The sequence below is a fragment of the Diabrotica virgifera genome, chromosome 2 (assembly GCF_917563875.1).
Source record: "Diabrotica virgifera virgifera chromosome 2, PGI_DIABVI_V3a".
Taxonomy (NCBI): domain Eukaryota; kingdom Metazoa; phylum Arthropoda; class Insecta; order Coleoptera; family Chrysomelidae; genus Diabrotica; species Diabrotica virgifera.
This window is the reverse complement of record NC_065444.1, coordinates 15609047-15679807: the sequence shown is the minus strand read 5'-3', so window position 1 is coordinate 15679807 and position 70761 is coordinate 15609047. Positions and strand designations below refer to the sequence as shown.

Here is a 70761-nt window from a genome sequence, read left to right as displayed (position 1 = left end):
ATAGTAATATAAGGTATTAGCAAATATAGCAAATATTGGAAGAAGTTAAATAAAAAATCTACGAAATAGAGGGGAATACCATGCTGGTTTTAGAGAAGGAAAAACAACAATCGACCTTCGTATGCTAAAATTATTACAAAACAAGAGCTGTGAACAAAATCTAGGTTTGCATATACACTTTATTGATTTTAAATGGGTCTAAGACTCCATCTCATGAAACGGACTATACGAAGCAATAAGATCATTAGGAATACCAAGAAACTGATACAATTAGTTAATATGTCGCTAATATAAATACAGTCAATAAAGTCAGAGGCACAGGAAGACAAATAGATAAATGGTTGTTGAAAGATAGCAAAGCAGTAGGATCATTAAATATGTGGAAGTAACTTTTGCAGATGCAAGGCAGTATACCATTGATAAAACGGAATTCCAAACGGGACCCCCGATTACAATAAAGAAGTCACGTCAGCTATTAAAAAAACCAAAGATGGTAAAGCTGTAGGGCCTGACTTGTCTTCCTCTTTTTCTTCTTCTTTTTGTATATACATGCCTCTGTCTTTTTTTAAGTGCCTCTAGTAAGTTGTCGTTCCATCGTTTTCGTGGTCTTCCCACTGATCGTCTTCCTATGGGGGAACCGTCTCTCGCTGTCGTGACTACCCTATTTGTTGCCATTCGGCTTATGTGGTCATTCCATTCTATTCTTCCGTTTCTTACACAGTTATTAATGTTATCCACCTTGCATCTCCGTCGTATATCTGTACTTCTGACTTGTGTTGTGCAAAATTCCTAAAACTTATGGATGAACATGGAATAAAATGGATAACAGCTGTATTTAACAAATTATGTAACTGGAAAAATACCCTAAAGCTGGTCAAAATCGACCTTCGTAACTATACCTAAAAGATTAAATGCAGAAACTTTCGAAGACTACAAAATAATTAGACTAATGAGCCACTTACTTGAAACGTTTTTAAAAGTGATAAACGGCAGAATATATAAAAAATGCGAAGAACAAGTTAGTAGCATGGAAACAGTTTGGATTCCGCGATGCCGTTGACACTCGAGAGACTCTATTCGCTGTCCAAGTGCTTATGCAGAGGTGCAGGGATATCAACTTTGACTTATATATTTGTTTTTTCGACTACGAAAAGGCATTTGATAGACTAAAACATGATAAGCTCATAACCACCTTGAAAGAAGCCGAATTGGATGATAGAGACTTAAGAATCATATAATTTATATTACAACCAAACTACCAACATTAAAGTGGATGACCAGTTGACAGAGGCAGACGCAATACATAGAGGAGTGAGACAAGGATGCATTCTGTCCCCGGTATTATTTAATATGTACTCTAAATGTGTCTTCGAGCAAGCGCTAGATATGCTGACGACGCAGTAGTTTCTGCAGATAACTTAAATTGTTTGCAAAGAATAATGTCGCGCATATCAGATATAAGTAAAGAACAAATACTTGATCTCAATACGAAGAAACAAGTAGATACATGATAGTCGCTAAGCGAAATACTAAATACTCAGTTTTTGGTTAACCTACAACCAATTGACAGTGTGGACAGCTACACATAGTTTGGTACCAACATAAACAGCCAATGGGACCAATCTACTTAAATAAAACAACACATAGGAAAAGAGAGCTGTTCAAAGATCACGATTTACCACTTAGTACCAAAATGTCTATCATAAGATACTATGTATTTTCTACATTATTATACGAAATTGAGGCTTGGACACTTTTCGAAGTTTTTTAAAGAAAACTCGAGGCATTCGAGATGTGGTGTTACAGACGCATCTCAAGAATTATATGGGTGGATCGTGTTACTAATGTTGAGACCCTACGTAGAATGGAATGCGAGTTTATTAACACAATCAAAGAGCGCAATCTAGAATGTCTTGGCCATGTTATGAGGAGTTAACAGAGATATGGCTTGTTGCAACTCATTCATCAGGATAAGGTATTTGGAAAGAGAGCACCAGAAAGAAAAAGAATATCTTGGCTTTAAAACCTGAGAAAGTGATTCCATAGGTGGAAAATATGCATATAAAAATATGTATACAAGATGGAAGGCAACCGTAAATATGTATTTCTGACGATTTGGTCGTCATCAATAAGGTGCAGTATGTTAGAAAAGGACCACTACAGGAGCAATGCTACCAGTTTGTAACAATAATGTTAGAAGACCCCAAAGACTCACGACAACAACCACACATCAACAGGAGGAAGCTACAGCTACCCGACGAAAGGAATGCCAAATATTTAGAACGTTTCTAACAGCAAGAAAAGATTAATATGAGTTATGATGACATAATGATGACGACCAAATAGTCAAAAATACGTATTTAGAGTTGCCTTCCATCTTATATACCTACATTTTTTTTTGCTTGTTGCAGGATATGTCGATATTTTCTAACCTGATTTTACTATTTATTCGCATTAATTATTTCTTCTTGCAGAAGAAAACAAAGAAGTATATTTATTTTAATTTATTTGTTAGTTTTTTTTTATAATGTAAGTGTTTTTATAATCCATACTTCAATGAAGTGTCTTACAACTTTTTACTCTTGTCCGTTGATAAATTTGATATTTGCCCGATCATTTTCATTCAGAAACTATAAAAACTACACTAAGCATCAAAATTAACGCAAACCCACCTTAAAAATGGGAATTTTGATGTCTCGGATTTCCTAAACCTGTTGTCCGATTTGAGTTCTTTTTTTGGTATATTATAGCTTTATTCTTCAAAAATATCGATCTAATAATATTATTGCTAAACAGGTAAGTGTCATTGTATACCGGGTGTAACAATGACAGTGTGTTTTTTCCTCAAAGTTTGGAACACCCTATGGAATATTCTAGAGCAGCGTTTCCCAACCGGTGGGTCGCGACCCACTAGTGGGTCACGCGCGGATTTTCGGTGGGTCGCGGCGTGGCTCTTACAGTAGTTGAATAACATACATTATATCATCATGGCTAAGGGATGGGTCGCGAATATGAAAAAACATGAGAAAGTGGGTCGCCAGACATTAAAGGTTGGGAACCACTGTTCTAGAGAATATAAAATATTGAAATTAAAACTTATTCTGCTTTTTAATTAATTTGCTTATGTTGGATAATAAAAAAGTTCGGTACTTTAACAATTAGCCATGTTATTCATCAATACACGGTGTTTCTAAATAAGTGCGACAAACTTAAAGGGGTAATTCTGCATGAAAAATAATGACCGTTTGCCTTATAAACATATGTCTGCAAATACTTTGTTTCCGAGATACAGGATGTTGAATTTTTTCTTACACACTGACGATTTACTTATTGCTCTAAAACTGGTTGAGATATGCAAATGAAATTTGGTAGGTTTTAAGAGGTAGTTATTGCGCATATTTTGGCATACAATTAAGAATTTTATATTCACCATTGGCGTGCATACGGGTATACACATTTTAGATACATCCAATATGCACGCCAATGGTGAATATAAAATTCTAAGTTGTATGTCAAAAAATGCGCAATAACCATCTCTTAAAACCTATCAAATTTCATTAGCATATCTCAACCGGTTTTAGAGCAATAAGTAAATCGTCAGTTTGTAAGAAAAAATTCAACATCCCGTAACTCGGAAACGAAGCATTTGTGGACATCAGGGGCGGCCCGTCGGGGTAGGCAAGGTAGGCGCCGCCTACCCTCTTCAAATGTAGTACAATAATATAAATTATTAATATAAATTACTTATTTCAAAATTGTAATTTATAAATTTTGACACAATATCTACAATAAAATAGCAAAAATTATCCAAATTATTTTTAAAAATATCCAAAAAATTTTCTCCGTAGTTATAATTATTGTACGCTCCTTGTAGTATCAGTAGTACTGTATAGATTCTATATTCTCCTTGGTCAGGCACTCGGGAACGTAGCCTGAAATAGAACGACGCCAATACCGAATTGACGTGCGATCTCTCTCTGTTTACGCGAGCAGACCTGCTGCAGGCCGGCGGATTTTGAACGGGCGGATAGGCACAGAGTCTTATAGCCGGTACAAAATTTTATCAGTTGCTTCTCTTGTGTCTTGTGAAACTGTTTTAAAATAATTGTTTTTTGATTTTGGCTGTTATTAGTAGGTTAAGTATTGAATAAAACTAGGTAGGACAATTTAAATTTGTTTATGAAAACTGAATAATGTGTTATTAGATTATATAGATAATTAAAAATTTAAAGAGAGGTTAATTGTTAACTTATCAATTTATTCGAATAGTAAATTATTATTTGATACATAAATAAAATAAGTAATATTTTACGTTGTTGAAACGTAGGTGTGTTAGTTTTATTGGTGGAAAAACTTTAGTCATCGAATATGAATATTTTAAACGATGTAATATGCAGTTTGATCGAGACACCTTTTTCAAGGCGCCAAAATCAAGAAAGATTAGTAATTATTTCAATGGGCCGGCCTTTACAAAATTTAACAATTTTATCCACAGATAAGACAAAAGACAATCAACCATTTTCGAGATCGTTTAAAACAATATGGTATGAAAATCATAAATGGCTAAGCGGAAGTTATTTTAAAAATTCACTTTTCTGTTGGCCTTGTCTGTTGCTCTCAAATTTGAAGCAAAATGTTTGGGTGAGTCAGGGATATTCAGATTTGAAAAATTTATCAGCTAGTGTAAAAAAACATGAATCTTCGAAAGAAAATTTAAACAATTGCTTAGATTTAAAACGGTTAGAAAAAAATAAACAAACTACTGACAGTGCTTTCGCTGGACATATTTCTCTATCTAATAAGATATATAATGAAGAAGTTGAAAACGATTGAAGAAGTTGAAAAAATTGATGTTACAATTCTTTTAGCAAAACAAGAACTTACATTTCGCGGTCGTGATAAGAGCCATAATTCTTCAAACATGGGTAATTTTAAAGAAATTTTTAATTTAGTAGTTAAACGCGATCAGGAAATCCAGGATCATGTTAAAAAATAGAAGGGGTGTTCACGGGTTTGTCAAAAACAATACAAAATGATTTAATAGATTGTCTTGCCGATTACGTAAAAAATGAAATTTCAACAGAAATTAATGAAAGTCAATTTTTTTCTATACTAGCTGACGATACTACTGATATAACCGAAAAATCACAGTGTACTTTAACAATCCGTTTTTATAACAAAGTTGGTCAGGTAACAGAAAGATTTTTAGGGTTTTTTGATGTTAGCGATAATAGATCTGCAGACGCTCTATATAGTTTAATTTCAAACGTGCTTGAGCCATATGATTACAAAAATAAATAAATTGCTCAATTTTACGATGGTGCAAGTGTAATGGCTGGCTCTTTAAACGGATTACAATCAAAAATTAAAGTAGATGCTCCAAAAGCAATTTTTACACATTGTTGCGCTCATAGATTACATTTAGTATTGCAAGACGGCTCAAAATGTATTACAAACTGTAGGATATTTTTTGTCGCCTACCCGAAGTATATGTGTAGCCTACCCGCATACTGAGGTCACGAGCCGCCACTGGTGGACATATATTTATAAAGCAAATGTTCATTATTTTTTCATGCAGAATTACTCCTTAAAATTTGTCGCACTTATTTATAAACACCCTGTATTGATGAATAACATGGCTAGTTGTTAAAGTACCTAACTTTTTTATCATCCCACATCACCGGATACACCAAAAAGCAAAATTTTAAAAAAGCCTAAGGCTACAGTCGAGCTTTAATTTCAATATTTTATATATACTAGAATATTCCACAGGGTGTTCCAAACTTTGAGGAAAAAACACACTATCATTGTTACACCCGGTATACAATGACACTTACCTGTTTAGCAATAATATTATTACATTAATATTCTTGAAGAATAAAGCTATAATATACAAAAAAAAATCGCTCAAATCGGACAACAGGTTTAGGAAATACGAAACATCAAAAATGTCCCATTTTTAAGGTAGTGCGTTAATTTTGATGCTTAGTGTATAATTATGGAAATCAATGATAACTGATTAATGATTTTTATGTGTAATCATTCAAATATATACAACATATTTTGCTACACGATAGAATAGATTGGTTTCTTCTAATTAAAATTTAAAAAACAACAACCAATTAAAAATTAAAACTAATAACAGGTTTTAACGTGTGTATTGGCACAATAGATCACGCTGATCTGGAGCAAACTCTATTTTGTCATTTTTATTCATTAGATCCTAATTTATTATTTGTTACATCAAGAAGAAAAAAAAACAATATGTTAGTGTTTTTTAATTTTATGAATATAATAAAATATACATTGTTCGTTTTTGAAACTGTTGCGTCTAATTTGTAAATTCCCAAGATTTTATTTTTATGAGAAATACTGCAATAAATTTTACTGAAATTATATAATAAGTAAGACACAAACATATTTTTTAATTATAAACGTTTTTGTTCTATGAACTATGTAAAAATTTTCTGTGCTTTTCTTTCCCTTTCTTTAGGTACTACACCTAAAAATAGAACATTTTTTCAAAATGTCGTGTGTTTTTGCGTTGATTGAGACATTATAGGGGGGATATACTGAAATATCCAATATATCAATCAACGGTTTTTGTTAATACATGAAAACCAGTTATAAGGGCGTGTTCCATTCAACCGACATCAACAGTTCCGTTATTACCCTTGATTCTATGCAAAAGGATTCTGGTCTAAAAGTCTAAATCCTGCTTGGTAGTGCTTTTCAACGCTTCTCATTTGGTTCAGGTACTTGTCATATTATGCCGTATATTATAAAATATACTTTTCAATGCTTCTCATTTCTTTTTGGGTACTTGACATATTATGTCGTATATTATAATACGAGACATACGATATATGACAACTACCCGAAACAAATGAGAAGCGTTGAAAGGCCCTATCAGCCTGAAATTCAATTTTGTTAATTTTTTCAGCTTGATGGTCATGAGAATTTTATTTATAAAGGTAAACAAGAATATTGTGGGAGCACAAGTGCAGCAATTAGATGCAGATCAGTTTTTATGCGGATTTGGATCAATGTTGTCTGTTCCCTGGACTCATTGTTATTTAAAAATTTGATACCAATACCAGCTCCATTTTAGAAGAGGCTTCGTGTGGTATATGCAAATCTACATTCTCTGAGTCTTCGTTAATTTCATCTACGTTATCCCTGCTCTTTCCATCTCTGTACATGGTGATCTGTTGTTTGATCTGTTATTGTAAGTAATTCCCTGCTCTTTCAGATCACCTTGTATAGATTTGGAAATGCTCCTTCCATCTCTGTACATGGTGATCTGTTGTTTGATCTGTTATTGTAAGTAATTCCCTGTCTTAGATCTTACAATATTCGGACTGTTGGACCCAGTTTTTGTTAGTCGTCTAGTAATTTGGTATAGCTCTGTATTACTGTTGTGTTGTGCTACTGCTTGTTTTGCCAGTTCTTCAGCCCACCTTTTTAAATCTATTCTTGCACTTCTTTTAACTCTTATATCTATCACTTCATATTTTCGTTTCCTATCCACTCTTTCTTCCACAATTCCTGCTTGCAATATACCTGTGTTGTACTCTTTCCTTTCGTTCATAATATTCCAAGTATCATCTGATATCCATCCTTTTCTCTTTTTTTTTTGCCCAATTTTCCCTTATCTACCTCTGTCAAAACAGCTACTAAAGCTGTCCAGCTATTCATCTCGCGTTCTTTTGTTACTTTACTAATCCATTACAAAATTGTTCGAAACGTTTTCAATCCTATCAGATCATCTTCAGTGATTCTTAAAGTATTTGCAAAAAGCCATTTAAAAACGGTAAAAAGGCCTTCACTTTACATTAAAATGTTTAAATAAACTTAACATTGAACAACACTATTATCGATAGTTATAGATTTTTAACTAAAAAGGAACATACTGAACCCTAGAAAATGGTGATCACGTCGTCTGGTCTGAGTCAAGCCTAAGGTATTAGTCAAGTTAAGTTCGCTGGCAAAAACAGTTTAATACACGAATCTCTTATCTACTTCGATATTCAGAAAAACTTATGAGATTGGAGTAGGTAGAAAAGAAATCAACAAATCTTCAAAATCACATGACCCTGATGTAGTGACTGAGCCAATCCGTGTTAATTGATTTGTTTCGGAAAATAACGAATTCTCTATATTTTGTCTTCAATTAAAATATCAAAGTCTACAAGTACAGATAACGTCAAAAGTATTTGCTTAATTTTTTGAAATTATGTATTTTTTTTGTTTTGGATATTAATCATTTTTTTTTTGTTGGGGACATTTTTTTTGTTGTGGAAAAATTTCAATTTGAAACATGATTTAGCATATTGCAGGAGTTCATAAACCTCAAGCTTAGTTTAAAAGCTGTTTTGATTCACAAGGGCAACATTGTTTTAATTCTGTTATATTGATTATGCAGTTTACATGATGAAGACTGTCTGTTCAATAAAGTATTTTAATAAAGTATGTACAGTGTAACCTCGATAACTAAGATTAATCGGGACCGCGGCCGATCCGGCTTATCAAAAATCCGGGTAAGCCGGAGAATATGGTAAAAATTAATCAAATACGGCATAGGTACTTACAGATAAATTCCGTTATAATTGAAATAACATGAACTACACATCTAAATTATTAAAAACACGCAAGCACAAACCTAAGCAAACGGAAGCAAACAATTGTTATGAACAGTGAAAACTAAGACCATTGTTTAAAAAAGCATTTTTAAATAGTCTTTTAGTCTTTTTTAAACAATGCTAAGACAGTTTGAAATAAATAAAGGAATAACAGGTGCCTGTTGTTTCCGATAAATCCGAGACAATGGCCGTCGCTCTGCCACCGCCGCCGTTTGCCATGAATTTTTACTATCGTATAGTTCAAATTATGTATGTGGGACAGTACTTAAGCAGATTATAATTCAAAAAATCATAGCTCTAATGAAAAAAATTGCATTGCCAAGACTCTCGTAGATCCAAAAAATATTCAATTTCAGCCCCCATATATTAATGGGTTTAATTATTTAAAGCATGATCTAACCCAGGCTGTTAGATTAAAATAATATGAGCATCTTTGTATTACCTAAAATCCCAAACAATACATGTTCCTTTTTGTTTTTCTCTACTTGCAGCAGATATTTCTTTATCAATCAGCCCTAATTTATCCATTATTGAACATAGACCTCCCCCAGATATTTCCATCTTTTTCTTTTCTACGCTTTAGCTATCCAATTGTTCATAATTCTTTTGAGGTCGTAGATCCATCACGTTGTAGTCTTTCACGGCTTCACTTGTCTACTCGTAGTCTCCACTCAAGCAATTTTTTGTCCACCTGTCGTCTTTTTGCCATCTCCATTTTTGTCTTGTTAAACTTTCGATGTCTTCCACTCGTCTACAAGTCTACTACTTAGGAGACTTCGTCTACTAACTTCCTCCTTTCTTATTCTATTTTTTAGGTTAGCAAGCCAGGATATTCTTCTTCGTCCTGGGGCCCCTTTTCCTTCAATTTAACATTGTAAAATGCACTGGAGTAGCTCGTATCTGCCTTGATTCCTCATTGTATGTCCCAAGTACTGCAGCTTACGGCCATTCACGATGTTGACTAAATCTGCGGTTGTATTCATCCTCCGTAGTACTTCTTCATTGGTGACTTTGTCTTTGCATGGTATCTTCAGGATCTTTCTGTACAACCATAGCTCAAAAGCTTGAAGTTTTCGATAGAGTTTCTGCCTTCAATGTCCACGTTTCTACTCCGTATAGAAGCACTGAGTACACGTAACATTTAAGGAGCCTTATTTTTGTTTTTAGAGTGATGTCATGGCTCTTGAACACAGAGCTCATCGTCAAGTATACACTCTTTGCCTGTCCCACGACTCATTGATTATAGTTTCCAAATAGTTGTATTGTGAGACACGTTCAATTCTCATTTGGTTCACATACAGATTTGCTCCAGTTATGTTTTGCTTGCTGATGATCATTAGCTTGGTTTTGCGGTGTTTATATCTAGTCCATAATATGATCTACTTGTTTCAGTTATTTTATTCATTAAGTTTTGCAGCCCTTCTATGGTATTGGAAAACACTATTGTATCATCTGCATACCGCAGGTTACTGAGCTTGATTGACTCCATTTATTGAGGTGCCTTCATCAATATCTTTTAGAGCCTCTTCAAAAATGTGCTCTGAGTACAGATTGAATATCAGCGGTGAAATTATGCATCTCTGTCTCACTCCCCTTAAAATTTTTGATGTTTTGCAGAATTGCGTGGATGTTAATTAAACACCGAAGTACTTCTAGTCAGTTTTATTTTAAAAGAAAACTCAATAATTCTACAAATAACTTAAACATCAAAATCAACATTTATTTTTCTTTGACACTTATTTTTGCTTACAGTTGACATCTGACACTTATATAACATTGTTTCCAACTACATCATACAATAACAAAAATCCCCTAGATTTGCCGTTGCTTATTTTTACTGGGTATTCAACACCCCCCCTCAACGGTAAATCTCCTAGATCTAAATTAATTTTTTATTCTAAACCTAGCAACTCTCTAAATTTTTTAAACAGAGTTAAACCTAATGGTTTTGTACATATGTCAGCCTGTTGGTCACTTGTATTAAGATATTTTAATACAACAATATTTTCCTTAATTTTATCTCGTACAAAATGAAATCTAATATCAACATGTTTTAGTCTCTTATGAAATTCCGGATTTCTACTAACCCTTATAGCACTTTGATTGTCTGCATGAATTAGAACCGCTACATAATCAGGTTTTATTTTTAAATCATACATTAAGTATCTTAGCCAACATGCTTCACTCACACATACACTTAGTGCAACATATTCAGCTTCAGTAGAGGACAAACTGACTGTAGACTGTTTCCATGATGCCCATGACACCGTGCAATTAAAAACTTTGAATACATATCCTGATGTAGATTTTCTATCAGTACGGTCACCTGCCCAATCTGAATCTGAGTACCCTACTATCAAATTTTCCTGTTTATATTTATGTTTATAGTATATCAAACTCATAGTAACTGTGCTTTGAATATATCTCAATACTCTTTTTATTGCTACCCACAAATCGTTACTTGCACATGTTTGATACCTGCTTAATATACCTATAGCTATACACAAATCTGGTCTTGAGCATAACATTGCATACATCAAACATCCTATAGCAACTCTACATTTCTTTTCTATCTCTATGCTCTCAGATTTTTTTCGTTTGAGAAAATCGTGGTGAAAATTATTATCCATTGGTGTTGTTGATGGTTTGCAGCTTGACATGTCAAATTTCTTCAAAACATTTTTTAAGTAACCAGTTTGATTAATTTTTATTTTGCCTTCAGACAAATTTTGAGTTATGCACATACCCAAAAAATGTTTTATTTGACCTAAGTCGTTCATTTTGAAGTTTTTGTTTAAAATGTATTTTATTTTCTCAACTTCTTGATCATTTGTACCTGCCAACAGCAAATCATCAACATACAGCAAAATGTATATCCTACCTTTTTCATTTACTTTAATATAAAGACAATATTCATATTCAGATCTTGAAAAACTCAAATTTTGCATCAAATTATGAAATTTGTCATTCCAATTTTTAGGTGAACTTTTCAAACCATATAAGGATTTTCTTAATTTGCAAATAGTGCCCTCTTTTTCTTTAAATCCCTTTGGGAGTGAAATAAAAACCTTTTCTTTAATATCCCCATTTAGAAATGCACTACAAACATCTACTTGATGAATTTTCATATCAAAAGTATTACACATGGCTAAGAAAATCCTTATTGATGGTAATTTTGCTACTGGACTATAAATATCATTAAAAAACATACCAATTTGTTGAAAACCTCTAGCTACCAAACGAGCTTTATATTTCACTACTTTACCATTTTCATTTTTCTTTTTCTTGAACACCCACTTGCACTCAATGACTTTTTGACCATCACTACTTTGCACAAACTCCCATATTTCATTTTCTAGCAACGCATTTATTTCTGATTGCATAGCTTTCTTCCAATTTTTACACTCACTACTGGCCACTGCATCATCATACGTCTGGGGTTCTTCATCATCACTAAAAGTCAACAAACTCATTTCGTCATCATCCAGAACATAATCATCATATCTTGAGGGTCTTTTTATATGTCTTCTCAGGTCATATCCATGCTCCTGCTCTATTTCATTCACATCTTCAACACTGCTATCAGTTTCGAGGTCACTCTCACTGCTTTCTTCTCTATTATTTTGAGGTTCTTCTGCTTCACTGTCATCTTCTTCTGACTTTATCTCCTCACATATCATCTGTATGTTTTTATTCATGTCTGTCTCCCCATTTTTTATTTCTATGGTTTTCTCGGGCAAAAATATGACATCTCGATGAATTTCAACTTTATTTTTGTCTGGGACAAATATTTTGTAACCTTTTACATCCTCACTGTAGCCAATAAAGAAACCAAACATATTTTTTGCATCCCATTTTAATCTCTTCTCTTTTGGGACATGCACTGATACTCTAGAACCAAAACTCTTGAGTGTAGAAATATTATTGACTTTCTTTTTGTACCATAATTCATAAGGTGTCACATTTTTTATGCTACTAGGGCCTGTTCGGTTTAAAACATACACTGCTGTATGTATGGCCTCTGCCCACAAGTTTTTATTCAACTTTTGCCCTTGTATCATAGTTCGGGCTGATTCAACTAGGGTTCTATTTTCCCTCTCAGCCCTACCGTTCTGCTGAGGCGTATACACTACTGATCTCTGATGTTTTATGCCTTGATAGTCAAGCATCTCCTTTATTTCTTGGTTCATAAACTCTAAACCGTTATCTGATCGTAAAGTTTTCATCTTGCAGCCTGTCTCTCTCTCGGCTAATGATATAAAAATTTTAAGGTGTTTCTTAACTTCTGATTTATTTTTCATGAAATACGCGTATCTATAATTTGTATAGTCATCCTTTAACAACAGGAAATACCTATTTCCCCCTAAAGACTCTTCTTCCATAGGGCCACATACGTCTGTATGCACTAATTGTAATGGCTCACTTGCTCTTGATTCACTTAACTTGAATGGTATTCTGTGTTGTTTACCTGTTAAACACTGTTCACACACGAATTTTTCGTCTATAAAATCAATGTTATTTTGCCTTAAAAAGTTTCTCACATATGTAGTATTTTGATGTGCTAGTCTGCAGTGCCAAACTCTCAAACTTTCTGTTGTTTTTGCAGAATTACACTCTGATAAAAATACATCTACTAAACAGCTGTTTTCTTGAACTTGACCGTCAGACAAGTTTTCGTTAGGGGTGCGTTCCGAAATTAAAATATTTGCAAAGGTTTCAGTGTTTTGTTCTTGTGAGAATAACATTTTGTATAATTTGTTAGCCCGTGTTGCCAATGCTCTTATTTCTCCTTTGTCATTATAAAATTCACATTTTTCATTGTTTGAAAACATCTTATAACCTTTATCTAAGGCACATCCAGCTGAGAATAAATTAAATTGTAAATCTGGCACAAATAATACATCTGACAGGGTTGACTTTATAAATTTCTTACCATTAAATGCCCATAGAGTTATTTTTCCAATACCTTTAACTGGTAATTTTTCTCCATTTCCGACTTTTACTTGTTTTTTATAGCTTATCTCTATCAATTCTTCAAACAGATCTTGATTCCAGCACATATGTTCGCTAGCTCCTGTGTCCAAGCACCATTCATTTTTATTTTTCTTACTCCCAGTATATACCATGAATGCATTACTGTCAATTTTATTTTCTTCTCTGCTTGTCTGTTGTTTTTCATTTTTATTTTTATTAAACCAACACTCTTGTAAGTTGTGTCCTCGTCTTTTACATTGACTGCATACTTTTATGTCTTTCTGGCTATTATTATCTCTCTCTTTCTTCTTGAAAAAACAATTTTTCGCAATATGGCCACCTCTGCCACAAAAATGGCACTTTAATCTGGTTTTCTTTTGCCCTTTAAATTCTCTGCTTGTATCACTTTTCATCGCCAATGCTGTGCTGCCCTGTGCTGACTTACTTCTTTCTTCTTCGATAAGTAGTCTTGATGTAAGTTCATCTAGGGTTTGTTTATCAGATGGTACGGATTCCCATGCGGATCGAAAATGCTTATATTCCTCTGGCAATGCCATAAGTATTTTTGTCATGATCATTTTATCGGACAGCTCTTCACCAGCTTGCTTTAGCTTATTTTTTATCTCTTCAAGCTGTGATATGAATGAGGCAACATTTTTACCTGATGAAAACTCCAAGAGAAAAAACTTTTGTTGCATTAAATGAATGCTCACCTCTGACTCTTTGTCGTAGACAGACTTCAACTTTGTCCACATATCTTTCGAGGTCTCACAGGATAAAATGTGTGTCATAGGGCCTTGCTCTATTCTGGTTACTATAAATTCTTGTGCTTTTGAATCACCAGCATCCCATTTCTTTTGGTCATCTCCAGTAGTGCTCGGTCTCACAGACTTTCCTATTACTATGTCATAATAACCACGGCTTTTTAGCACTACCCTTGTTTGAAATTTCCAGGCTACCCAGTTGTCACCACCACTAAGTTTCAACGCAGCCGATGAATTTTCCATTTTTCGGATTTATGTTTTTCTTTTTTTATGTATATATACTCGAGCTTCTTTTTCACCTTTTTTTCAGCTTTTCTTTTTTTTTATTTTCGTTGGCCGCGGCAAACTACCGACACAGGCTCTTCAACACTGACTTTTTTACTGGCGAAATACTCACGAAACAAGTGATCTGGGCCATAACCTGATGTTTTGCAGAATTGCGTGGATGTTAATTAAACACCGAAGTACTTCTAGTCAGTTTTATTTTAAAAGAAAACTCAATAATTCTACAAATAACTTAAACATCAAAATCAACATTTATTTTTCTTTGACACTTATTTTTGCTTACAGTTGACATCTGACACTTATATAACATTGTTTCCAACTACATCATACAATAACAAAAATCCCCTAGATTTGCCGTTGCTTATTTTTACTGGGTATTCAACAATTTTGATCTGATCTGTATATTCTCCATCTATTCGGGGCACTGCTGATTGATTCCAATACAGGTTAGCTATTATTTTCAGGTCTCTTTCGTTAATCCCTGTCCTCTTCAGGGATTAAAGGGAATGGTTATGGTCAATGTTGCCATTTGCAAAAAGTTTATTCTCAATTATTTTCTTAGTGAGCATCAGTTGCTCAGCAATATAAATCGAAGGCTACTTTCAGATGCAGATTCATGATTTAGAGGTTTTTTACAAATGTAGCAGGAAATAGCTATTTGTATAACAAGGGAGGAAAGTGCTACTTTTCCTCCCAAGAATGAAGTTTTTCCCTCCCGACGCGTAGCGGAGGGCAGTAATCATTCAAGGGAGGAAAAGGCACTTTACTCCCATGTTATACATATGGTTTTTCCACCTTCCTCAAACAACAAGTCATTTTTTCATTTTTACTTAATTTATTTATGTAACTAAGCAACAAAATTTATTAGAACTAAAACTAACAAGTAGGTACAATATAACTGTCAACTGTCAAATATAAGTCAAATTATTAATGTAAACATTGTTAAATCAAAATAACAATTTACTATTTTTTACCATTCTGCAAATTTTTATAAATAAACGTTGAAATGTATAGATACTTACGTAATAGAAATTAGATATTGTACAGGGCGTCAATAAGTTATATTTCATAAATGAAACACCATGACGTCACTTTTACAGTACAACTTTGCTCCCTACAGTCAGGTCCGGAAAAGTATACTTTCGGTAGAGGTAGGTGGAAAAAGACTTTTCAGGAACTAGGGAAACATATATTTTTATTATTAATCCACATCCAATGTTACATTTTGGTACTACTATTACACATAAAAATTTAATTAGGTATAATTAAATTATATGAATACAACATTATAAATATTCAATATAAAGTGCAGTAACTAACTAGATTCGGTGATTTAATGTGACATAAATTAAGTTTTATCTTTCTCAAGACAGTAAAAAAAATATGTTATATTTATAGAAAAGGTGTTAAAAGAACATAAAATGTAAATGAATATTTTTTGTTTACAGCATTTATAAATTACGAAAGCATTAGAATGCAAACGAAGTAATAATTTTTTTAGAAAAAACCAATATAGTTGAGCTGATTTTTTTTTTCTTTAGCGTAATTAAATACTTTTGAAAACTTGTAAAGTGAATGTGACCTATTTTTTTATTTTCTTTTTGTTCTTTAAACGTTCTTAATATTTTTTTGAAGTGAAAACTTCTTTAGGGACCTTGTGCACTTTTTGGATGGGGTAAAAGCATTAAATTCGCGACCGTCATCGCACTTTTTGGATGAGGTAAAAGCTAAAAGCATTGAATTCGCGACCGTCATCGCACTTTTTGGATGGGGTAAAAGCATTGAATTAGCGACCGTCATCGCGACCATCATTGCGACCATCATCGCGACCGTCATCGCTTCGGCGAAATAAATATTGTACGTACATATTATAAATATGTATGTACATATACAGTATGTCCCTGTAAGTTGTATCCATATGGAAAACTTTTTTATTATTCATTTTACGAAAAAAAGTCATTCTTCATAAAAAGCCCTGCTTGATCCAAAACCTAAAATTTAACCATCAAATATCAAATTTTTTGAATATTATACGAGGTATGTCAAAAAGTTTGAATTTCACTCAAGGGTAAAGTAGCTTCATTTTTCACAATATTGAAAATTGCTATTATGAAAAGTTGTTTGGTATTAGAAACTATATTGTAGTATGCAATTACATCCTTCTAATTGAAATTTTTTTTAAATTATGGATAACTAACATTATTTTCAGTTATTTCAATCCAAATAACTCTTTTATTATTAATTTAACGAAAAAAGTAATTCCTAATTTTAAAATTCATTTTAAAGTCGTCTACTTTAAAATGTATAATACGTGTCTGAATTGCCGATATAAATGAGTCAGATTAAATAAATTATTAGAAGAATTTTTTACTAAGCAACAACATTTTTATTTATTTAGTATTATTTTGTATTTTGACAACGACACCCGACTTGGGCGTCGAAACGTTAATAAAATCCTAATGAAAAGTTCTGCATATTCTAAAACCTAAAATAAAACCATCTTATGTCAAACTTTATCAATTTTATACGAGGTATGTCAAAAATATGAATTTCGCTAAAGAGTAAAATATGTTTATTTTTACTCTTTAGCGAAATTCATATTTTTCACACACACATGTTTATTTTTCACAATATCGAAAATTGATATTAAAAAAGTTATTTAGAATTAAAAACTGTTTCAGTATGTAATTACATCCCTCTAATTGAAATATTCTGAACTATAGAGGTACTTAACTTTTGATCTAAAATTATCTTTTTTTACGTACCTCATATAAAATTGATAAAATTTGATATATGGTTGTATTTTAGGTTTTAGACCATCCAGAACTTTTTATTAAGAATCACTTTTTTTCGTAAAATTAATAATAAAAGAGTTATCAGAATTGAAATAAATGAAAATAATGTTAGCTTTCCATAATTTTCCAAAAAATTTTTATCTAATTAGAAAGATGTAATTGCATATTAGAATATAGTTTTTAGTTCCAAACAACTTTTCTTAATAGAAATTTTCAATATTATCAAAAATAAAGCTACTTTACTCTCGAGTCAAATTCAAACTTTTTGACATACCTAGTATAACATTTATGAAATTTGATATCTGATGGTTGAATCTTGGGTTTTGGACCATGCAGCACTTTTTATAAAGAATAACTTTTTTTCGTAAAATTAATAATAGAAAAGTTTTCCATATGGATACAACTTACAGGGACATACTGTATATGTATATAAATTGTGTAGAAGTATTTAAATTTAAAATAAATGTAAAACCTATTTTAGGATGGGGAAAAAGGATTGATTTCGCGACCATCATCGCTTCGGCGAAATAAATTTTGTACATAATATTATAGGTATATTATGTGTAGGTTTATATAAATTGTATAGAAGTATTTAAATTTAAAATAAACGTAAAACCTATTTTAGGATGGAGAAAAAGTATGTATTTCGCGACCGTCATCGCGACCGTCATCTCTTCGGCGAAATAAATTTTGTACGTATAATAATTATGTGTATGTATATATAAATTGTGTAGAAGTATTTAAATTTAAAATGAATGTACAATCTATTTTGGGATGGGGAAAAAGGATTGATTTCGCGACCGCCATGTCATCCCCTCAACCCCCATCGCTTCGACGAAATATATTTTGTACGTACATTATTATAATTTACGTATAATAATAGTAGGGAAACTTCTTTAGGGAGGTTGTGCACTTTTTAGATGGGGGAAAAGTATTGAATTAGCGACCGTCATTGCTTCGACGAAAATAAATTTTTGAAGTGAAAACTTCTTTAGGGACGTTGTGCCCTTTTTAGATGGGGAAAAACTATTGAATTAGCGACCGTCATCGCGACCGTCATTGCTTCTACGGACTAATTTTTGAAGTGAAAACTGCTTTAGGGACGTTTTGCACTTTTTCGATGGGGAAAAAGTATTAAATTAGCAACCGTCATTGCTTTAACGAAATAAATTTTTGAAGTGAAAACTTCTTTAGAGACGCCGGTTTTTTTTAAGATGGAGAAAAAGTATTGAATTAGCGACCGTCCTCGCGACCGTCATTGCTTCGACGAAATAAATTTTTGAAGTAAAAACTTCTTTAGGGACGTTGTGCTATTTTTAGATGGGGAAAAAGTATTAAATTAGCGACCGTCATTGCTTTAACGAAATAAATTGTTGAAGTGAAAACTTCTTTAGAGACGTCGTGCTTTTTTAGATGGAGAAAAAGTATTGAATTAGCTACCGTCATTGTTTCGACGAAATAAATTTGTGAAGTGAATACTTTTTTAGGGACGTTTTGCACTTTTTAGATAGGGAAAAAGTATTGTGTTTGCGACCGTCATCACTTTGCCGAACTAAATTTCGTACGTATATATACATATTATGTATATGTATACATAAACAGAGTGGGCCAAATAAAAGTATCCACCTCGATATTTGGCAGTATTTATTAGATTTTAAGGAAATGAGGAAACAGGTCGATTTTTGATCTAAGGGGGACACATTTTTACGGTACATACATCTGTCATTTGTCAACCCCCTCCCTTCCACATCCCCCACCCCTTATTTTTAAATAGGGAATAGGGGTCGTGTGCTAGTTCATTTGAAAGGTTATTTAATTCTCTATTCAGTAATACAAACATTAACATAATTATTTATACAAAGTGTCCAAGAATTTTTTTTAAATTAAATTAATTGACACAAAAAGAAGAATGTATGTAATTTATTTAATTCAAAATACATTCTACTGCTGTCACAAAACATAAAAAAATGTTTTTTGATAAATAAACATTGCTTTTTTGCTTAATTTCAATGTTCAAGCTGCCACCCATCTGCCTCTGGGTAGGTTGAATATTGAATTTAACCAACAAACAATGTTTATTTATCAAATAAACTTTTTTTTGTTTTCTGTCAGCAGTAGAATGTATTTTGAGTTAAATAAATTACATACATTCTTCTTTTTGTGTCAATTGGTTTAATTTAAAATAATTTTTCTTGGACACCCTGTACAAATAATTATGCCAATGTTAATATTACTGAATAGAGAATTAAATAACCTTTCAAATGAGCTAGCACACGACCCTTATTCCCTATTTAAAAATAAGGGGTGGGGGATGTGGGAGGGAGGGGGTAGACAAATGACAGATGTATGTACCGTAAAAATGTGTCTCCCTTTGATCAAAAATCGACCTGTTTCGTCATTTTCTTAAAATCTAATAAATACTGCCAAATATCGAGGTGGATACTTTTATTTGGCTCACTCTGTATAATATAAATACGTATAGCACTTCTTTTTGGATGGGGAAAAAGCATTGAGCTCGTAATTTAGATACTATAAGAAGTTTTCACTTCTGTCGGCACTCCCATGAGTCATGAGTGCTTTAAATTTTTATTTTAATTATTGTCTTCAGCCCAAGTCGGGTCCTGGCCTATCCCAGTATCCGCCTCCAAGTATTTCTGTCCCTGGCTGCTCTTCTCCAGTTATCCACCCTCAATATCTCTTAAGTATCGGTTCTTACTTCGTTTATCCACCTTTTCCTTGGTCTGCCTACTGTCCGACGTCACACCATAGTTCCGCTTAGCCTTCTACTAGGTGTTCTGTCGTTGTCCATTCTTATAAGATGACCTGCCCAGCGCAATCTTTGTATTTTTGCATAATTTGCTATAGAGGGTTCTTTCTAATATTGATACAACTCGTGGTTGAACCTTATTCTCCATATATTATTGTCGTAGATGGGTCCCAATATCTTTCTCAATATTTTTCTTTCAAAAGTATTGATAAGGTTTACTGTCTTTCCTGTCATGATGCATGTTTCTACACCATATGTTGCTATTGGTCGTAAGATAGTTTTATATAAGTACTTTGAACTTTACTCCTCTATGGATATTTTTGGATCCAAATCCCTGTAGAGCTCAGTGCCGGATTAACCATTAGGCAAAGTAGGCAGTTGCCTAGGGGCCTCGGCCCCAAAGGGGGCCTCGCAGAGACCAAAACGAAAAAATAGTAATTAGATTTCAATAAAAATTATAAATCATATTATGTTGAAAAATTCAAATATCGTGCAATTTCATAAAAGTGATTGTGGAAGTATAAAACTACAATGCATACTTTTGTTCACATAGGAAGCCTATGTTGTGAAAATAAGTCACTAATGAATGCCGTTTGGTAGAAGGAACAATACTGCCTGTTAGTTTGCATGGTTTCTTAGAAAAGTAGTGAGAATAAGAGCACTAAATGAATCAGCGCCCCCCTCGCTACCCTCTCCTTCATCACCCATGCTTTCCGCTACAAATCAGGTAAATACAATGGTCTCCAGGCTCATTTATCTAAGATTAAAAGCTACACAGTTGGGAAGCTACGATCAAATGCTTAAATGAAACTCAACTACGCGATCCCATTCGCCACTATCTAAACCTTGTCCTTCAAAGAACAAGCAGTACTAGATGGACTGCTTCATAGTCTTTTTGGGTTATTTAGGAGAACAAATTCGAATCGAAGTTTCGAAATTTGTCAGATTTATCTTACGATAATGATTAGAAATGCAAAAGGCGAACGGTCATTTTCAAAAATGAAAATGATTAAAAACAGTCGTTGGTCAACAAGGACACAAAACAAACTATCGTTTCCCTCAATTATGGATTAGGGCTGTTGAGAATGATATGCTCGAAAATTCGGAATCTGAAGAGATTTTAAGTAGTTTTGTTTCTATGAAATTCAAAAAAGTTGCTTTATAATGGCTTTGGAAACTTAAGCTAAATTTAATATATAATTATTTATTAGTACATAATTATGTAATAAGTAATACATAGTATATTATTATTCAACGAGCATGTAATAATGCGGGTATTACTCACGATGATGAAGTTTGCGACACAAGCCGAAGGCGAGTGTCGTTATTCATTAGAGTAAGTAATAGTCATTACATGTGAGTAGAATACCATATTTTTTCTACGACCTTCTTTTTTTTTCTTTCATTGGTAGAAATATTATTGTACTTTAAAATGAGTCGTTCGTTTATTGATAACCATAACAAAAAAAAAACTAAAATAATTTTTTATTGCAAAATTTAAGCAAAATTATATAAAGAAACAGTTGCTTGGCTATTTATTTGTTTTATTTCTTCGAGCAACATGTTTTACAAAATGAAACAAAAATTTAAGTTTAAATCTACAAGATATCCACTAATAAGTATATCAAAGGAATACAAAAGACAAAAGTTTCTTAAGGGACCTCCTAGCTTGGGTTGCCTAGGGGCCTCAAGATTCTTAATCCGGGACTGGTAGAGCTTCACGATACGATACAATATCGATACTTTTTAAGTATTGAGTATTGTAGTGGTTATGCTAATGAAGTATCGTATCGTGTATCGATATCGTCAATACTTTCTTATAAAAATATCGTATTGATATTGATTTCGATAAGATATCAATACAATACTCAATAAAATATCGACATAAAAAGGATTAAATTAATTATAAAAACGATTCATTTCCTTTATTCATTTATCATTATCTTTGTTAAAAAAATCTTTTAAAATATATAAGAAATAGGATAAATTACATTGTAACCTCATAATATTATCTTTTAAAGAGCTCTTCTGCTATCTGTTCACACAAATGAGTTCTTTAATACCTTTATCTTTTAAAGATCATCTTTTATTCGTTAATATCAACGCTGGTTCAGAAAAAAAGCCGCTCGACTGGTACGGACGTCACTTGGACACACAAAATATCCCTAGCCAACCGATATAAAACGGAGAAAACAATAATATGATTTCCACTGTAATAAAATATTTGTGTCTAATCCAGGTGCAAGTAATTTTCAATTTCCTTTTCAAAAACACCGATGTGATCAAAATATCGAAATTGATTGACTTATTGGGTTCATAGACCTTCTCTCTCGCACTAATGGAGAGCATATATTATAACTTATAATATTTTAACTGTATAATAGATTAATAGGCCTTGTTCAGCACTTATGTGGCGTTTTATTTTTTTTTTCTCAATATAGATATGCTCAATAATATCGAGGCAAGCGTATTGACAATACAAGAGTATTGTATTGATTTTAGATAATGAGTATGGTATCGACATCGACATTAATATTGCTAATATATGTTTTGTAAAAATATCGATATTGTATTGATATCGTATCGAAAATCAATACGATACCGATATTTTTATCGAATATCGTGAAGCTCTAAATACCTGCGACAGAGAGAAATATGCTTTATTAGCAAGCATTATTATTTTCTGTATTTCCTCTTCCTCGCTGCCGTCCTCAGTTATCTGTACACCCAGGTATGTGAGCTGCTTTACTAGTTCAATATTAGCGTCGTCTATCGTCAACTTCTGCAAGTTTTGTTGTTGTCCCTAGTATTAGGGCCTTAGTTTTATCTATCTACGTTAGGCGGCTAACCGTATTTCATTCGCAATGTTCTTCAAGCTCCCCATAAAGGTCCGTGATGTTTCTTGCAATTCGTCCCATCAGGTTCACATCGTCTGCGTACATCATAATCTGCTTAGACTCATTTAACAATAATATGGAATATGTCTATCGTTCTATATAAGGATTTTTTACAGCTGTCGCCGCCTTCCTTTTTCAGCCAACGTCTCAAGTCCTTTCTGTTCTGCTATTCCCCGTCTCTAATCTAAGGTCTCGTCTTTCCATGGCCTCGTCCACTTCATCCCTCCATGATCTTCGGAGTCTACCTCTTCTTCTCTTTCCTACTGAGCTCCAATCCGGAATCTTTGATATTCACCTTGTACGATCTATTCTTCTCACATGTCCATACCAAATTAAACGTTTTTCTTCGATGTAGCTAAGGATGTCTTATTCTACTGCCATTCTTCGTTTTATCTCATTTCTAATCCGATCTATTCTTCTTACTCTGCAGCTTCTTCTCATGAACTCCATTACAGTTGCTGTAATTTTGAACCTGTTTCGTTTGTTTACCCAATTATCTGCTCCATAGGTCATTACACTACGTACCAAGGTGTTACACTTGTCTCTTATTTGTATTTCTGGTAATCTGTCTATCCCGTAGTACCCCGTTCATTTGCTTAATACATGTCTGTACTAATATAATCTGCTGGTTATCTCTTACTCGGTAGTTCCATCCTTTGAGAGTATGAATTATAAATATTTGAATTTTTCAGTGCCGTTAATTTCCCTATCATCGTCCATTTCCAAGTCCATGGAATATGTATCAGATTTTATTCGTGAGATACCTATCGTGTAAATATCATAAGAGAAGAAGCTTAGGCAACGTATAACAACTACGTTTATTTTTGTTTACAAACAGCGAATTTTCTTAATCGATCAAACCGACATAATGATGTTCCCAACATTTAAAGATTAATGTTGAAACCAAATACCAAATAAGAATGAAACTGATATGAAAATTGTAAGGATAAGTTCAAGAATTAGACTCCGCAGCGTAATTGTGATTAATGTGCGTCAGAAAATCTTGTCGAAATTTATTAGCCCAAGGGTACAGTTTTATTGCTAATAAAACGATTATTAAGGTATAGTTTTAAGTTAACTATTTGAATTGTAGATTTGAAAGCTGCAATTTATTGTATTGACGTACGATCTTTTAAATTGGCATATACAGTGCATTCGTAAAGTGTGGAACGGTCTATTATCTCATGACTTAATTATTTTCAGAGTTAAAGTTCTGACAGGTCGATTTTTATTTTTAAATTATGATTTTTTGACGTATAGTACATAATAGTGACGTTATCGATTTGGACGTAATGACGTCATCGATGATTTTTTTAAATGGGAATAGGGGTCGTGTGGTAGCTCATTTAAAAGGTGATTCAATTTTCTATTAAGTAATATAAACATTAACATCATTATTTATACAGGGTGACCAAAAAATAATTTTTGAATTAAAATAATTGACGCAAAAAGAAGAATGTATGTAATTTATTTAATTCAAAATACATTTTACTGATGCCACATATAATAAAAAAAATGTTTATTTCATAAATAAACATTGCTTTTCGCTTAAATTAAATGTCAAACAGCCACACAACTGCCTCTTGGCAGTTTGAACATTTAATTTAAGCTAAAACCAATGTTTATTTGTAAAATAAACATTTTTTCTCTTTTCTGACAGCAATAAAAGGTATTTTGAGTTAAATAAATTACATGTATTCTATTTTTTTGCGGCAATTAATTTAATTCAAAAATTATTTTTTGGCGACCCTGTATAAATAATGATGTTAATGTTTATATTACTGAATAGATAATTGAATCACCTTTCAAATGAGCTACCACACGACCCCTATTCCCATTTAAAAAGTCATCGATGACGTCATCACGCCCAAATCGATGACGTCACTATTATGGGATATACGTCAAAAAATTATAATTTAAAAATAAAAATCTACCTGTCAGAGCTTCAAGTCTGAAGTCATGAGATAATAGACCGTTTCCACACTTTATGAATGCACTGTATAAACACATTAAACATTTTGTAATCAGCTTATAGTACATTCTTTCACGGTTTTTGCTGTAAATTTTAAAGAACTGCTTGGATTGACATGAAATTTGGCATACGCATAGCTAACATGTCAAAGATAAAAGTGATATGGTGCCGATGTGTGCTTTTGCCCTAGGGGTGATTTTCACCCCATCTCGGGGGGTGAAAAAATATATGTCCAAGCTAAGTCCCGAAATGGATAAACTGACTAATTTTAAGCAACTTTTATTCTATAGAGTTTTTTCACCAAATCAATACATTTCGAGTTATTTGCAAGTAAATATGTTCATTTTTCAACAAAATAACCACGTTTTTAGACGGTTTTTCGCAAATAACTCAAAACCTAGGCATTTTGATGAAAAAAATATTAACAAAACTATAGTCTATAAAATAGTTAAAAAAACTGTGTATATACTAGGTCTGTATGCCTAGCAAAAGCAGTTATAGCTAATGAAAACTTGGTTCATATTCGAAAAATTACAAATAGGATAATTCAATGTGAAATATCCAAATAATGAATAATTCTTGGGGAAAACACATTACAACTTTTTTAAAGTGTTTAAAAAAAGCTTTATTTCTGTTTTTATAAAAAAAATTTCTAGCATCAAATGTAACCAAGTTAGGCTCAAAATAAAGTTGGTCCCTTTTGTTTTGGCAAAAAAAAACAAGAAGATCACCCCCCAATTAGCAACTTAAATGAAATTAATCGTTACCGCTTCACAAGTTACTTCACTTATGTTGTGTGTATATGATCAGTAAGTTTCATCGATTCAAAGTGCTTATTTTTGAAAAAATTTAGTTTTAAAGTAAAATTTTTAAAAATTTTAATTTTGAAACAAATGCTTTTTTTTCAATATAACTTAAAAATTGTTAGAGTTACCAAAAATCTTAAACGATAAAAAAGTCGGCTTTACTTTTCTGAATATTTTGTATTTTTTTGTTTTTCTGTAAGACAAAAATTGGTTAAGATTCGGTGTTTCTAAATTTGCATACACTCGTGATAAGTGACTCGTTCAAGCCCTTTTAACTACAGCTCTTTCAAAATTAAGGACTTTGAACCGATGAAACAGATCATAAGATCAATACATACGCAAGTAAAAAACTTGTGAAGTGGTAACAATTAAGTTCATTTGAAATGCTAATTAGGGGGTGATTTTCCCGATTTCTTATAAAAAAAAAGGGACTAACTTTAATTTTGAGCGTAACTTGTTTACTTTTTATGCTAGAAATTTTTTAAACAAAAATAAGCATTTCTTAAACACTTTAAAGAAGTTAAAATGAGTTTTGCCCAAGAAGAAACTGCTTCGTTTTTTGGTTATGGCACGTTAGAATATTCGATTTGGAATTTGACGAATATGAACCTATTTTGTATTAGCTATATATCTGCTTTTGCTAGGTACAGTGACCTAATATATACACAATGATTTTCGCTTTTTTACGTGCTATACTTTTGATAAGAATTATGTTTTCGACCCAATACTTACTTTTTGAGTTATTTGCGAAAAACCGTCTGAAAACGTGATTATTTTGTAAAAAAATTAACATATTCACTCGCAAATAACTCGAAAGGTATTATCTTGGTGAAAAAGCTTTATAGAACAAAAGTTGCTTAGAATTAGTCATTTTTATCCATTTCCGGACTTATTTGGAACATATATTTTTCACCCCCAAAAGGGGGTGAAAATCACCCCTAGGGCAAAAGCACACAGAAATTTATTCATTTTTTTTTCGAATTCTGAGAAAACTAATATGTATTTTTGAAAAATGTAAACGCAGAATAAAAGATTACTTTATTACCGAGGGCCGAAAGTCCCTTAGGATAAATAAAAAGTTTCTTTTGAATGAAATATTTGCAATTAAAAATCACACTAAATTCTCTCTTTTATTTTCACCCCTGTACCTTATTAAAATAAACATTATAGAAGTTTTCAGGCTCTCAGAAGTTTTCAGATCTTTGGGCCCTCGGTAATAATGTAATCTTTCATTATGTGTTTAAATTTTTCAAAAATATTTATGAGTTTTCTCAGGATTCGAGAAAAATGAATACATTTAAAACACATTGAAAATTTTGAGATGCGTCAAAATCAGGACTCGGAATCCCCCTGTCTTATCACATTGCCAGCTTCAATTGGGTCAGTTATTTCTTCTTCTACTTTTACTTTTATTGTATTGTCCTGGTAAATATGTTCGATCTTTTTGAGTATTCAAAAAACAAGATCCCTCCGAAATTCAAATTCAATTATTTTAAAATATTCTTGACGCAAAATTTACCAAATTATTTCACATTACCATTCCAAGGAATACTAGTTTACATTTTTATTGTTTTCTGTAAAATAGCACACCTGATCTTTGACATATTTGCCCAGAAATCTTTTGGTGACCTCACGAAGAATCTGGCTGCCTACGCACTATCCATATATTTATTTATATCTGCTTTTAGAGAAACATATAAGTAAATATCTAGCATTCGTCAATCAGCGATAATTTTATAATTAACGGTTTTGATTTGAATAAATAAGTAGTTTTGGCGGTAGGTAGCCCATTATTATTATTAATTAAATAATTTATAGAGGTTTTAAATTACACAATGTAATCTAATATAAGGTATAGTTAGCGCTAAGAACGAAATAACAGAATAAGTTTATTCAGTTAAGTCATTTCGTAGGCGACACAATAGAATTGATGATTCATATCGCGGAAAAGAAAACAATAAGATATTTTGTTATTATCTGTTGTTACATTTGAAAAAGGATAAGAAGAAAAATAGTATCAAATCTTTAAATCTGTTATATATAAATCGGTTAAATAAAAAAATAGAAAAATATAACGGAAAAAATAGTAAGTAGTTAATTAAATAGTAGACTAATATGTAGTAATTAGTGTTAATTATGGCATCCCAATGAGGTCAGCCAAGGAACAATAATAAATGACGATAAGACAATAATGGAAAGATGGAGGGAACATTTCCAGCTGATACTGAATGGAAATCAAGCGAATACAATGGAGAAGGAAAGCCACATCAAGAGAGTATCCATGAGAAACACGGAAAATCCAGAAACTATAGAAAAAGAACAACTGGAAGAAGCAATAAGAAAGATAAAGATGGAAAAAGCACCAGGAAGCGGTGAAGTAGCACCAGAAATGATGAAATATATAGGAGTAAAAGCAAAAGAAAAATTGTTATACATATATAACCTAATATGGAAGAGAAAAGTAATTCCCAGAACATGGACAAATGCAGTAATTATACAATTATACAAGAAAGGAAACACAAGAGACTGTAAGAACTATAGAGGTATATCACTACTATGTGTAGCAGCAAAAGTATACGAAACCATAATAAAAAGGAAAGTCAGAAAAGAAATAGAACACAAATTAGAGGACGTACAAAGTGGATTCAGGAAAGGACACAACACACAAGACCATATCGCACTAATAACACAATAGTGTCGTAACTCAAAATGTTTCGAATTTGACATAACACTATAATATTATTGAGACGTAAAATTCAATTTCCTACAAGTCAATAAAACCGTCGTTTTAATAGTGAAAAAAATAAATAAGAGGATATTCGTGACTGACCGACTGTCGTTATCACCCTCACAATATTGCGCCATTTTTAGTTGCGGTCAACAGTGATCGGGAACGTACGTGTTGCTTTGCTCATCATTTTGAGTTTCCACGTTATTGCTGAATCAGGTATGTAATTTGCATATCTATATTTTGAGTTATTGCATTCTTGTTGATTTGAACCTAACCATAACATTGTTGTTTTTCTACTTATTACATTATTACTGATTTACACAAGTACGTTTTAAAATAATATTTTTACTAACGACACTATTATTGGTTCAGTTCATTATTTTTGACATGCTACACTATTGTTGAGTCATAACTTAAAACCATTTTTTTTTTGTTGTTTGTAAAACATTTATTAATCATTATCTATTTTTCAATCAACGTATAGGAATAACTCATTTAAAATGTGCAGCAGTGTTATTAAAAAAGCTTACTAAATACTAACTATTTTATAAATTTAGAGTTACCACACTCTTCGTGACATTCTTGTTCATTCCGTCAATTACCTTATTGTTACCTTGTTAATAATTATTACTTAATTCATTTTTAAGTGGACGATTCAGAGCAACAAGTGATCGTGGGCGATTACTTGTTGCTATGGCAACAAATGTTGAGGGTGGCGAGCATGAAAACTCTTCACCTTCGTTATTACCACTGGTGAGTACAAATAATGAACCTGGTGCCCAGATAGAGAACAGTGACGAAAGTACAACCGGCACCTATACCTTCACCAATTACGAGTCATCAAAGTACTTCAAGAAATTAACGTAAACAGTGACCTTTAGTAAGGTCAGTAATGTTAAACCTATTACAGAATCCAACCAAAGGCAATATCACATTTCACCAGTGCACTCAGACCAGAGCGACTTTGATTCCGACCGAGATCCGCATTTCGTTTCGGTTGTGCAAAGGAAAACCTATAGTTTGTTTCGATGTCGAACAGTAAAACCATCATGTAGCTCTTCCTCAAGAAGCTCTTCTTCAAGAAGCGCTTCATCGGGTTGCTCTTCTACTAGTAGCTCTTAAAAAACGCAGAAAACATGGCAAACAACATACTGTGGAACCGGAGATCTATGAAGGTGTCAAACATTTTATAAACGCTATACCACGCGTCGAATTACATTACCTTAGAGCTCAGACGTCACGGGAATATATACAGGGTGTAACGAAAATACAGGTCATAAATTTAATCACATATTCTGGGACCAAAAATAGTTTGATTGAACATAACTTACCTTAGTACAAAAGTGCATATAAAAAAAGTTACAACCCTTTGAAGTTACAAAATGAAAATCGATTTTTTCCAATATATCGAAAACTATTAAAGATTTTTTATTGAAAATGGACATATGGCATTTTTATGACAGTATCATCTTAAGAAAAAATTATAGTGAAATTTGGACACCCTATAAAAATTTTATGGGGGTTTATTTACTTTAAACCCCCCCAAACTTTTGTGTACGTTCCAAATAAATTGTTATTGTAGTACCATTACTTAAACACATTATTTTTAAAACTTTTTTGGCTCTTAGTACTTTTTCGAAAATTCAGTGTTTATCGAGATATTTTAAATATTTGTCAAATCCACCACATATTTGTATATGGTTAAGTACGATTATGGAGACTTGGTAAAAATATGAAAATTTATGTATGATCTACATTTTTAGGTATATTTTGAACCGTATTAAAAAAGAAGTCATATCTCGATAAAAGTTACCTTCTTGAAAAAATACAAAGAGGCAAAAAAGTTTTAAAAAAATTTTGTTTAACTAATGGTATCGCAGTAATAGTTTAATTGGAACGTACACAAACATTTGGGGGGTTTAAAGGAACAAAACCCCCATAAAATTTTTATGTAAACATATTAAAAAAGAAGCTGCAACTCGATAAAAACTGCCTTATCGAAAAAATACTAAGAGCCAAAAAAGTTTTAAAAATATTGAATTTAACTAATGGTAACACAATAATAATTTAATTTGAACGTACGGAAAAGTTTGGGGGGGTTTAAGGGAACAAAACCCCCATACAATTTTTATGGGGAGCACAAATTTCACTATAATTTTTCTTTAAGATGCTCCTGCCGTAAGAATGCCACATATTTATTTTCAATAAAAAATCTCTAATAGTTTTCGATATATTCGAAAAAATTGATTTTCATTTTGAAACTTCAAAGGGTTATAACTTTTTTTATGTGCATATTTGTACTAAGGTAAGTTAGGTTCATTCGAACTATTTTTGGTCCCAGAATATGTGATTTAATTTATGACCTGTATTTTTGTTACACCCTGTACAGTGTGACAAGTCTTTAGCTGATTTATATCGAGACTACAAAGATAAATGTACAGAAGAAAGCTTCAAATCATTTGCGTCTGCAACTACTTTTAACCGCATTTTTACTAAAGATTTTAACATCTCCTTCCATACACCAAAAAATATCAATGTGATCTTTGTGAAAATTTCAAAAATGCTGATGAGGATTAAAAAACAGTATTGTTGTGACGTACGAAAACCACTTGAAAAAAAAAAAGAACTGTCCAGAAATGAGAAAGAAAAGACAAAAATGCTAACATAGATTCAATAATATTCGTCGAATATGACTTGCAAGCTGTGCTGCCAGTACCAAGAAGCCAAATTTCATTATTTTTTTATAAAAGTAGAATTAACTGTTTTAATTTTACAATGAGCGACAAAGAGTCCGCAAAATTTCCCAAAAACTGACGTAAACCGCAGAAAAAAATTATTAGATCAAGTTCTAGTAACACAAAATATTTCATAAATAATGTCATAATTAAAAATAATATTTCATTTCGATCATTTTGCTTAGAACAATACCGTTTTAACTCAAAATTCCTAAATAACTTCACTGACAGAATTTTTGTTTAACTAAGAGTACAAAGAAACTTCCTTTAATATTAATTAGAAACACATTATGCATTAATTTTTTGTTTATCTGCAATAGGAAATGAGTAATAAGTTTTTCGTTGATTCTGAAAAATCATCTTTTTTGAGTTACGACACTATTGTATTATTAGTGCGATATATTCACCATGCAACAAGTAATGGAAATTAAAAAACTAGAGAAATATATCTCAACTTTATAGACATGGAAAAAGCAATCGACTCAGTCAAAAGGAAAGACATATGGGAAAGCCTAAAGAAGAAACAAGTAAGTGAAGAACTGCTAGAGGCAACAAAAAGTATATATATGAAAACAACAAATACAGTAAGAATGTTAAATATACAGTCAGAACAATTTGAAACAACTCAAGGAGTTAAACAGGGGGAAGTCTCAGCCCAGTGCTATTCATAAATGTAATAGATGAGATAGTGAAATAATGTAAGAAAGCTTTCAATGAATACTGCATCGGTTGGAACAGAATGCAGATGATAAACGCTGAGATGTGTATATTTGCGGATGTGTATTAATTGCGGAAACAGCAGAAAAACTGAAATACAACTTAGAGAAATGGAACCTAGAGGTAAGCAAATACAACTTAAACGTAAACAAAGAGAAGACTCAGATAATGAAAATATCAAGGAAACAAGGGACGGAAGATCAAATAGAAGTAAGGATAGACCAACAAAAAATAATACAGACAAATTCATACAAATACTTAGGAACACTAATCAACAACAAAGGAGACATCGAGGACGATCTTAACAACAGAATGAAAAACACAGGAAAACTATTCCAAGCACTAAATAGAGGATTCCTTAATAACAAAAATAATATCAACAAAGGCCAAGATGACAATATACAAAACAATATATAGACCTACGGTGACATATGGAGCAGAAAATTGGATATTAAACAAAAGACAGCAGAGCAGAATTCAGGCAGCAGAGATGAAATACCTCAGAAGAACGATCGGAGTAAAAAGAACTGATAGAATCAGAAATGAAGAAATAAGAGAAATACTCAAAATCAAACCAATATTCGACTCAATCAAGGAGAAAAAATTGGCATGGTTCGGACATCTAACCCGGATGGACAATAATAGACAAGTAAAAAGAGTATGGGACGCCAAACCAATAGGGAAGAACAGAAGAGAAAGGCCTATTAAAGAATGGAACAGTGACATCTCGCAGATACTGCAGAGTAAGGGTAAGACTTGGCAGGGAGCAACACAGATGGCATCCAATAGGAAGGAATAGAGAGAGTTCGTTAAGAGCTATGACACCTCAGAAGATTGTAAAATATTATAATCTAATGAATTGTATTATAAACGGCCCAACACCGAAAGGTACAAATAGGTATGCTGATTAAATAAGTAAGTGATGTTTCAAGATTCCACGTTTCAACTGCATAGAACAGGGTCGACCAGACGTAGAATTTGATACTTAAGTGCAGTCGAATGTCGAGTTTTATTCGAGAATCACATAGAAGTCTTTTGATTATTTCTAAAGGTTTTCTGACCTGTTTTCTCTATCTAATTTTTAAAGTGTTCTCTATGTGTTTATACTTTATCAAAATATTACTGAATAATAATGTGACCTTTTTAATAAATCTATTAGGTATGAAAAATGTATAATGTGTCTTAACTTGTTTGTATAACATAAATTGCATAATTTATGGTTGTAATTACCTAATTAGGTAAAAGATCGTACTGCTAGATCCTTCATTTTAGACATATGTAGTAGGAATAACATGTGTTAAAAATAAATAGATCTCTATCTATGGCAGGTGTTTAATGTCTGTAGATGTCTATCATAATCGGTTATTGGTCTAATGATGAATAATATGAATATTAATGAAATAATGTGACAATAAATTCTAAATATAAAGGACGAAATAATATTCGAATTCTTTAAAAATATTCCAAAAAATCCGATACTCTATTTATTGGGAAGGTTTAATAGATTATTGGAAAATACCGTTACCCCGCATAACTTGAGTGAAATAATTTTACCATGATATTTACAAAGACCAACAGGGATGATCAAGCAAACTATAGAGATATTACCATACGTCGGTCTAAATCGCAAATTGCCTAAGTCACAAATTGAAAATTTTACAGGAGAGAAAAAAAGTGTGGATTTTGCCTATGTTCCATGAGTAAAATAACTTTCGTTTAGCGAAATTGCCGTGAAATAAAATAATAATTGCGCTTGTGGGAATTGTCAGGCGGTAGCTTTTACCGTCTACTACTATATGAAACCAAAATACAATTTTCGCAAAAAATGGACTTAGGCAATTTGCGATTTAGACCGACGCATACTTAGGTAACTGTGTTGAAAAAATCGGAGAAGACCAGTCAGGCTTCACAACGGGAAAAGCTTGCCCAGATCATATACACGGTGGAACAACTAATAGAAAAAGAATGCCCAAAAATTGATCCGTCCATCTGGCTTTTGTAGATCTCGATGGAAGGTATCGAAGTTTCACGAATATTAATAAAAGCAATAAAAGCACTCCACAAGAATAACACAGTGGCTATCAAAACGGACAATAGAATATCGATAGCTTAGTGTGAAAACCTCGTATCTCATTTAACAGAAAATTTTACAGTAGAGGCTTTAAACTTAATTTCTGCATACTGTAATTTAACACAAAAAAACTATCTTTACATATTTTTGATTCTGAGTACGTTTAGATCATTACACCTACATTTTTCATATATACCTATTTTGAGTTAGAGCATGCAGAAAGTCAGTTTAAAGTCACTCATGTAAAATTTTCTGTAAAATGAGATACGAGGTTTTCACACTAAGCCATCGATATGCAGTCCATTTAAGACGACAAAAAGACTACTACAGTACAGGACTGATCCGCATTGCCTACCCTGTTCAAAACATTCCTGGAAAAAACCTGAAACCATGGAATAGAAAATGCGAAAAAAATGGGCATGCCAGTAAGAAACGCATACCCAGTGGCGTAGCTTAGGTGGGGCGGAGGGGGCGGTCCGCCCCGGATGACACCCGAGAGGCCCGATCACAAAAGAATGAATCGATAATTTGTACTTTTACCGTTGATTGAAATATTAATATTACCCTCAATACATCAATCAACGCTTTTACTCACTTTACAATCAAAATACAATTTGATATTATTTTGTGAACACACGAAACCGAGAAAAGTCGAGGTCAATGAGGCATTTCTTGGATTTTTTACGCTAAAAGCAAAAAAGCAGTTGATCTAAGTAAGTAACGAAATTGTCAATAAGCTGGAACTTGATGATTTAGATTTAATGAAGTACCGTTCAGAGGGATACGATAATGCAGCTGTTATGAGCAGCATACATGGAAGAATACAAGCTATTATTAAAGCAAAAAGCAAAAAGGCTATTTTCGTTGGATGTATTGATCATTTAATCAATTTATGTGGCCAGCACTCTTTTGCACAAAATACATCTAATAGTGTAACATTTTTCAGAACTCATAGAGGCAATTTTTAATTTTTCTTCTGCTTCCATTAGCTGCTGGGAATTGTTTATTAAAGACAGCAAAGCAGAATATGTTAAGCCACTATCCACAACGCGTTGGCGTGATCACTTCGCCTTTATATTAAAGAAAAACGTGGTCATGTTATAGACGAAGCAATAGATTTTGTCACGAAAACATATAAGGATGAAGACATTCCCACCGAAAAACCAATTCGACGTCAAAAACGAATGGATGGTGAGTTGGCTACCGATACAGGACACACTTCAAGCCGAAATTCAAAAGGATGTATTGGAATGTTTTGACTTATCTAATGTTGAACTCGAAACCAGATCAAAGTCCATTCAAGATGTGGCTTCATTGTTGGAGGTTGGGCAGACACACTTTGCTTTTCACAAACAGTGAACCGTTGAAATTAGCTGTTCCAACATTTGGTGACTTTTGCCATAAAGAAGTATTAGAAGCAGACCTCCTGCTAGAAATACCAAGGTTCAGAAGACATTGATAACCGGCCAATATTACAGCCTCTGAATGGTTAGCTGTAGACTTTTTAAAATTCATTGTGGATTTCATGGAATCCCTACCATACTTAATCGCTGCATTAAAATTGTTTATGACCATTTGTGTATTGGTTGCTTCATATGAAAGAAGTTTTAGTAACCAAAATTAATCAAGAATTACTTGCGAGCAACAAAAACGCCAACAAGTAACGCAACTAAATATTAACCTCGTGCAATTTCATTAACTATAATTCTTATTTTTTTTTTTTCATTATTCAAAACAAACGTTTATCGGATTTTCGTTGATTTTCACAATCTTTATTTTTAGGATTTGGGGTGACACCATCGATTACCGCCCTGGGTGTCACCATTCTAGCTACGCCACTGCGCATACCTATACAGGGTGTTTCATTGGGAAAGTAACATACGTTAACTGTAGAAAGAGGACACTTAGGCGGTCTCAAAAATACCATACTTAATGGGTCTTACTCCATCAATAACAGAGATACTGGGTGTTTTATCTATTTTACCATTTTCTTATTTGGTTCATAACTTTTTAACCACACCGTATATTTATTTTATATTTGGCAAGCAAATATCCTTTAAGGTGTACAATAAACTAATTTATTTACAAATGTAAAAAATCCAGGCACGAATTAAAAAATATTAGAAAAATATTCCGACCTAAAAACAACACCCTGTACATTAAATTTTTTTAAAATGGATTTTTTAGTTGAAAAGAGGATGAAAAACTAAATTTAGTGGTATACTTTGAATTTTCAGCAAAATGATTTTTCTGGTCAAATTTTGAATTTGAATTCTGAAATTATGTGAATTGCGAGAGCTCTAAGTAGAAAAAAAATTAAATACAACTTACAACTTGTTAACCGCACTGTATATTTATTTTATATTTAACACGCGAATATTCTTTTAGGTGTCCAATAAATTATTTTATTTACAATTATAAAAAATCCAGGTCTGGATTAAAAAATATTGTGAACATGTTCTGACCCCAAAAAACACCCTGTATATTAAATTTTTTTAAAATGGAGTTTTTAGTTGAAAAGAGGATGAAAAACTAAATTTAGTGCTGTACGTTGAATTTTCGGCAAAATGATTTTTCTGGTCAAATTTTGAATTTGAATTCTGAAATTATGTATGTGAATTGCGAGAGCTCTAAGTAGAAAAAAAAATTAAATACAACTTACAACTTGTTAACCGCACTGTATATTTATTTTATATTTAACACACGAATATTCTTTTAGGTGTCCAATCAATTATTTTATTTACAATTATAAAAAATCCAGGTCTGGATTAAAAATATTGTAAAAATGTTCCGACCCAAAAAAACACCCTGTATATTAATTTTTTTTAAAATGGATTTTGCATTTGAAAAGGGGATAAAAACTAAATTTAGTGGTATACTTTGAATTTTTGGCAAAATGATTTTTCTGAAAATTTTGAATTTGAGTTCTGAAATTATGTGAATTGCGAGAGCTCTAAGTAGAAAAAATTAAAATGAGACTTAATTTTAATTAATACCATTATTTAATCTAAATTGGTAAAATGTTAAAACATCTCAGTGTTTTTTATTATCTGTGACAAATAGTTTATGGCGAAATTCATCTTTAACTAATGAATAGATAATAAAGAGTCAATAAAGAATACATCACTTTAATCAACAAAGTATCTAAAAATTATAACAAAACAGAGAAAATGTGCAGCATAACTATTCAAAACTAAAGTACTTATTCAAAATTACCACCATTAAAAATTATTGTTATGTGTCAAAATGTTAATATTTTACCAATTTAGATTAAATAATGGTATTAATTAAAATTAAATCATATTTTAATTTTTTTTACTTTGAGCTTCGCAATTCACATAATTTCAGAAATCAAATTCAAACTTTAAACAGAAAAATTATTTTGCCGAAAATTCAAAGAATACCATTAAATTTAGTTTTTCAGCCTCTTTTCAAATGCAAAATCAATTTAAAAAAAAATTAATATACAAGGTGTTTTTTTTTGGGTCGGAACATTTATACAATATTTTTTAATCCGGACCTGGATTATTTTTATTTGTTAATAAATTAATTGATTGGACACCTAAAAGAATATTCGCTTGTTAAATATAAAATGAATATACGGTGCGGTTGACAAGTTGTAAGCTGTATTTCAATTTTTTTCTACTTAGAGCTCTCGAAATTCACATAATTTCAGAATTTAAATTCAAAATTTGACCAGAAAAATCATTTTGCCAAAAATTTAAAGTGTACCACTAAATTTAGTTTTTCATTCTCTTTTCAACTGAAAAATCCATTTTATTGGGTTGGAATATTTTTCCAATTTTTTTTAATCCGGACCTGGATTTTTTACAATTGTAAATAATATAATTTATTGTACACCTTAAACGATATTTGCGTGCCAAATATAAAATAAATTTACAGTGTGGTTGAAAAGTTACGAACCAATTAAGAAAATGACAAAATAGATAAAACACTCAGTATATTTGTTATTAATGGAGTAAGACCCATTAAGTATGGTATTTTTGAGACCGCCTAAGTGTCCTCTTTCTGCAGTTAACGGATGTTACTTTCCCAATGAAACACCCTGTATACCCTAAGTTTTGCTGACGACCAAATAGTGATCACACAAGACGAAGTTGACCTCAGCTTTATGATGAGAAAACTGGAACAGGAATATACAAAGAATTGAATGGAAATAAAACTAAAGAAAACAGAATACCTAACAACGAAGAATACAGAAATAAAACAGCTGGAAATAGACAAAGGTAAACAAATCAGAGGAACAGACAAATAAAAGTATTTAGGTTTCATAATATCAAACAAAGGAACAAATAAAGAAGATATAAAAAATACACTAGGAAAAACAAGAGACTGTATACGAAAATTGAACCCGGTACTGTGGGATAAAAACATCAGTATAAAAATAAAAAAGAAGAATATATTATAACACCATGACAAGAAGTATCCTGATTTATGGGTGTGAAAATTGGATAATAAATAAGAAAACCAAAAACAAAATAAGAGCAACAGAGATAGAATTCCTAAGGAGAAGCTACAGAGTAACTAGAAGAGACAGAATAAATAAAATAGAGATTAAGAAAAGAATGGTCATGGAATCATATATAACAGACTACATAGAACAGAAGAGACCTGGTAGAGGGTAGAGACCTGACAGAAGAGCATATCTTCCAAGAAGGAAGAGAGGTAGACCCCGATGATCTTTCAGGGATGAAGTGGACGAAGCAATGCAAGGAAAAAATCTTCAGGAAGGGGACTGGCAAAACAGAAAAAACTGAAGTAAACGGTTGAGTGAAGGAATACAGTGAAAACTGTGGAAATCCTTAGTATACTATATACAGTACATAAATCGTTCAGCTGGACATAGGGAACATACACTGTATATATTTAGATACATAAATACATACATTGTATTATATTGAGACTATTGTAGCAACTGAGCTCTCTCGATGACAATATGGTTGTTAACATTAAGGGACATTAACCTCAAAATTGACAACTCATTTCGACTGACACAAATAAACGTCAAAATATTACAATGTAGTAGCTAAGTATTTTTGGCCTAAGGGAATGGGAAAACGGTATAGTTTTGAAATTAGTTTTTAAATAAAAAAGAATGTGTGTGTACTTTGTACGCACGTAAGAAGATATTCTTCTATTATATAATAGGTAATTTAAACGAAGTAAATATACTTAAAAGGTTATTTGTATTTTATTTAAAAATCAAACTAACTTTCTTATCTGCCACTTTCAAAAAATTTTTATTAAAACAACCAAAAATAAAAAAAAATATATATGAATCGCCCAGGAATTGAACCCGCAACCTTCCAATCTCAGTGCTAACGCATTTCCCACTACACCAGCGAGGCCCTAGAAATAGACATGTAAGTTTCGGATATAATTACACAACACGGCGACATATAGTGTAAAAATGTTATGCTTATATAATATTTTATTATTTTACTACAGGGAAACACAAATCCAAAAACCCAAGAATTATAATAAATAATACATTTCCTAAAACCACTAATATATTCTTTTAATGACTTATTTGCACGGTTACAGATACATACATACCTATCTTGAAAGATTAGCAATGAACTACATACTGTCAGAACTACATACTGTCATTTTGAAGCTATTTTCTTGTGGCATTTTTATAATCAAGTATATTTTCCCTCGTGATTTACTATGGAATCTCTAACGCGAGAATTTCAGTGCCACCGTTGCATTTGGTTGTCTTTTTAAAGACATATCACATGCTATGATTTTTTGTGGCGGATATTCTTGAGTTGGGATTGATTTCATGTAATCGAATGAACTATCTTTTAGTAAAGTCGTCCCAGGAACGCAACTCATCAATATTGGCAATATCATTTTAAAGTCGTCTACTTTAAAATGTATAATACGTGTCTGAATTGCCGATATAAATGAGTCAGATTAAATAAATTATTAGAAGAATTTTTTACTAAGCAACAACATTTTTGTTTATTTAGTATTATTTTGTATTTTGACAACGACACCCGACTTGGGCGTCGAAACGTTAATAAAATCATTTTTAGGTAAAATTGTGGCTTATTTCCCATTTGAATATACTTGATTACATACTGTCAGTGTGCGCAGGCGCGCGGATCATGTACAATTTTACCCTCAATCGATTCGCCGCTAAAGAAGAATATCTTCAAAAATATTTTAAAAATTAAAGAAAAATTATTAGATCATTAATCATAAACTTTGTTTTTGATTTATTTATGGACAGTCTTGCTTCAAAACTCACTCATTCTATTCGTTCTAACAACTCTATTGCACCAAAAACTCGTATTCGAACAGAAGCTTCAACTAACACAGGTTAGCGCAGTTGCCACAATTCTTTCAATTTATATTACCTATGTCCAGCTGAACGATTTACGTACTATATAAAATTTTTGGAATTTTAACAAATTCCTTTTATATTATGTATACAGTCATTTCTTAAATTATTTTAATATAGAAAACCAAGGGAAGGTTTTTAATTTATTGCCGAAATTAAATATTAAACAAAAACGTACTGGTATTTGATATTTTATGTATTTTTAAAATCCTGATGCATAATTTGATAAGAAAGTACCACTCCTTTTTTAAAACATGCAAAAACCATCTTTAAATATTCATTTTATAACTTTTATAACCCAAAACAACACATCCTCAAAAAATAAACTCATTCTGTTGGTAATAATAACACAAACCTTGACATTTTTACTAATCGGTTCATAAAAGAAGAAGTATATAAATTTATTGTTGTACCCATTATATTATAATTGGACTATATACGTAAAATCAGTAGGTATGGAAATCGCATAGTTAATAATCGATAAAAAAAGCAATAAATTTCGTGTGTTGCGATCTCACGCCTACCTTGTTTGAGTTACACTGAAATATTAGATAATAAGATGCTTTGGATCTACTATCATCCTCTAATAAAATCTTCGCTAGTAAATGTATCATTAAAACATCATCTATATTTTTTAAATGAACAATTTCGTAATCGTTTAAACTGAGCGCTCTTACTCTTTGAGATTACTTAAAATTTATAAATCCACAAAGAAAAAGGTTTTCCTGTAGTATCTGTATACCATATATCACAAAAAATTTAAGTAAATCCTTTATAAATTGTATATAATTTATTAAAATTCCCTAAAAAGTGCTATATCACATAAGCAGAACGTTTTAGATCTGATTACAGATCATCATCAGTGCTAAACAGGATGCTCACATGCTTCTTCTTCTTCTTCTTTTGCCCTTTAGTTCGTCCAATTTTGAACATAGGCTTCCCCCAGTTTCCTCCATTCGCTTCTGTTTAGTGCTTTCTGTTTCCAGTGCGTTTCTCCTATCTTTTTAATGTCGTCTCCCCATCTCATCTGGGGTCGTCCTCTTGCTCTCTTTCCTGTCCATGGTCTCCATTGTTGTATCGTGGTATTCCACCTATTGTCCGTTTGTCTAGCGTTATGACCTGCGAAGCTTCATTTTAGCCTGGCTATATGTTGTCCTGCGTCTTTGACTTTTGTTTTATCTCTTACCCAGTTGTTTTGCTTTTTGTTTGTTATTTTACTCCTAACATTGCTCTCTCCATGGCTCTTTGTGTCTTCATTATTTTATCCAGGTTTGCCTTGGTCAAGGTCCATGTTTGGCATGCGTATGTGAGAATTGGGAGTATGCACTGGTCAAACACTCTTGTTTTAAAGTATTGTATTTTTTTATTCTTTAGGACCCATTTTAATTTCCCAAATCCTGCCCAGGCTAATCTGACCCTTCTTTTTACCTCCGGTGTTTGGTTTTCCTTATTTATTTTTATTATCTGTCCCAAATATATATAATCATTAACCGCTTCTATTGTGGTGTCGTTTAGTATTACGTTTCTATTATCTTGTGTATTTGTCATTGTTTTTGTTTTGGCAAAATTCATTTTTAGACCTATTTGTTCAGATTCATTTGCTAGTTCGGTTAGCATAATTTGTAGTTCTTCAAAACTTGATGCTATTACTACTACATCGTCTGCATATCTTAGGTGGTTTAGTTTCTTTCCATTTATGTTTATTCCCATCTTTGTCCATTCCATTGTTTTGAAAACATCTTCCAGTGCTAATGTAAATAGCTTAGGAGAAATAACATCTCCCTGTCGCACTCCTCTGTTAATTGGTATAGGTTTTGTGGTTTCTTCCAATTGTACTGTCATTGTTGCTTTCTTATATATATTATGTAATAGCATTCTGTATCTGGAATCTATTCTATAGTTGTTTATAGCTTTTTCTACTGCCCACTTTTCTACGCTGTCAAATGCTTTTTCGTAGTCAACGAACTCTAAGTGCAGATTTATATGGTATTCGTTAGCTTTCTCTTTTGTCCTTAGTGTCCTAATTATTAGATGATGGTCAGTGGTGCTATATCCCTTTCTGAATCAAGCCTGCTCTACTGGTTGATATGAGTCCAACTTGTGTGTTAGCCTGTTGTTGATAATCCTCATGCATAGTTTATACGTTTGCGACAGCAGTGAGATGGGTCTGTATTTTTTTATGTCCTTTCTGTCGCCTTTTTTAAATAACAGGATTGTAACACTTTCGTTCCATTTGTCGGATATTTCTCCTTTATGTAGACGCTGATTAAATAGATTTCTTAATGTTTGTAAGATTTCTTCTTTACCTTCTTTCAACATTTCAGCAAGGATTCCATATGATCCCGGTGCTTTGTTGTTCTTTAATTGTAATAGTGCTGCTTCTTTTTCATAATTTTCTATTTTTGGTAATGTTTCTGAGTTTACATTCGTGATTGTTTTCTTGATATATTCCTGAATGTTGAGATTTGCGTCTTTCTTTGAGGTGTATAGTTCTTTATAAAATCTTTCTACTTCTTCTGATATCTTCTCTTTTCTCCTCTCTTCCACATGCTAAGCCACCAAAATTGAAAATATTTGGGTAAAAACCCTTTAAAATTATACAGTTATGGAAACATTGACTGGAATTGTTACGAGTAACATGGAAATATTACATGATTAGGCCCCAGGCACCATTTGACCCACATTTGAGTTGAAAACTTTCAGAGGTTCAGCTACCTCATCTCTTGAAAGGTCGTTGGCAACGGTTGTTGCCAACAGTTCCCTCACTTGAGTTGAAAACGTTCAGAGGTGTTCAGAGGGTGTTGGCAACAGTTGCCAACGACCGTTCAAGAGATGAGGTAGCTGAACCTCTAAACGTTTTCAACTCAAGTGAGTGTCAAATGGTGCTCGGGGCCTAATCATGTAATATTTACAAGTTACAACATCCATGTTACTTATAACAATTCTAGTCAATGTTTCCATGACTGTATAATTTTAAATAGTTTTTCCCAAATATTTTTCAATTTTTCGTAGCTTAGCATGTGAGCATCCTATCAGCACTGATGATGATCCGTAATCAGATCGAAAACGTTCTGCATATGTAATGTAGCCCCTTTTAGGGAATTTTAATAAATTATATAGGTACCTTTTATAAAGGATTTTACTTCCATTTTTTTGTAATTTATAATCTTGACGCTTATAAAACTTGACTGTTTTATTTATACGATATTCTGTATATATTCTTCTATATTCTATACCTATATTTAATTTGTGCTTTTCTATCTATCAACAACTTTTTCTTTGAATTAGTACCTTCTTTTTCTTCTTTTTCTTTCTCTTTATAAGAAATTCTGCTTGTTCACTGGCAGATAGATACCTCAATGGAAGGTTGTCACTCCATCTTTTGCGCGGTCGGCCGATACCTCTTCTACCGATTGGTGATTTATCCCTTTCTATTATAGATGTAATATATAGGTGATACTTATGTGGTTATTCCATTCTTTTTTATATTTAGTGTCCATTCGTTTATACACTGTAAGTTACATTGTCTTCTAATACTCCTTTTCGATCTCTCAGTATTTCCTGTAATTCTTCTCACTACTCTCATCTCTGTCGATTCTAATAGTCTTTGTGTTGTGGTTGTATCGGGTCTTGTTTCTGATGCATATGCCATTATTGATCTTACACTGGCTTTATAAATTCTTGACTTCATCTCAGTGTTAATATGTCGGTTTCGCCATATAGTGTTATTAAGGCATCCTGCCAATCTATTTGCTTTTTGTACTTGTTTTCTCACTTCTTTGTCCTAGTCTCCGTAGCTTGACAATGTAATTCCAAGAACTCCATTTATTGTTCAATTGTGGGAGACCACAAACACGCTGGATGGACAACATTAAACAAATGTCCAAGAAATAGCAACAAAACGACAAAACTCACAGAACCGTGTAGAGTGGCGAAAAATGGGAGAGACCTATGTCCAGCAGTGGACGGAAGAGGTTGCATGATGATGCCAGAAAAATTAGTTGTTAAAAAAAGATTGAAACATGGGAATCCCTAGAACCACAAGGTAGGGTCGCCGGTGACCCCACCCACCTCACAAATTTTTTTGACATTTGCGTGATTCTCATGAACCTGTATGTGTATATTGTACTCCCATCTACCTTCAGTATTTCACATGACTCAGTGATGCGTTTTTTTAGGAAAGTTCATATTTAGTCGTATTTGCAACACATTTCTGATTTTTAACCCCACCTGAGGATAGAAAAGGCCGCCAGGTTTGTGTTTACTTTGTAAAAAATAAGTGTGCAGAATATCAATGTGTTTGTAAAGATTGTAAATAATATAAAATAAACTATTCAACTCCTAACTTGTTTTTAATTACCTTTGCATCATAAGATGTTGTATTCTCGTTATAATATTAAAAAAATGATTCCATCTCATTATTTTTCAAGACAGAAAACTGAAAGAATTTGTTAAAATATACAAAATCAAAGTATATTTGAGTATTAATTCTAAAAATTTACATATTTAATAATAAAAGTTTGTGGTTATCGATCGCCTTGTTCACATATGGTTTCCTCCTTCGAGATCTTATTTAATCCTGATTTTTTAATTTCCTCGCATAAAGTCGATCGTAGTGCTATATTCGTTACGATATTATCGATAATTATTATTAGCTGGAATATCTTCTTCTCATCTTCCAAAGAGAACGTGAAGGTAAAAGGATTTTCTCTGAATCCACAAGCGCCTATAACAGAAAAATAATTGAAAACTCAAGGAACAAAAAAATAGAAAAAATTCAAGTGGTGTAAGATCTGGAAGTCTTGGGGGAGGATCCAATATCTTCAGTTTTGCCGATTTACCATTCCATATGAAGATAAAGGAAAAGTTTCATCATCACTTAAATATTGCAGTATTTCGCTAGACTGCATTCGACGATCTGGATCATCCTCATTGATATCCTGGACATTATAAATTTTATACGGATATTTTTCGTTTTTTAGTAGGTAAGTACACGTAAAACAGACCATTTAGATGTTTGTATCAGCTAAAATCATCATTCTATCAGCTGAAGGTTATTATCATAGTTTCAATTACTGCCAAGAGACAGGGAGTGGCAGTTTGAACATTTAATAAGCGAGAAGCAATGTTTATTTGTCAAATCACCATTTTCTTTCTGTTTTCTAGCAATAAAATATATTTTCAATTAAATAAATTAATGGCATACTGCATGTTGTGCCAATTAATTTAATTCAAAATTAGTTTTTTTGCCACTCCGTATGAATAAGTATGTTAATATTTATATTACTGAATAGAGAATAATAATTTAATATCCTTTTAAATGAGCTAGCACAGGACCCCTATTCTCATTTTAAAAAATCAACGATTACATCATCACGCCCAGATAGATAGAGTCATATATGCCAAAAAATCGTAATTTAATATTAATAATCGACCTGTGACGAAATTTGTTCCCAAAAAATGTTCCCCTATTTCACATCCATTCTCAAAAAAATGAATTTATTCCATAATTTTGCCCCCCAGTGTATAAATATAATCACATACAATTATATAAACTATACCTTCTCTGTCTTGAAGATTACTCCAATAGTTAAATCCTTCCAAAATAGGAATGTAGGAATTAGTTTTTCCAGGGTCGTCTACGAAAAAAGTTATATACTTTAGTAAATATTTTTCTTTCAGTGTCAAATTACTCCATTTTAAAAACAACTGTTGAACAACTGGGCCTGCAAATAAACATTTAAAATAGTAAAAAATACATTTCAAAACCTTATTACAACTCTCGAAATTCTTATTTGTTTATACACCAAGCTCATAACATAGCTTCGGAATGGTAATAGATATACCAATGGATATACCTACAGTCTACAGGGTGTACCAAAAGTAGTAAGACGGTCGAATATTTCGCGAAATAAACATTGGATCAAAAAACTGGAAAATATGTGTTCAATATTTTTCAAAAATCTATCGATTTACAAAAAATACGACCTCCACTTTACCCCCTTAGGGTGAGGTGGGGGATACCTTTAAAATCTTAAATAGGAACCCCCATTTTTATTGCAAATTTGGATTTTTTACGTAAAAATAAGCAACTTTTATTCGAGGAATTTTATCGAATTGTGGATAGATGAGGCTATAATCGGAAAAAACGATTTAACTTGATACCCTAAGTAAATTATAGAAACAGTCTAATATCTCGAGAAATACACTTCCAAATGAAAAACCAAAAAACACGTGATTAATATTTTTCAAAAATCTATGCCACTATAACTACTCTCCACTTCCATCCCCTGGGGGTGAGGCGAGGGTAAATCTTAAATAAAGTCCCCATTTTTATTGCAGATTTGTATTCCTTAGGAAAAATAACTAACATTTAGTCGAGACATTTTTTAGAATTGTTGATAGATGGCGCTATAATCCGAAAATACTATTTATTAGCGCCATCTTTAAACAATTCTAAAAAATGTCTTAAATAAATTATACATTTTTTTCATGAGGAATACAAATCTGCAATGAAAAATTGGGTTCCTATTTAAGATTTGAAAGTTATCCCGCCCCACCCCAGAGGATGGAAGTGGAGGATAGTGTTTATTGTCATTCGACAGGTTTCTGAAAAATATTAAACACGTGTTTTTTGCTTTTTCATTTGGAAGTGTCGGATATCTCGAGAAATCTTATAATACATAATAACATAGCTTTATTTACCTTTCCTGTAGGACGTAGGACATCTTAAGTTAGTAACATGTTAAAATGAACAAGATCGCATAGACATCCATCTTTGTGATATTAAATGAAAAGGTTAATTTAATTGTCATCGAACCCATGTTGAAATACTACTCAGTAAACATACATTAAAAGAAAACTAACTACCTACTTCTAAATTTTTAGAAGACAGCAAAATATAGATTTTAACGTAACAGTCCGATATTCAGGTAAAATTAGATACAAAATAAATAAAGTGAAATCGATTCTAACTTTTTTTGAAACCATACTTACATTTATGTGTTATATACGCCACACACTGAAAAATCTGTGAATAAAATTCTTTTTGGCTTATGGTATTACAGTGTGTTTGCGATTCTTCAGAATTCATTGTAAAAATGTATATTATAAACAACAAAAACAATTTTGAATTCTCAAAAGTACGGAAAATTGTCACGTGATTGTAGTCATAGATTGGTTGACAGTTTTCCTAAATTTGAAATGTCATTTTAGCCAATTCGTACGCCATAAAGTATGCAACACAACATGCTTCTGTTCATATTGCATACATACTAAGGGCCGGTACTTTCTGTCCTGATTAAACCCTGTTTAGCGGAATTTTGCATGACAAAACTCCTGTTTTATTTCACCCATTAAAGCTATTGTTCTTGTTATCTAAGAAGGCTGTTGAACTTGACTTTTTGGGAATTGCTACAAAGGTCGATTGCAACCATTATCTGGGGATTGTGGCAGTCTGACATATTAGATTAAAGAGTGCAACTATTACATCAATAACATCTTGATCAATGAGTTTTAATAACTCGATCATCTGGTCTACTAGTTTTGCCTTCTTTTGTGTTTTTGATGGCATAGATGACTTCGTCTCGTAATATTCTTCTTTCTTTTTTATGTGACTTGTTAGAACATTGGCGATCAGTCGCATGATCCTCAATATTCTGCGGTAAGCCCACATATCAAAAGCCTCAATCCTCTTGCACATTGTTTCTCCGTGGGGGTCCATGCTTCCATTCCATAGAATAAAATGTTGAACACATAGCAGCGTAATAAGCGTTTTCTTATTTCATATTTTTACCTCTCTGTTAGTTAGTATCCTTTGCATTTTCCTAAATGATGTTCTCGCTTGCTCTATTCTGCATTTGATTTCCTGTGATAAGTCATATTTTTCACCCACCGAGCAGCCTAAATACTTGTATGATTGTACTCTCTGCACCATGTCTCCATTTATTCTAATATCTGCCGCCAAGTTATTAGCTATATTTTTGTTTTTGCTGATGACCATCCATTGGGTTTTCTATATATTTATTTTCAGACCCATTTGTTGGCTATTGTCCGTCAATGAATGTAGGAGTGCCTGCAAATCATCCCTGTCCGTTGCTAGCAGAACTGTGTCATTGTCTTATAGCAGATTATTAATTACTATTCCATTGGCAATTATATCCTCTGTTCTATCTTCTACTGCTTCTCTGAAGACCTTTTCTGCATACAAATTAAACAGAAGCGGGGAGAACACGCAACCTTGTCTAACTCCTCTAGTAATATTGGTGGTCCAGTATCCTCTGTGGTTTCTAACGAGAGTTCTTCTCTTCCATCGTAAAATAGTTGTTGGATGGAATTGGTCCAACACACTTATTGTAAATATATATTTTAGCGAAGTGAAAGAGAGTTTATCTTTCCTTTCAATTCAGACAGCTGTTTCTGTCTCTAGACGTCTTCAGTGGGGCTACATGAGCACCTCTGAATCGAAACGAAACCCAAACTGCGTATTTAAGCAGAATTAGAAAAATAATTTTATATTCCACTTTTAGGACGCTGTAGGGACATCTCTTAAAGAAAAGATGAAAAGTCCAGATGCAAAATTTATTAAAAATAATAAACACTACTTTCAATCTGAAAACTTTTCGTAAAATGACAGTTTGTTTCCTTTCGAGTCAGAAATGGTTCCCATCCCCAAACAGCTGTTTCTGTCTCTAGACGTCTTCAGCGGAGCTACATGAGCACCTCTGAATGGAAAAGAAACCAAACTGCCCATTTAAGCAGAATTATAAAAATAATTTTATAATCCACTTTTAGGATGACTTTTCATGTAGCCCCACTGAAGACGTCTAGAGACAGAAACAGCTGTCTGGGGATGCTGAACCGCCTCTGAATCGAAAGGAAACAAAAACTGTCTTTCACTTTTATCTTTCCTCAAAGTTTGAGTACTCGGAACTATCTTTCGGACCTTTTCCTAGACGGATGAAGCAGAATGTGACTGCATATTGTAGAGTCCATTTCGCTTTATTTATTCGTCGTCTCTTGTCTTATAGATTGTAAAAGCCAGAGATTAAGGATATTACCAGAAAGTGGTTCCACGAAAAGTTTTCAGATATAAATTATTTATTATTTTTAATAAATTTTGCATTGTGACTTTTCATCTTTTCTCAGATATTTTTGCGGTATGAGGAAATATAACCAAAGCCTCCAAAAAACAATGCGTTTTGCAAATTTTCCAGCCGACTTATACCCTGTATATTTAGTACTGAAAAATAAAAGAATGTGTGTGTACTTCAGCACATAAGAAGTTATACTTCTATTATATGATTTCAACGAAATAAATATACTTTAAACAGTTTATTTTTATTTTATTACAGTCGAACCCGCTTATTAGAGTACCGGTTATAGGAATATCCCGGTTTATGGAATATAAATTCGAGGTCCCAAAACGTTTCCATTTACCCTTTAATAAATGTATCTGTTTATTGGAATATGGTTCAGTTAAATAATACCGCTTAATAGAATAATTTTTTCAGGTCAACAAATAAATTTTTACGTACAATTTTTAAAAAATTTTAATTTTGCCTGGTATAATGGTTTGTCGGTAAGAGCTTAGAAAGCCTGCCCTTTTGTATATTATTACGGTTTGTCAGGTACCTACTAAACACTTTATTACTGTGTTATGAGTAAACGCTCCTTTCCCACAGAAAATACAATCGATCGCCGGCAAAGTCATAAAATAATTTTATTTGTCTACAAATTTCTATAGGTACATATTGCCACCAACTTGGCTGTTTTTAGAAGCAGTAAAGATTTAGAAACAGCATTTTTCTATAGGATTATTTACTACCAATAGTTGATCGTTTGTTCGGAGTCTTTTCTAAAATCCAAGTCTAAAAAGACCTAAAACCATATGCATATACATATTGACATAGTATGTACTATTATAACGTATATTCGGTACAATTATTTCACCTAAACTCCAATGATCGGTTATTAGAATATCCCGCTTATAAGAATATGTTTGCTTGGCACGAAGGCTATTTAAATAAGCGGGTTCGACTGTACAAACTTTGACTCCTATGTGTATCATACATAATACACAACAGGTACTCTCCCTGAGCCTATGTGTATGAATTTGATACACAAGAGTAGAACTTATTCAAGCGACAAAAAGTGGCCAAGTTGTGACAACTTATGAGGATAAATGGCCCCAGGAGTTAGTGTTAAATATTAAACTAATTGTAATGCTTACCACTTTCCAAAAATAAAAAAAGAATAGGAATGGTCCGGATTTGAACCAAAGACCTATAAATTTCTAGCCGAATGCTCTACTAATAACGCTACGAGCAGAGGCGGCTCGTGATAGTACAAGATGGTGAGGCACACTACACTTGAGGAATATTATTATTATTATTATTAGCTTCTCTTTAATGATCCGAAGGTCGATTTTGTAACGTCATAACATGAGGCCGTCTACAGAACATTGCCGTATTTATTTTAACACTTGCAAATGATATTAAATAACTATTTTATTGGCAAAAGAATAGCAACGAACTCCGGATACCATTTTACGTGCCAGGCTGGTTTAGAGAGAGACAAATTGTTTCCTAGTTAAGTCTGTGATAGATTCATACTCAGAGTTGCTGTTTTTTAGCTAAAAATAATTACTAATACCACATATCAAAACAGTATGCATCAGATGTTTCGTCCTTCCTGGGTCTCATCAGCGTTGTACAGCCATATTAAGCAAAATTTACATTAGAAAATACATGAGAACAACGGACAACAACTGATTTTGTTTAATCAGTTGCCAAAATGAAATTATTGTACGCAAACAATATAGACCTACAAACACGTGATAATTTCATTTTAGAACCAATCTTAAAATGTAAATGTATCTATTGAATATAGGGCAATACAAACAAGCAAGAAACAAATTACTGTTATATTATAAGATTGATTTTTATTTTAAATAAACTAAGGGTTACATTTTGTTTTGTTTTGGGTGTTTATTTTAAGTTTTTTTTTATAAAAAGCGTGCTTAAAAGAAAATTAATTATTATAAAATTATAATAATAAAATGAAAATAAATAAAACAAAGTTATTTTTTACGAAATAAAAGGCAGATATCGAGCACTGAGTTTTATTTAATCTTCGAAAGTATACTTTCGCTTCTAGAGCATCTTCAGGAGCATTTCGTCAAAAAAGGAAGGTAAATTAACATATATCTAACAAATACTTAACGTACACTACACGAAGGACAAACAGATAAATTTGAGTGCCGGTAATTTTGGTACTTCTATATTTTGAAGATGGAGGTACAAACAGATAAATTTATCTATTTGTACGTTACAGTGTAGTGTACGTTCAGTATTTGTTAGATATATGTTAATTTAAGTTTCCACCACTTCAGATAATTAATGACATTCGAGAATACCTTCCTTTTTTGACGAAATGCCCCTGAAAATGCTCTAGGAGCGAAAGTATACTTGGGCAAGGCAAGATTAAGTAAAACTCAATGCTCGATACCTGCCTTTTATTTCGTAAAATTCATTATATTCGAGCATTCAACCACGTCCTATTTTAAAGTTATTTTAGTCAAAAACTTCATAAAATATAAATTCTAAATGGAAAACTGAGTTCTTATTTTTTTTTATAAATTAATGAAACTTTGTGAGACTTCTGTTCTGCAAAATGAGCTATTACCTCGTCTATAAAAGCGTTCTCATCCTGTGATTTTATAAATGATTTTTCAATTGATATTTTTGCCATATTACTGAATTATAAAGTTTTGAATCATTATCGTAAAAACAGTCTCTCTCCATCGTGAAAAAACTCTATAGAAGAGGATCCGATATAAGGTCGAACTACACCGATCTGCTTAATGGATAAAAATTATTGGATATGTAATTTAGTTGTGTTAATATTTATAAAAAACAAGTGGTGCCCTATCTAATTTTGTTCTGATATAAGTAATTAATAATTATTAAAAAATGACTTAAAACGAAATAAATAAAAAAAATTGGCCCGGGCAGATATTATTTTAGATTTTTTGGACCATTCGAAACAAAAAATTACTTTCGTAATTGAAGACCTATTTACAAAAACAACATAGGTAACTGTATTTTTAAAATTTCTGTAATTTGTTTGTGTAAAAACCTAATTTCTATAAAATAATTTGGAAATACTTTGGAAAATTTCCAATTTTTTCATAGAAATTGTATTTTTACACTAAAAAATTACAGAAATCCTAAGAATACACGTATGTTGTTTTTGTAAATAGCTCTTCAATTTTTCTCAAGTTAATCGTTTTCAAGTTATGTATAAACAATTTAAAAGCGAATAAAGAACGAAAGATGGCGATTATCAAGGCTTAAAATAAAGAGTAAAAAATATTATTTTTGTAATCATCAAGTACCTAAATTCAAGTTTAAACATTCTTCTATCAGGTCCCGGTAAAATTTTTTCCACGTTCTACTCTAAAATGTCTTTTTTAAATTGTTAATGAGAAAGGTTTCTTATTAAAATTACTTAAAAGTAATTTTTTAATTATTAATTATAGTCAGAAGAAAATTAAATTGGGCGCCTCTTGCTTTTTATAATTATTAACATACTAAATTACATAATATATCCAAAAAATTTTATCCATTAAACAGATCGGTGCAGTTCGACCCTATACGCTTATATTGTATCTAAAACTACTAAGAGGCGTGCCTCATAGGATTTTGAATCAGGGTCCGAAATTCTTGACAGGTTGATGTTCCGAGCTCCGCATATTAGTCCCTTTTACGAAACCGTAATATGCTAGGCAAGGGATCTATGAGAGGCTTGCTTCACCCGGCTTCACCTATCAATTTGAGATACTCGCATGTGGACGACAAAGATCAGGGCCGCACCTATTTTTATTTTTTTCTCATAAAAGTTATTTAGCAGATTTGAAAAAATTAAATTGTAAATTGTATTTAAAGAATTGATGATGGTATAGAGAAATAAGGTAAATAGTCGATTGATATACTGGTGAGGCACTGCCTCACCTGCCTCATAGGACAAGCCGCCACTGACTACGAGCTCTCTGTTTACATAGTTTCTCGGACATAATGACAATTCACGGTAACAAACAGACGAAGTATAAATAAAAATGTTTTAATAATACCATTTATCTTACTCCCGAGGAAGACCAATTAAAAGACACAAAAATTATAATAAAATATATTTATTAAAAACACTATATATTCTTTTCACACCTTTTTTTGCACTGATATAATATACATAACTTGAAAGATTTAGCAACTTAACGCCATACTGTCTGTGTGCGCATGCGCGCAGGATAATAAAAATTCACTTCCAATCACGCCTAAAGAAGTATAACTTCAAAAAAAAAACAGAATAAAATAAATAACATTTAATAAAGTTGTTCTCAATATTTATAAAAATACATGTTAATCCCAAAATTTAATAACGCCATCCCATCCTGCCGATATCATCTTACTCGCTTCGTGTGGATGCCATAATACGCTGATACAAACGTTATCGTGGGCTTTCCATTTTTTGTACAATTTTGTCGTTTTCCAATCCCAGACGTAGACCTTTCCATCAGCGTCACCGGACACCAAATAGCTCATGTCTGGAGAATAATCTAACGAGCATGCGTAACCTGCCACCATGTGACCGGTGAATGTCTTCTTTCGGTTGATTTTGAAACGATTCATGGCGGAAAAGATCACGATCTTATTGTCCATGCTTTGACACGCTAACCACTTCCCTAAAAAATAAAAATATTGTTAAGTATCATGACAAAATTAGTACTGTCGTACTATCCTTAATAAACCTATCAAATTTTTGCAGTTGGATGCATCTCAATGAAACGTGTTGCATTCGATTGGCAAGAGACTTAGGAAACTTTCTGAACTAAGGTGATGATCACAACATGAAAATTGCATTATTGCATCATGACGGCGAAGGCCTCCGATGCACCTGGTTATGATATAGGCCTACGTCCTAGAGTTTTATAGAAATTCGATACAAAATCAGTGCAAACTCGTCATTCGGTAGTTTTTGGGGTCGCTGAACACTAATATCTTTTTGACGATGATCTCTGATGCATTTGGTGTCATAATGTGCATCGTCTTCTGAAGTTTTATAGAAATTCGATACTAAATTAGTGCAATCTCGTTACTCGATGGTTTCTGGATTCGCTGACCACAAATATCACGACAGCATTAGTGTCTGAGGTAACTGGTGTCCAGTAGGGTCGTAACAGAGGCCCCAATCGCTTACGGGCCCCATCTTGTCATCTGATATTATGTAAAAATCTGATAGTTATATTATTTTACGTTGTGTGTTTAAAATTAAAAACGTAAATTTCTAAATAGACGTATATGCCAAGTGAATCATCTCGTAATATCTAGAAACTTAGTCCCTTCCGGCCTACCGAAATTTTATGGTAATGGCAATAAACTATAATGCTTTGTACGTGACTAATGAAAGATTTGAGAATTGCAATTTGCCGAATTTTAGAACAATATTTCTAAATCTAGAAATGGGTTTTCTCTTTAATCTTTACCTATGTTTAGTATTTCGATACAATTATCCAGAGGCATAACAGAGGCCCCGCAGCATGAAGCTTACGGGGGGGCCCAATATGTCAAGGGCCCCATCTTGTTGTCTAATATATGTAAAAATGTGTTATTATATTATTTGCATACATACGTTTTTTAAGCAGTGCAGTATTGAAAACGAAGTTGTCCATCCGAATTAATAAAATTGTAGATATATTCGCTGATAGTAGATAGTGCATGAAGAAAGTTGTTCTTCTCAGAATAATACTAATGTAATCATTTAGTAATTTTTATTGTATTTTATTCTATACCAATAAAGATGAAAAATGTAAGTCGTCATAAACAATGCATGAATACACCAACAGCTCAGTAAATGACAGTTTTCGAGTGAAATTATCAGCGTCACGAGGGACGAATTTGCTTGATAATTTGGATTTAGGTTCTAGATACACTCCACTTCAAAGTTGGATTTATGCCGTTGGTTGCTTTTACTTCGGAGGGTGAAACCCCTCCTTGGGGAGAAAAATATACGTTTAAAATAAGTCCGGAAATGTATAAATTGGCTAATTATAAGCAACTTTTGTTCTTCTTTGATAATAATGTTTATTTTTCAAAAAAAAAAAAAACGTTTTCAGACTGGCTTTTCGCAAATAACTCAAAAATAAGTATTTATCGAATTAAATATTAGATTTCGAAAAAATATTTGTAGCAAAAATGTAGCTTATAAGATACAGAAATGGTGTACTTATTCATGAAGTCTATCGACACAGTAAAAGCACAGTTAAAACTCATGAAAAATAATTCTTATTTCTCCAATTCCAAATCGAATATTTCAACCTGAAATAACCAAAAAATGAAGCAATTTTCGGGAAAAACTCTTAAAACTTGTTTAAATGTTTCAAAAAAAAGTTTTATTTTTATTTTTTTTTTTTTTATAAAAGTTTCTGGCACCAAAACTATACGAGTTATGCTCAAAATAAAGTTGGCCCCTTTTTTGGTAAAAAAAAAATCGTGAAAATCTGCCCTTATTTCGCACCCTAAATAAAATTTATCATTCGCGCTTTACTATTTATTTAAATATTTTTTGTTTATATGCTTTGTAAGTTTGACCGATACAAAGTTCTTATTTTTGAAATTTTTTTTTATTTTGGAAAAACGCCTTTTTTCAAAATAACTTAAAAAGTATTAGTGATACGAAAAATCTCAAAGAGTAAAGACATGTAGGTAGGTCTGGCTTTGATAAATATTTTGGCTTTATTTTGTTTTTCTATAAGACAAAAATTGATTAAGACATGGCTGTTTAAAATTTTCATATTCTCGTAATTAGTGACTCGTAACTGGCTTAGTTTTAATGCTAGAAACTTTTGTAAAAAATAAAGTTTCTATTAAACGCTTTAAAAAAGTTCTAATGAGTTTCCCCGAACAGTATTTAATTTTTTGGTTATTTCACGTTGAAATATTCGATTTGGAATTTGACGTATAAGGAAAACTTTTCATGAGCTACAAGTTTTCTTTTACTGAGTCGATAGACTTCATTTTTGTTTCATTTTTTTTTATTAGCTAGATACATTTTTGCTAACAATATTCTTTTCGATCGAATACTTACTCTTTGAACCATTTGCGAAAAATCGCCTAAAAACGTGGTTTATTTGTTGAACAATAAACATTTTTACTTTTAAATAACTCGAAAAGTCTTGAGTTGACCACTTCGGTGGTGACACTGAAAATTACACGGTATCGCCATATTATTTTACGTTGATTTACTGGGCTGTAACAAATATAGGTATTTGTTACACATGTCGCATTTAGTAATTTTTTAAAGGGGGCCCCATTTCCAATTCTGCGGGGGGTCCAGACGGAGTTTTTTACGCCACTGGTGTCCAGGATGGGCATCATCTCCTTGAGTTTTAAGGAAATTAGATACAAAATCAGAAACTTGTTACTCGACGGGTTTTTAAAGTCACTGAATACTAATTTAAGATATAAAACATTAAAAAATCACTCACCATTAGGTGCTGGTGTGACCGCTGGCATGCTGTGCATTGTAGGATCTGCAATGTATTTCATGTCGACAGGTATATCCCATTCCCATACCCTTAAAGACTTATCATCTGAGGTAGTAACAAACCTTCGGTTTTCGTCTACAAAAGTAATGCTGTTGACAGCTCCCAAATGTCTATCATATTCCTGAACGATGTCACCAGACCTAATTTAAAACAAATATTAATACGCAATTTGTTAAGTAGTAAGAAGGTTAATGATTACATATTTTCGGAAAAAGATGTCTCTGAAAAAAATCAAAATGGGCAAAATAATCGGCATGTTACACTTTTGGCACCCAAAAGTATTAGATAACCTTACCAATTTAACTTACCTAGTATCCCAGCAGATAATTTTCTTGTCGGATGTACCAGCAACAAATAAATGTTGCTTATTTTTATCTGGGTTAAATTTAACACAATATGGAATTTTTCGACTAGTGAATCTTGATACGACTTGTCCAGTTTCTGTGTCCCAAAGTTTAATATACCTGAAAATTTATTAAAATATAAATTATATAGATATAATTATATATAATTATAATTAATAATAATAATAATATATATAATTATATAGATAATTATATAGATACAATATATAGATAAATATACATATAAAAATATAAGCAATAATTCTTTGAAAGCGTCTCAAATTGTCTGTTGCACATTTGTAATTGAAATTTATGAGTTCTTGTTATGAAAGAATAATTACATTTCTTCTAATAAAAGTATGTGCATGGGCCAGCTAACTCAAATGATACGTGGACTAACAAAAAGAGATTAAAACAAGGAATAGTAAGAGATGGTTAAAGCATGAACTGGTAGTATTGTCTTCCTCTCTATACCTTAGGAGATGACACTTGGAAAAGCAATTGGAAAATTAGATAAGAAAGCAAAGAAAACAGGGGTATAGATAAACCAGCACAAAACAAAATACATGACGATAGGGAAGGACGACACAATAACTCAGAAATATACAGGGTGTCCCGAAAAGATTGGTCATAGATTGTACCACACATTCTGGGGTCAAAAATAGTTCGTTTGAACCTAACTTACCTTAGTACAAATGTGCTCATAAAAAAAGTTACAGCCCTTTGAAGTTAACATCTTAAAACAAAATTATAGTGAAGTTTGTCCACCCCATAAAAATTTTATGGGGGTTTTGTTTCCTTAAACCCCCCCCCCCCAAACTTTTGTGTACGTTTCAATTAATTCATTATTGTGGTACCATTAGCTAAACAAAACGTTTTTAAAACTTTTTGCCTCTAAGTATTTTTTCAATAAGCCAGTTTTTATCGAGATGCGGCTTCTATTTTAATATATTTACATAAAAATTATATGGAAGTTTTGTTCCTTTAAACCTCCCAAATGTTTGTGTACGTTCCAATTAAACTATTATTGTGGTACCATTAGTTAAACACAGTATTTTTAAAACTTTTTTGCCTTTTAGTGTTTTTTTGACAAGTCACCTTTTATCGAGATGTGGCTTCTTTTTAAAATATACCTAAAAATGTAAATTATACATAAATTTTCAGATTATTAACAGGTCTCTATTGGGACCGTGCAAGTTCGGCAAAGCGACCTCTATTTCTACGCTCTGTACTTTTATTCGCACTTTTAATTATATTGGCCAATTATATTAGTCCTGGTTGCTGGATAATTGTCAAGACCATAGTCCAAAAAAATAATAAGAAGAAAAAAATAAGATGCAGGTTATGTTTAGCAAACGTAAACAATTGTATGTAGTAAATAAAATCCGTTATTAAAATGCAGTATTGCAAGCAAAATACAATTAATTAAATTTACCTTTATATAATAATTGCATATCATATCAATATTGTGGAGCAATATATAATTTTTCTAAGTCAATGACAGAAGGTATGAAATATACGTCAATTTGACAATTTCAATTGACAATATGAATTATTTAAGATAGTTGCAATATTTCTCCGCGACTCGCGCACGGTCGTTTCTCGTTTCCCTTTCCAAGTACTTGCACACCGCGAATAATCGTACTTAACCATATACAAATATGTGGTGGATTCGACAAAATTTGTATATAATTTGTAAATATTTAATATTCAAAATATGTCGATAAACATTGGCTTATCGAAAAAGTGCTAACAGGCAAAAAAGTTTTAAAAACATTGTGTTTAACTAATGGTGCCACAATAATAATTTAATTGGAACATACACAAAAGTTTGGGTGGGTTTAAAGGAACAAAACCCCCATAAAATTGTTATGGGGTGCACAAATTTTACTTTAATTTTTTTTAATGTTGCTGCCATAAGAATGCCACATGTCCATTTTCAATAAAAAATCTCTAAGAGTTTTCGATATATGAAAAAAAATTGATTTTCATTTTGTAACTCAAAAGGGCTGTAACTTTTTTGTGTGCACTATTGTATATAGGTAAGTGAGGTTCAATCAACCTATTTTTGACCCCAGAATCTGTGGTATAATTTATGACCAATCTTTTCGGGACACCCTGTATAATATCACAGAACTATAAATTTGAAACTGCAACCATCTTCAGCTAGTTGGGAGTAGCAATACGGACAACTGGAAAAGAGAGAAAAGCATTCTGAAACGCAAAAAACATATATATGGAATGAATAGAAATCTGCTGAAAAGCAGGACAACAGAAGTAAGAAGTAAGAAAACAAAGATGAACCTCTATAAAACATTAATAAGATCTGTTGTTACATATGGGATGTAAACAACAGTGATTAACAAGAAAGAGGAAGATAGCCTTGTAAAATTTTAAAGAAAAATAATTAGAATTACAATGGTAATTACTGCCCTTATACAGGGTGTCCAGAAACTCTACCGACAAACGAAGACAGGAGATTCCTCAGATAATTTTAAGCCAATTTAACCCAATTCACCTAGTCCGAAAATGCTTCCTAAGGGAGCTAGAGCTCTTTGAAGATGGCGTCATGTAATTAGTTTTTCTTAAATACCTCCAGAACGCTTCTATTTAGAAAAACGAAAATTTGTATACGTATTTACTTTCCTGAAATGAATCGATTCCATCCATTGCGAATTTCTAGTACATGTCATATGCGTCCGTTTTGGGAAGGGCAACGGTTATTTTATCGCCTAACTTTTTTGTCTTTAATTTTTAAGCATTTTTGACTCTGAATTATTAAATTGTGAATTATTCTAGTACTAAAAGGTACTCTTAGTTTAAGTCGATAGGATACACCGTTTTCTAGAAAAATCGATTTGAAAATTTTTCGTTCCTTGAATTTAAAAAAAAAAGATTAAAAAAAACTATTTAGAAAGATGAAAACTGGTACATTTATTTATATTCCAGAGATTATTCGATTTCATTAATGGCAAATTTCTAGTACCGGTCATAGGCGTCCGCTTTGGGTAGGTCAACAGTTATTTTATAGCATTACTTTATTGTCTTTAACTTTTAAGTATTTTTGACACTAGATTATTCAATTATGAGATATTCGAGTACTAAAAGTTACTCTTGCTTTAAGTTGGTAAAATACATCGTTTTTTTTAATTTATTTTAACTTTTTTTTTCAAATTCCAAAACTAAAAACTTTCAAATCGATTTTTCTAGAAAATGGTGTATCCTACCGACTTAAATTAAGAGTACCTTTTAGTACTAGAATACCTCACAATTTAACAATCCAGTATCAAAAATGCTTAAAAGTTGAAGACGAAAAAGTTATGCGATAAAATAACCGTTGCCCTACCCAAACGGACGGAATAGATGGAATCGATTCATTTCAGGAAAGTAAATATGTATACAAATTTTCTTTTTTCTAAAATAGAAGCGTTGTGGAGGTATTTAAGAAAAACTAATTACATGGCGCCATCTTCAAAGAGCTCTAGCTCCCTTAGGAAGCATTTTCGGACTAGGTGAATTGGGTTAAATTGTCTTAAAATTATCTGAGGAATCTCCTGTCTTCGTTTGTCGGTAGAGTTTCTGGACACCCTGTACATTCCTATGCCACTCTAGTGTTGTAAGGGAGACTATTATTATTATAATGAAAGTACCTGTCATATCCAGCTGAGAGAAAAAGCTTTCCAGAATTGTTAAAGTTGATGTCTCTCACAGCTTGTCTATGCCCATAGTAAGTTCTAATGCATCTTCTCTCATTATAAACTTCCCAGATCTTAATCCTACAATCCATACTAGCAGACAGGAACAAATGTGCCGTTCTGGGAAACCACCTGATGGCTGCAACACCTTTGGAGTGACCTACAACAGATTTAATAATTTTACAGAAGTATATATGTATATTATTGTATATGCATCATTTACAAGTTATTAAACTCTAATAGAGAAGTGTACATACGACAACAAGCCTATCTTTCTTATATTAGTAGACTATAAAAAGGCATTTGATACGATAGATATCAAAAATGCTTCAAGCATTGGCTGACTGCGGCCTTGACTACTGATATATTGCCTTGATTAAGAGTATCTACGAAACTGGTACAGTTTGTGTCTAACTTCATGAAGATGCCAAATAGTTCCAAATAGAACGTGGAATTAGATGGGCTTATACTATCTCCCCGAAATTATTTACTGCTGTAGTTAAATACTTAAACCAATGGAACAAGAGGATAAGATGGGAATTAATATAAATGAAGAGGATCTGACCCACCTAAACATTGTAGATGACATTGTTTTACCAACTGTAAGGTAATTTACATTTATTTATTAATTTACATAATTTACATCAAAGAAACATGAAACGTAAATTACGTTTCATGGAAATAAAACAGTGCTAAACAAATATACGTCCGGCCATTTATGAAACTCTCCGAAAATAAAAATGTGTCATGAGCATGAATCACACTCGTTTCATTGGTAGGCGGACTTTGAGATTTGTTTAGCAGTGTTTTAGTTTCATGAAACATGTTTTTCTTTTCATGTTTCTTTGGTGTGCGGCTTGGCATAGAGTTAATGAAACTACAAAAATGACAAACCATATGGTCAGCGATAAAGTTCAAATTGAAAGCCATAGCATCAACCAAATAATAGCTTACAAATATTTAGAGCGTGAGATTCACTTAGGCCGAAATAATTAGATTACTGAAATACAAAGAAGCTACCTAAAAAATCTCTATGCAGAGGAAGAACAAATGATGCTAGAACCGGAAACACCAGAAATTACCACAAATGAAGATGTTAATATAAGTGCACAGGAAGTACGAAAAACACTCGAAAAGCTCAAGAACAGAAAAGCTGCAGGTAAGGATGGAATACCAAACGAATTACTGAAATATTGTGGAGCAGCAATGACACAACAATTAACAACATTAATTAACAAAATCATAAAACACAATAAAATACCGGAAGAGTGGAGAACGAGCGAACTAATTCTACTATTCAAAAAAGGAGATAAAAAGCAGCCAGAAAACTACAGAGGTATCAACTTGTTAAATACTACCCTAAAACTTACAACTAAAATCTTACAAGACGTAATGAATCAGAGGATAAGTTTAGCAGATAAACAACAGGGTTTTCGTACTGGAAGATCGTGTACAGATGCAATATTCGTCATAAAGCAAATTACTGAAAAATCACTAGAGTATAATAGACCAGCATTTCTATGTCTGATTGACTTAAAGAAAGCATTTGACAGAGTAAGACTCAAAGATGTAATCCATCTTCTGTATAATAGAGAAGTCCCTCTAGATATCATAAAAACTATTGAGAACATCTACCAAAATAACAAAATGGAAGTCAGAATAGATGGACAACTTACAGAACCTATAGATATAGACAGCGGAATAAGACAGGGAGACTCATTGAGTCCTATGCTTTTCAATTTAATCATGGATGAAATCATTAAAAACGTCAACAAAGGAAGAGGTTATAGAATGGGAAACAAAGAAGTAAAAATACTCTGCTACGCAGACGACGCAATATTGATAGCCCAAGATGAAGATAGTCTGCAAAGATTAGTCCACAGATTTAACATAAGAGCAAAAGAATTCAATAAGACAATTTCATCTTAGAAAACCAAAACAATAGTAATCAGTAAAGAACCAATCAGATGCAAAATAGAAATTGATGGTATCAGTATTGAACAAGTAATGGAAGTAAAATACCTTGGAATTACATTGTCAAGTTACGAAGACCTAGACAAAGAAGTGAGAAATCAAGTACAAAAAGCAAATAGATTGGCAGGATGCCTTAATAACACTATATGGCGAAACCGACATATTAACACTGAGATGAAGTCAAGAATTTATAAAGCCAGTGTAAGACCCATAATGACATATGCATCAGAAACAAGACCCAATACAGCCACAACACAAAGACTATTGGAAACGGCAGAGATGAGAGTACTGAGAAGAATTACAGGAAATACACTGAGAGATCGAAAGAGGAGCGAAGATATTAGAAGACAATGTAACGTACAGTGTATAAACGAATGGACACTAAATAGAAAAAAATAATGGAACAACCACATATCCAGAATGGGGGAGACACGTGTGGTCAAAATAGCACGAGATAAATCACCAATCGGCAGAAGAAGTATCGGTCGACTGCGCAAAAGATGGAGTGACAACCTTCCATAGAGGTATCAATCCGTCAATGCACAAGCAGAATTGCTTATAAAGAGGAAGAAGAAGAAGAAATACAAAGAAGGATAGGTCTATACCAGTCTATAACATTCCAGAAATATAAAAAAAAATCAGTAGAATCCTATCATAAACAATTTAAACATGAAGCAGCATTGGTTTTATGCTTTCATAACAGCACTAAATACATACAATGACACTGATAATGTCATCAGCTCAACCAGTTCTTAGATACTTACACTCTTTAATCATTCTGCTCACTGATCTCTAATAAATAATAATAATATAGCTTACCAGTCCATGTATGAATATGGGACTTGGGTAAAAAACATTTCTCTGGAGGTGTATCAGATTTGAGATTAACCCCAACATCTTGTGGAGCATGCAAAAAAGACCTTCCTTGATAGTCCACTGGATCTTTGATATGCAATACAGACTTTTCCTCAATTGGTTTGTCCTCTGTTGGTTTACCTAAAGGTTAAATGTTAATATTAAACATCTTTTTCACCATCAAATCTTCAAACCTAATGATATATACATATTATCTAATAGACATAATAAATAAATAACAGACTTCATTAAAACTGTAGTGATAGTCTATCATTAATAATAAAATATTGAAATGACTTGGTTTTTATAAATTTTGAATTACAGTGTTGGCGGAAAAATAAATGAAAATATTTCATATTGTGGCAACTAAATGTTGAGAATTATCTAGTTACTGTGTATAAAATTAATAATTTTGACATTAACTCATCAAGTCGAAAGTTTCTTGACAGTCACTGTTAACAAACCTCTAGTGAAAAGCTCTGATAACATATTTATTCAAAAATGTCCAGGAAGTGTGACACAAATACCTACTAAATTTTATCAATTTAATCTTAAATTTTATCAATTTAATTTTAAAGTAAAATGAAATATATGTATATGCAACTCAATAACCAAAGCAGTGATAGGATCGGTTAGAACATCACCATGGGTGATGGAACAACAATACCTGAAGACACTAACAGATCACAAAAAATAAACAAAAGAATACAAGCCAGCAACAGACGTCTTTATGCCCTTTAAAACCTTATAAAATCGAAACAACTAATAAGACATACAAATATACAACTATATAAAACAATCATATGACCCCTAGTGATGAATGGCAGTGAAACATGGACAATATCAAAGGCAAACAAAGAGACACTACATGTTTGGGAAAGAAAAATCCAGAAATAAAGTCCAGAAGACTCCAATGGGCAGGACACCTCAGAAGACATTCTGACAAAAGAACAGTAAGGCTGATATGGGAAAAAGTCCCAACTGGAAAAAGACCACGTAGATACCCTCGACTCCGGTGGCAAGATAATAGCCACCTTTCAGAGACCTGAATGCTATGGATGTGGAGTACTGAATAGGGATTGCTCAAGACAAAGAAGAGTGGAGGTATGTTGTTGAGTTGTTAGATCTGTTTTTAGACCAATTACACAAAAGGGTAAATGTTCTTTTTTCTCATATGTTGAAGGTTTAAAATGGGAGTTTCTAAAATATTCTGACTTGCCTGCTGAAGCTAAATTCTTTGCATTTCATAATGAATTAAGTAAGGCTTTCTTACACTCTTTTCCTGAAAAATCCTATAAAAAACGTAGAGATCAAAGTCGACTAATAAACTGGTTCAACGATGATTTGAAATCCATGAGGGAAACACTGCACTTACTAAGGAGCAGTATGATGAGTTTCCTACATTGGCTCAGAAAACTCTATTAGCAAATCACAAAAAAGATTACAAATTAGCAATAAAATCTGCTAAACAAAGGGCCAATGATAACCTTATTTCAACTGCATCCAATCCAGTTAAGTGTATGTGGGATATCATCAATGAACACAGAAACAAGTCTAAAAGTAAGTTAGAAACAAAAATTACACCTAATGAATTTAATGACTTCTTCACTAATGTCGCCTGTAACTTGCAAACCCAGATTCAACCCTCCTTTTTCAATCCCTTGGATTATAATGTCACCATGTTTGGGGAAGAATTTTTCTTCCAAGATGTTTCTCTCGTTGAAACCAGAGACATTTTAACAAATATAGTGAACAAGAAAAGTAGAGACTACTTTTAATTCTCAGTTAACATAATAAAAGGAGTGAAACATCTCATTGCTGGTCCATTAACAGCACTTATAAATCACTGCTTTAAGGAAAGCATCTTTCCTGATCTGCTCAAAAAAGCAGTGGTGGTACCGATCTATAAGAAGGGTGACAATGATGACCCATCCAATTATAGGCCAATATCACTCCTTCCTATAATATCAAAGGTATTTGAGAAACATATCGCTCGCTGAGAACATTAGTGACGTAACTCAAAAAATACCAATTGTGACTTAATCTATTAAACATACTCCTAATATTGAACTTGATATTATGCTTTAATGACGGAAGTCTCGATACGTCAGTAATACTCTTTGACTTTTAGTTCCACTTCTGCATGCATTAGTGACGCAAGTCACTTTACTACAAACTACGTTTTTGAAGTCACTTTACTACAAAACGTTTTTGAAGTTACGTCACTAATGTTCTCACCAAGCGATATGGCAGCAATGATTATTAAGTACTTTGAATCCAAAAATTTGTTCACAAATAGTCAGTTTGGTTTTAGGAGGGGTCTAAATACGACAAAAGCCATCACGGACTTAGTGATGAAGATTCAAGAGGCTTTTGAGCAGAGCTGCTATCTGTCTGCTACATTTTGTGACCTGAGCAAAGCTTTTGATTGTGTTTCACATGAACTGCTTCTCAGGAAATTGGGGAGATATGGGTTTGGAGAGAGTAGCATTGCAATGATCTCCAGCTATCTCTCCGATAGAAAGCAGAGTGTGCAGGTGGGTAGAGTGAGGTCGGCAGAGAGAGCTGTAAATATTGGATTACCTCAAGGCTCAATATTGGGACCACTTTTGTTTACAATTTATATTAATGATCTTCCACAGATAGACCTTACCAGTTCATTTACTCTTTTTGCTGATGATACTACTATTACCTGCAAAGATTGGGATTGTAAGGCAGCAATAGAGGCATCAAAGCAAGCACAAGATAAGGCAGAACAATGGTTTGCAGCAAATATGTTGCTTCTAAACATCAATAAAACCCAGTCTTTGATTTTTTCAACAAGACAGTTTCCATCCGGAGATGCAGACAAACAAATAAAATTTTTGGGAGTTTACTTGGATGCAGGACTATATTGGAAGGCTCATACACGGTCCCTTGTTGCTAAATTAGGAACTACAACTTTTCTGATTAGAAGACTTACTGAGTGTGTATCTCAGTTCACTTTACAACAGGCCTATTTTGCACTGTGTCATTCACACATCAGCTATGCAATTTTGGCATGGGGTCACAGTGCTGGAGCCAAAGATGTCTTTCGTATTCAGAGAAGAATAGTAAGGATAATTGCTGGCCTGTCCTATCAGAAAGAATGTCGGCAAGCATTTGTTGCACTGCACATACTAACTCTGCCTTCACTATTTATTCTGGAGAGTATTGTTCATGTGAAACAAAATATAGATTGTCATCAAAGACATGAGGATGTACACCAATATGAAACCAGAAATAAGCATGCCTTAATACTGCCCTACACCAGGCTCATGGTTTAACATTCTACAACAAGTTGCCTACTGAAATTACTGAATGCCAACTTTACAATTTAGAAAACAACTAAAGAATTTTCTCATAAGCCAAGCATTTTACAGCAGTGATGAATTTTTAAATTTTAACTTTAATATTTGGAACTTGGTTGTGAATTGTTGAATTGTACTTTGTTTATTCTTAGGAACCCAGAAAGTGTTTGTCTTAATTGATGTATGTATTATTTCATATTATGTCTTGTGTTTTTATACTTGTATTTTATATCTTGTGTTTTTATATTTGTATTTTATATCTGTGAACCAAAGTTGTATACTATTTTTCGACGTATGTAAGTACTTTTGTATATTGACATGAATAAATGACTTGACTTGAGTTTGCTAAACCTACGAAGGTTGTAACGCTATGAGTAAGTAAGTAAGAATTAAAAAATATGAGAATTTGTTGAAGAATTACATCTGGCTAAATCTACAGATGCAGAAGAACTTAAGCATTATCATAAGAGTGAAAGTATCCAACCTAAAGGTAAAAGCTTAGTCCAGATGTCCAAAGAAAATACAACCAAAACAATAAGTAAAAAATGCCACATATTACACAAAGATACAAAAAAAAATTCAAATGAAATATAAATTAAAATTGTAATTGTTACCTTTCTTATTCTTTTTAGAAGTTATTTCATCTAACTCAGCCTGTTCTTCCTCCGTTGGTCTAGAAACTTTTTGTTCATCAACAAAACCACCCCATGGTCCCAAAAATCCTTCTATATCACCCGGATTATCATTTCTTTTCCTTTTCCTCTTATCCAAGGGTCTTATCTTTGAAGTTTCAAATACAGTCTTAACACTTTCTACGTTTTTACCCTCTTCAGTTGAACCGACAACTTTTAGATGTCCATCTCCATCATTACTTATCGATGGGTCTAATGCGTAACCATAGCTCGTAAACGTTCTTCTCTGGTTTTCGAATTGAAAATCACTTACATGAGCCTTTTCAATATGTCCCGAGAGTATGTTTCTCTCAACAGATTGTTGTTGTGTTTTAAAAGGATTTGCAGGCCCTACTACAGGAGCAAATAGTATATCATACTTTGGATTATATGTCAGTTCTCCACTATCAGGATGTATATGATTTTTTTCTCCATCTAAACCTGTAGGCAGTACATTTGGAGCGGCACAAATGGCAAGCTTATTTTTAGTGGAAAATTCGGAATTAATGGGGATTTCAGTTATATCTACTGAGGTGTCTTTATTTTTGTTATTGTCTGTATCATCTTCATCACTACTGCCCGAATACTGTTGCAGAGCTAACATTTTATAATTATGTGCTAAAATCAAAGGTATAAAAGTATATTCACATAAGAGGTTAAAATTATTGTTATAACAATGTTAATCTCTTTTTTATGAACTTTATCCAAACTGTTTGTTTTCAAAACGAAAAATATCACTCCTAACCTAACTGTAACATTAAACGTCAGTAACGTCACTTGTCTTGTCTTCTTTTCATTTAAATATTGACAAATGGCCGTCTTCATTTGAACCAAACATAGCCTTCGTAACGTAACACAGGCCAGAACATTGAAATTTGGCAATAGGGAATAGAGGTCCTATAAATATATCTGGTATGTAGAGGATAACAAAAGAGAGCGCCAACGAGTTTTTAACGAAGAAAACAGGTAAAACAAATAGAAGAAGATTATTACTTATTACCCAAAGGCCCTAAAAGAAAAAAAAATATTAAAGAAAATAAAGTAAAATAATTATTTAAAAATAAAATAGCAAAGATATGACGTTTGTAACTTATACGCTAAAAGGAACAGTCCAATAAAAAGGAGAGAATTAATAAATAGTCAATAACAATTATAAGACCAATGAGAGTTTTTGAGTTTGAGTGAAAATTTTAAGAGTTATTATTATTATTATTTTATAACAGTTATTATTATTTTATAATAGTTATTATTATTTTATAATAGTTAAGTGACAGTTTTTCCCGAAAGAAACGTTAAAACACATTGGTGTTATAAGGTCGTTACTTGCTTCTTGTCAGAAGTTCGAATGATACTGCTTTTACTGGACCATGAGCTTTGTTTTGTATAGTATTTTTACTACAAAAACGTTATTACGTAGGTCAAAATTTTTGACGTAAGAGAACTGTCAAAACATTAGAATGTGACTTTTCATTATTAGCGTGTTTATAATAAACATAGCAATAAGAAAAGTCACATTCTAATGTTTTGACAGTTCTCTTACGTCAAAAATTTTGACCTACGTAATAACGTTTTTGTAGTAAAAATACTATAATTAATTATGACATAATATCGTTTCGCTCCATCTACTGAAATATTTTTAAGGTTGCGATATTACAGTTTTCTGGAGAAAAAGATTATGTGTGTGATCATAGCCACCTTTACTTAACAATCCATGAAGTTGAAACTTGGCAACATCTATTGGTAGACCGATTAATTCTGACAGTTCTCATTTGTTTTTAAATAATGTTCACTGTATTTGAAACATTTTACAATATTTCGTGCTCCAAATTATAAAGAACATTAAAAGGTATGTTATTAAGATGATTTTAGTTCAATATAATATATTTTTATATAAACTTGCGTGCATATAGAAATCCGTCCACCTAAAAATTTTGTCATTTTTAATGTCTCATATTTCCTAAACCTGTTGGCAGATTTAAGTAATTTTTATAATATGTTATAGCCTAATTCTTTAACAATACCTCTGTAATAATATTGTTGGTAAACAGTTAAATTTTTATGGTGTACCGGGCATTTAAAAAATACTGAAATTAAAACCCAACTTATAGACTCCGGTTTTCTTAACATTCTGTTTTTTGATTAATTTGCTTATGTTTAACAACTAGATTTGTTATTATCAATTCAGGGTGTTTCTAAATAAGTTCGACAATTTTTAAGGGGAAAGGAACAAAATGAAAATTTTTTTTTCGAATTCTGAGAAAACTAATAAGTATTTTTGAAAAATTGAAACGCAGAATAAAAGCTTACTTTATTACCGAGGGCCAAAAGTCCCTTAGAATGAATAAAAAGTTTTTTTAATGGCATATTTGAAACTAAAAATCACACTAAATTTTCTTAGGTTTTCACCCCTGTAACTTATTAAAATAAACATAGAAATTTTCAGGAACTTTGGGTCCTTGATCCTAACGTAATCTTTCACTCTGCGTTTAAATTTTTGAAAAATACTTATTAGTTTTCTTAGGATTCGAAAAAAATGAATCCCGTTTATATTCTTGTTATTGGTTTTTTTTTTTGTATAATAAACGTTACTTACAAGGAATTACTTTTAATATTATTTTGTACAAACTTCCAATTAATAATATTTTCTTGTTCGACTCAAAAAATACTATAAATTTTACCAGAATTTGTACTTTATCGTAGTTTCGAAAGTGGTAGTCCGAAAGTCAGACTACGGACGTCATCAATTGCGACGTTGCCTTTTTCT

The 70761-nt window shown here is 32.3% G+C and overlaps 2 protein-coding genes across 3 annotated transcripts; both read right to left on the bottom strand.

Moving 5' to 3' along the window:
- Positions 1 to 44983: 44983 nt before the first annotated feature.
- On the bottom strand, positions 44984 to 47702 carry LOC114345815 (uncharacterized). Of its 2 annotated transcripts, none has more exons than XM_028296613.2 (3): positions 47523 to 47702; positions 46088 to 46252; positions 44984 to 45252 (listed from the first exon to the last, which is right to left on the bottom strand). In XM_028296613.2, the coding sequence occupies exons 1-3, from the start codon at positions 47617 to 47619 to the stop codon at positions 45053 to 45055; spliced, it is 462 nt and encodes a 153-aa protein (XP_028152414.2). In that variant the 5' UTR covers positions 47620 to 47702; the 3' UTR covers positions 44984 to 45052. The 2 variants fall into 2 exon arrangements, with proteins under 2 accessions (XP_028152414.2, XP_028152421.2); XM_028296620.2 differs by having other exon boundaries at positions 46088 to 46165.
- Positions 47703 to 53892: 6190 nt separating this feature from the next.
- On the bottom strand, positions 53893 to 68774 carry LOC114345805 (pre-mRNA-processing factor 17). The gene is made up of 6 exons (XM_050643423.1): positions 67941 to 68774; positions 63962 to 64138; positions 61124 to 61328; positions 57438 to 57593; positions 57070 to 57269; positions 53893 to 54267 (listed from the first exon to the last, which is right to left on the bottom strand). The coding sequence occupies exons 1-6, from the start codon at positions 68599 to 68601 to the stop codon at positions 53945 to 53947; spliced, it is 1722 nt and encodes a 573-aa protein (XP_050499380.1). The 5' UTR covers positions 68602 to 68774; the 3' UTR covers positions 53893 to 53944.
- Positions 68775 to 70761: the final 1987 nt, after the last annotated feature.

Bases quoted from the DNA above. Each gene is read 5' to 3' on its own strand.
- LOC114345815 (XM_028296613.2), bottom strand. From the start codon at position 47,619: ATGAATTCTGAAGAATCGCAAACACACTGTAATACCATAAGCCAAAAA. The intron at 46,253-47,522 runs GTAAGTATGGTT...GTTTATTTGCAG, and splicing joins GGCGTATATAACACATAAAT to GCCCAGTTGTTCAACAGTTG. The intron at 45,253-46,087 runs GTATAGTTTATA...TTTCTGTTATAG, and splicing joins TAATCTTCAAGACAGAGAAG to GCGCTTGTGGATTCAGAGAA.
- LOC114345805 (XM_050643423.1), bottom strand. From the start codon at position 68,601: ATGTTAGCTCTGCAACAGTATTCGGGCAGTAGTGATGAAGATGATACA. The intron at 64,139-67,940 runs GTAACAATTACA...TTTAACCTTTAG, and splicing joins TTCTAAAAAGAATAAGAAAG to GTAAACCAACAGAGGACAAA. The intron at 57,594-61,123 runs GTACTTTCATTA...ATAAATTTTCAG, and splicing joins CTCTCAGCTGGATATGACAG to GTATATTAAACTTTGGGACA.